Source organism: Leopardus geoffroyi, chromosome C2, assembly GCF_018350155.1.
Source record: "Leopardus geoffroyi isolate Oge1 chromosome C2, O.geoffroyi_Oge1_pat1.0, whole genome shotgun sequence".
NCBI classification, from domain to species: domain Eukaryota; kingdom Metazoa; phylum Chordata; class Mammalia; order Carnivora; family Felidae; genus Leopardus; species Leopardus geoffroyi.
Window position 1 is genome coordinate 107,248,819 of NC_059333.1, and position 72,089 is coordinate 107,320,907.

Consider the following 72,089-nt stretch of genomic DNA (forward strand, 5'->3'; position numbering starts at 1 on the left):
TCTTATGGGGTCATTGGGAGAATTCCATTGACGATATACTAAGATGTTCAGCAGAATGCTCAGCATATGCAATAGGTTCTCAATGAACCACACTCATATTGTATTGTAGCTTTTTTTTTCAAACCTGCTTGTGTCCTCTGCTAGATAATGTGTTCTCAGAGACCAGGGAGTTGAGTCTTGTTCTTTGGGTCTTCCCCTGATACATTATAGGAAGGCTGGTTACATGGGTAAGTGACGAGTGCAACCGAAAAGGACCCCTTGCTCAGAAAGGTCTTTCGCTTGGGGTTTAATGCTCTACAACCACTGTCCTGAAATTCTTAATAATTTCATCTTTGAATTTGTGCTTAAGTTTGTATAAGTGAAAGTATGATGGGACAATGGAGTTCTTGGAGCCTGGGCTCACATCACCTCCCCACCTCTTTGGGATTAGTTTGACCTTGCCTCACCTGGCCTCCCCTTCCCTGCCTGCCCCAAGCCTGCTGCTGCCCTTCACTGTGGGTCGATGTCCAGATGGGAGGATGCTCACATTGTATTGTCACTATGAGTTGCCAGCAGGGACCTGGGTGTGTGTGTGTGTGTGGTGGGTTCTAGTTGGGTGTGTACCCCATAGAATCTCAGTGGGGAAGGGTAGCAGCCATCCTTACCCCAGGCTGGCAGCTCCATGATGCAGTGGGCTGGCGTCTCAGTAGTGGCCTCTCTAGATCTTACTACTAGTCCATTTACTAGTGCATCATCTAGAGCAAAGGTTGCAATCCTCTGAGGGTGGTGCCAGTCTGCTGTGGATTGCGGTGGCTGGCCTATGGGAAAGGGAGATCGACTTCATAGTCCTGGGCAAGGCCCCACATTTTCATTTGCACTGAGCCTTCGAATTTTGTAACCAGCCCTGCATGTAGATACTTAACTGAAAAAATACTTACTGAAGGACTGCAAGGTGAAAAGACCAGGTAGAGTACAGTGAAGATGGAAGAAGATAGTATCTACAAAGACCAGACTCTTCACCCAAAATCACAAGCCTGGAAAGACAGAGGGCAAGCTGTCAGACAGCTGGGAGCTGGAAGGGGGCATGCCATTTCATAGAATGACATGTGCTTTTCCATGTTCAAATACATAGTTCCCTTTCTCCTTCTTAATTCAGTTTTACTCACTTTTTCCCTCCACTCAGATCTATTCCAAGACGCCAAAAACATCTTGTTTTTCTTTTGCCAGGATGAAACTAAGGATCTACATTTGGGAGATGGGGGAGTAGTGATACAATCTCATTAGAAGGAGTTCCTTATCGTGAATATAATAACTATACTCAGACATGGGAAGGGCTTTCTCTTTAGCAGTCACTGTTCATAATGAAAAAACAACGGGTGATAAATCCTCGGCAGCTTTCAACACAGTCTTTGCAGAGATCTCCTCGCAGTGAGAGGAGAGAGGCACTCTGACTGTGTTTTACAGAGTTTTTACCTTGCTTCCAGCAGCTATCTCTCACTTATCCTCCACCTTCCCCAAACACCCATAAACATCCCGATCCCTAATTACCATGCCGGGAAAGTTCACTTTAGCTGCTGCAATTCCTTCCCATATGTTACTTGTCTTGAAAAAGAAAGAGTATTGAAGTAAACTTGGCTATATAATATCAACAAATATTATTTGAGATCCGATGCACTGCGGACTTCTCCTCATTTGCTAATACAGTTCTGGAAAGAGAGAGGAGAGGAGGGTGGAGGGGGTAGGGAGAGACCAGACGTCAATTTGATATCATCTCCAGCGTATACAGACTAAGAATATGATTTATAGCAAAACACTAATTAAAATGAAATCATTGAAAAATATTTGGGAGCCCAGTGGAATTCTTTATAACAGAGTGTGATCTATAGCAGACAATTAGAAGCATACATCAAGTCAGCCAACTTGCATGTTAGGGAAAGACAGGAAAAAAAGGCCAAAATGAGAGAGAAATAGACCTCAGTGGAGGCTGTTTTGCAAGATCCAGCATGAAGTTTCATAGTGCTGAGTAAGACTGCAGTTCCATCTCAAAGATCTTCCAGCTGATAGTTTTCAACCTTCTTCCCCAGGTTTCTGCCAGCCCAAGGCGGGCTCTCAACCCCAGACCCTCTTTGCTTCCTTCCCCCTCCCCCCCCCTTCCTCCTCCCCTTCCTCCCTACTTCCTCTTTTAAAACCCAGGACAATGTGTAAATGCTAAATGTGCCACATACCTCCAGGCACAGCAGGCATTTCGGGGGCTGCCTGGTTTTACATTAATTTATCAAAACACAAACATTAAAACTGCAATGCTAATCTAAAGTATATATTCTGTCAGTAGAAAAAAAAGTGCCAAGTGAAAATACAAAAACAAACCCGGTCCGCATTCAAACTGCTTTGAAAATAAAGTGGGATTTGTTTGCAAGGATTTAAATTGGTAAATGATTTGAATTTCTCCACCCCTAGGTGAATGATTTAGATGGCCTTGACCCCAGTCTGACTGCAGGGATTAATGTGGGATAATGATTGCTGAGGCTATCATTGCAGCCGGCATCATTAATTATCCTTATTGATTGTAGCTTTCAAAGATAAAGCATTATGCTGACTGGAAAATACCCTCTTCCTGCAAGGTCAAGGCTAAAATAGGGAAGCTAAATAATTGCATTAACAAACAAAGAAATAAAAATAACCTCTCAGAGCATTGTGTAATTAAGATCCAATTACAACGTTTGTTCTTGTTTACAAAATGACAGAGTTCTTCTTGTCAAGTCATTTTCCCGAAAATTGCTTCAGTACATGATAATTGCATTATAGCAGGTAACCAGAAAGGAGCATTAAAAGGGGGATCAGTTTCCTTGGATAGCTGCCACGGCTCTTGCTGTCTGACTCACCTACAAAGTGTGAGAGCCCCGAGAGACTTGTCTAAAAATACTAATGATATGTTAAATGAAGGGGGTTAGATGGAGGAAGTAATAATTGGGCCTCAAATCCTATTGTATTTCTTCTGGATAGTGTAATGGAGCTTAGAGATATCCCAAGGATGTTATCACTGAAGTCTTTCTTTACCTCCCTTCTCTGGCCACATCATTTTCATTGCTGTGAAAATCTTGGCTCTAAGGCCCTATTGGGTTGTAAATTTCTCTGGTGAAAATGTTTGGTATTACAGTTTCCCTACTATTGATCAGATTTTAGGCTCCTAAAAAAAGAGGCTTTTAAGTGTAAAACACAAAGATAGACGTGACTTTCTGTGTGAAAATGTTTCAAACAAACGTTTAGCTTTTTCTTTTGCTAAAGGTCTTCTGCTACATGTTCTGATGCTAAACTTATTAAGGTCTGATTAGAAAAGGGGCAGGCTTGGGGAACCTGGGTGGCTCAGTTGGTTAAGCATCAGAATCTTGATTTTGGCTGAAATCATGATCTCACTGTTCTTGAGTTTGAGCCCTATTGGGGGATTCTCTCTCTTCCTCTCTCTCTCTGTGGTGTGGGAGTTGGGTGTCCACTCTTCAGTGGTGGGGCTTATGACCTACACCAGGCATTAGGTCTTTTAGGGACTTAGTTCCTCCACCTCCAACTTTTTATAGAGTTGGATTCTTAAATAGAAGATATTGTCACAATAGAGGGTGATGCTTTATATTTCCCTAATTTTATTGGGAGAGAGAGTCACCATTCATTACCCTCATGCAATGGGTTGGGTACAGTGCGGAGCATTTTAATTATTATTTTAATCCTCACAACCACTCTGTGAAAGATACTATTATTATTCTCATTTTATAAACAGATGGGGAAATTCAAGCTCAGGTAGGCTAAATCATTTTCCCACTAACACACAACTGGGAAGTGATGGAGTAAAGATTTGAACTCAGATCCTGACTACTAAGTCTGTGCTCATTTTTGATCCATAGAGTTCCAGGAAAAGACTCTATTCTGGGTTTGTACCTCTACTATGTGAACCTGGTCTCCCTTTTTTAGTTTCATCTACCAGCTTTATGCACCCTACATTTCTTTTCTTTTTTTTTTTTTTAATGTTTATTTATTTTTGAGACAGAGAGAGACAGAGCATGAATGGGGAGGGGCAGAGAGAGAGGGAGACACAGAATCGGAAGCAGGCTCCAGGCTCTGAGCCATTAGCCCAGAGCCTGACGCGGGGCTCGAACTCACGAGCCGTGAGATGGTGACCTGAGCTGAAGTCGGACGCTCAACCGACTGAGCCACCCAGGCGCCCCACACCCTACATTTCTTAATGTAGAAGTGAAATATGGATATATTCTTGTTGTAAAAGTTCATATAATACATAAGTCCATAGAACAAAATGTGGAAGCCCCCTATCTTGGAAACCCCCAACTCTTTGATCCCTATATGTAGCAACCGTTAAGTCTGGTGTGTGTGTGTGTGTGTGTGTGTGTGTGTGTGTGTGTTACATCCTTTTTGCATACATAGATGCATACACATTATTTTTTATTTTACATATAATGGGATTATAAATTTTATTGTGCAATTTATCTCTTTTCCTTAAGAGTATATGTAAGAGAGATTTCAAGCAGCATATATAAATCCATTTATTTCTTTATAATGACTTTGTATGACTTTGTAGACTTCCAGTATAGGAATATATCATAATTTATTTAACCCGTCTCTTTGGACACTTAAGTTGTTTTCAATTATACTATTACAGTCAATGCTGCAGTGAACATCTGTGTACATCTATCTTTGTGGACATATCTGAACATTTCTCTAGGTTATATTTCTAGAAGTCAAATTTCTGGGGCAGAGGATATGCACATTGTAAATTTTGGTAGATAATGAAAGATTCCCCATCAAAAAAGACTACCAATCTACACTAGTATAGAATGTGCCTGTTTTCCTCTGTAGTCACAAACACAGGATGTTATTAGTCTTTTAATTTTTCCATCAGTTTTTGGATGAGAAATTATCTCTTATTATGCTTATAATTTGCATTTTCATAGTGAGGTAAACTAGATTACATATGCTAATTGGCCACTTGTTTATGTTTTTGTAAATTGAATATTTATATACTTTGATCACTTTTCTATTGGGTTATTTATTTATTTATTTATTTTTTAACATTTATTTATTTTTGAAACAGAGACAGAGCATGAACGGGGGAGGGGCAGAGAGAGAGGGAGACACAGAATTGGAAGCAGGCTCCAGGCTCTGAGCCATCAGCCCAGAGCCCGACGTGGGGCTTGAACTCACAGACCGCGAGATTGTGACCTGAGTTGAAGTCGGACGCTTAACTGACTGAGCCACCCAGGCACCCCCTGTATTGGGTTATTTAAAAGACAGTTACCTTTTTTTGTCATTGAAACATCCAAGCACCCTGGCCTGGCCAATTGGTTGCTCTTGTCTAAGGTACCTGAGCCTTGAAATAAGGCAAAAGCACAGGGTCAGTTGATGAGTTATCCGTGGCAACTCTGGGGGTACCAGTGGTCTTATCCTCACCAGACTATTTTTGTGGTGGCACCTTGGCCTGTCTCCTGCTCTCTAACCTCCCTTTATTTCTGCTCAATCCCAAACTTTCCAATGATATGATGCACTCCTTGCACTCCCTGGCAAAGAATTCCCAGAAATTCTTAGTGCTTGAATTAGCCAGAGATAACTTTTATTGATGGCAACAAAAGACTCTGAAAGTTATAATAGTCAACCAGAGAGTCGCTCACACTCAAAAGACCTTCAAGGAGATGAGGAAGATCTGAAATTGGTTTATGTAGCATAAATGGCACAGAGGAACATGAAAATCCTGTTGGTATTCAAAGATTTGAATTTGGCAGTGCCTGGCAAGAGATGGTGAAACAATTATTATTCTGTAAAGTTATTTAAATTATTGCTTGTGGTGACCTGGAATCAAATGTCTATTGAGACTAGTTGGTGCTTATTGAAGGGCTTTTAGCCTCTCTCTAAATACCACTATTAAAGTCCAGTTGTATAGGGGCGCCTGGGTGGCTCAGTTGGTTAAGTGGCCGGCTTCGGCTCAGGTCATGATCTCACGGTCCGTGAGTTCGAGCCCCGCGTCGGGCTCTATGCTGACAGCTCAGAGCCTGGAGCCTGTTTCAGATTCTGTGTCTCCCTCTCTCTGACCCTCCCCCATTCATGCTCTGTCTCTCTCTGTCTCAAAAATAAATAAACGTTAAAAAAAAATAAAAAAAAAAATAAAGTCCAGTTGTATATAATGGACAGCTGACTAGACAATATAATCACCACCATATAGATAGGACAGCGTTGTGACAATTGTTTTTTTTTGTTGTTGTTGTTGTCTTGTCTCAAATTTGTACATCTTGTACAAAATAGGAGTGTCTAAAATTTTTTAGGGCATTTCTTTAAATTTTTATTCCAGTATAGTTAGCATGCAGCGTTATACTAGTTTCAGGTATACAATATAGTGATTCAACAATTCCATACATCACCCAGTGCTCAACACAAGTGCGTTCCTTAATCCCCATCACCTATTTCACCCATCCCCCTACCCCCCTCCTCTTTGTAACCATCAGTTTGTTCTCTAGAGTTAAGAGTCTGTTTCTTGGTTTGTGTGTGTGTCTCTTTTTTTTTTCCCTTTGCTTGTTTTGTTTCTTACATTCCACATATGAGTGAGATTACATGGCATCTGTCTTTCTTTGATTGACTTCTTTTGCTTAGCATTATACTCTGTAGCCCTAAGCATGTTGTTGCAAATGGCAAGACTTTATTCTTTTTTTATGGCCGAATAATATTCCATTGTATGTACCACTTCTTCAACCTTGCATCAGTGACACCCTTGGGCTGCTTCCATAATTTGACTATTGTAAATAAACATAGAGGTGCATGTATCCCTTTGAATCAGTGTTTTTGGGTTTTTTGAGTAAATACCCAGTACTGTGATTACTGGATCATAAGGTAGTTGTGTTTTTAATTTTTGAGGAACCTCCATACTGTTTTCCACAGTGGCTGCACCAGTTTGCATTACCACTGACAGTGCAAGAGGGTTCCTTTTCCCCCATGTCCTCATCAACACTTTTTTCTTGTATTTTTGATTTTAGCCATTCTGATAGGTGTGAGGTAGTATTTCATTGAGGGTTTGATTTGCATTTTTCTAATGATGAGTGATGTTGAGCATCTTTTCATGTGTCTGTTGCCATCTGTATGTCTTCTTTGGAGAAATGTCCGTTCATGTCTTCTGCCCATTTTTAATTGGATTATTTGGTTTTTTGAGGTGTTGTGTTGTATAAGTTCTTTATATATTTTGTATACTAAGCTTTTATTGGATAAGGCATTTGCAAATATCTTCTCCCATTCAGTAAGTTGCCTTTAGTTTTGTTGTTTTCTTTGTTGTGCAGAAACTTTTTGTTTTGATGTAGTCCCAACAGTTTGTTTTTGTTTTAACTTACCTTGCCTATATCTAGAAAAATGTTGCTACAGCTGATGTCAGAGAAATTACTACCTGTGCTCTGTTTAGAATTTTTATGGTTTCAGGTCTCACATTTAGATCTTTAATCCATTTTGAGTTTATTTTTGTGTATAGTATAGGAAAGTGAAGGGATGGCTAAATATTTGACAAAAAGATTGGATTGAAACCAGAGGACTTACTAGAATTAGGCTAAAAGACTCTTTTATCTCCTAGAATGCCAGGACTGATATAACTCAATATCAAATAAAAATTTCATCCTATGAGCTTCCAAAATTACACTGTTAGTTGAATTTATAGCTTTCTTGGGTCTTTTACTTAAAAATTAAGTAATTGATGATGAAAAAGTAGAAGAGAACTGGAATAGGGATATACAGTAGGTTTTTTTTTTTTTTTTTACAAGACTTGGGCTATACTGAGCCCCCAACTCCCACTAGAGCTCCCTAGCTCTCCAGATTAAATAGCCCCTCCATCATGGTCAGATGATGTTATTACAAGAGTTCACCTGAAGAAGGCAATCTGTAAAAGGATGCCAATATTCATCATACCCTTTTCCATCCATTGTCTGTATACACATGATTAGGTTACATGCTGGCATGTGGCTTGGGGCCAATCACAAAATCAAGCATAGGAGTAAAGGAACTTAGACACATATGCGCGTGCGCGCACACACACACACACACACAATCTCACTGCTGTATAGTTTATGGTGAATTGCATTTTTGTTGAATATACACCAGGGAAGATATATGTGTTTATAGAGTGAGTATATATTTGATTTTAGTAGATAACAGTTTGCTAAAGAAATGTACCAATCTTATATTCACATCAGGAGTGTATGATAGCTTCACCTGTTTCACATCCTTACCAACACTTAGCATTGGCAGTGTTTTTCATTTCAGCCATTTCAGTGGATATGTAGTGATCTCAAGGTGGTTTTAGTTTGCATTTCTCTAATGACTGCTGAGATTGAACATTCTCTCATATATACATACATATATATATACATATATATATATATATATATATTGACCATTTAGATATTTTCTCTTATAAAATAGCTCATGTGAGGTACATGGTCTAAATTTCTTGATCTTTTTTTTTTCAATTGGCTTATCTGCTTTTAAAATATTGATCTGTAGGAATTACTTAAATAATCTGGATATGAGTTCTTTGTTACATACTTGTGTTGCAAACTTGTGTTGCAAGTATCTTCTACTTTGTAGCTTGCTTCTTTACTCGATATTGTCTTTTGACAAATGTTGCTTATCTTTTAACTCTGTTTATGACATCTTTCTTTATATAAATACTTAAAACTTTTGGATACTCAAAACTAATATTTTAATTTGTAAATTTTGTTTCTTGTGAGTGAAGGCCTTTACTGCCTCAAGATTTAAAAGGTTTTCTTTCATACTTTTAATTAGTAAGTAGTACCTTTGCCCTTTTGCACTTCTAATGGTCTGTATATAGTCAAACAAATTCTTATGTATCCATAGGTCTGTTTTAAGACTCTAGTCTATCCCACTGACCTATTAGACTAGAGTCTTAAAACAGACCTATGGATACATAAGAATTTGTCATATTCTTAACAAATATATAGGCCCCAATGTATTTTGATATTTGGTAGGCAAGTGCCACCACATTGTTTTTTCCAAACATAGGTGACAATTTAGACTCAGGTTGTCAAGTTCCATAAAATATATTTACTGGGATTTTGATTGGGATTGCATTAAATGTATAGATTAATTTGAGGAAAGAATTATAGTTTTAAAATATTTGGTCATTCTATTTAGGAAGTAGGATGCTTCTCCAATTAATAAAATATTCTTTTATGTCCTTTAATAAAGTTTATAAATTGTCTCCATATAGTGCTTAGTTTTTGGACATTTTATGCCAAGATAGGTACTTTATGGCATATAACTAGTTGCTATTAATGGTATCCTATCTTCCATTGTATTTTTGAAAGTATATTTAGTCATTGTGTAGGAATTATTTCTATATGTTAATCTTGTATCTGGCCACCTTAATTATTTCTCTTACAGTTGATTTTCTTTGATTTATTGTATATTGTTTGAATTTGTTTTAGCATCAACCAATTTTCATATTTTAAATAATGTGTGAAATGTGAATATTTGACTTAAAATATTTTGGAAAAAATAGATTTTAATTAAGAACAACTACTGTGGGGCATCTTGGTGGCTCAGTTGGTTGAGCCTCCAACTCTTGATTTCTGCTCAGGTCATAATCCCAGGGTAGTAGGGTCAAGCCCTGCACTGCATTGTGGAGCCTGCTTAAGATTCTCTCTCTCTCTCTCTCTCTCTCTCTCTCTTCCTCCCTCTTTCCCTCTGCCCCACTCCCCTGCTCACATTTTCTTTCTCTCTCTCAAAGCAAAACAAAACAAAACAAAACAAAACAAAACAAAACAAAACAAGAGAAAACAAAAAACAACTATTGCTATCTCAGCTGTTGATTTGCCAAAGAGCAGCACTACATTTGTAATTAGATGCTGAATACAAATTTCTTGAATTCTTTTTTTTTAATGTTTATTTTTGAGAGAGAGAGACAAAGTGAGAGTGGGGGAGATGCAGAAAGAGAGGGAGACACAGAATCTGAAGCAGGCTCCAGGCTCTGCGCTGTCAGCACAGAGCCTGACAGGGCTTGAACTCATGGACCGTGAGATCATGACCTGAGCCAAAGTTGGACACTTAACCGATGGAGCCACCCAGGCGCCCCCAAATTTCCTGAATTGACTGGCTGTGGTGCACCTTCACACACCAATTGCCTACAGCCCATATGTGAGGACTACCACATAAGAAGGGATACTGGGAGAGGCACAATTTGTGTCTATATTGCAATAATTCTTTGTTCTGGAATTTTTTTTTTTGCATTATTTATTGCTGCTCTTCCTTTCCTGAATTAGTACATGTTACTGTGGTTACCTGTATTTTCTATCGATCCCTAAACTCCCACTTATTCATTTGGCCAGTATGTATGAAGCTTGTATTGTGTATCAGGCACTGAGGATATAGAATTAAATTAACACTTTGTCCCTTTCTTCTAAGAGTTTATCATCTAGTTAGGAAGTCCCAAAGTAATGAATGGTTGTAACTCAGAGTTCCTGAGTGTGAACCATGATTAAACAGCATGATAATACCAGTGACGGGAAATTCAAATCAGGGCTTAAATTTTAAATATGATGCTATTGAGTTTGAAATATATCCTGAAAATGTTTGATACCCTCATTGCTTCAGACTTGTGAATACTGGTTGGATCAGAGAATTTTAAATTTGAAAGGGGTTCTTAGAGGTCATCTAGTTCATTCTACAGATGAAGAAAGAGAGGCCCAGAGAGGCCATGCGCTCTTGCCAAGTCAGTAATCTGTATACATGCTGCAATGTGAAATTACATCTCTCCAGATTCTTCACCTAGAACATCTTTCATTATATACATATAATTTACTCTTTCTCAAATCATGTTCAAACCAGTGATATGTTTTTTCAAATTAGTGATTTTTATTTTGGCTTCAGTTTTAGGACATCATAAAAATGTTAATGGTAGGTTTTCAGGAATATATCTATCTATCTATCTATCTATCTATCTATCATCTATCTTCGAGGCAAGGTAGCTGTTATGAAATAAGACTAAAAGTGAAAGGTTAATCTTTGATGAATACAAACTGAGTTATACTGCAAATAGTTGTAGTTGGGTGACATGGATCATGTAAGGGTTAAAATCTTTGGCTTTGGATTCCACTGGTGCTGTGTTTTCAACCCACCTATTCCATTTACAGATTCTGTGACTTTGGGCAAGTCATTTATCCTCTCTACGCCTTGGTCTTTCTTCATGCGTAAAGTGGATAATACCCATATTACAGATTGTTGTGAAGATTAAATGAGATAATATGTGTAAAGAGATTAACACAGAGCCTGAAATACAGTAAATTCCCTGTAATTGATGGCTATTAAATTATTAGATACAGACCATTGTCATTGACTTGCATTAGTCCCATTTTATCATATAATTGCCTACATCTTTAGATGTTTTTGTGCATCTGCACTTCTCAAATGTAGTGAAGTCACCTGTTAGTATCAGCATGTCGTATTATGATGTGACTGATGTAGTTTTCCTTTTCATCTGTTCCTTACCTCATGGTATTGAAATATGATGCTAAAAGTTTAAAGTGCTGAGGTATATATAAGGCAATCATGAAAGCATCTATGCATATTTAAAAGACTTGAAAGTTGTAGCTTTTCCATTTTAAAGCTGATTCCTAACATTGTTTCTTTGCTATCAATCATCTAACTACTCAATAAAATAGCAATTGAAACATGTGAACAATGGATGGTCCTGCCTTTAAGGAGTTTAAAGGGTCATTAAGATAAAAGTTAGAATGATGTAAAAGGGCAACACATTTGGAACTCTATGAAAGTATGGCAAAGTACATTATTATAGTTGAAAAAATAAAGGCTATGAGTATAAAGGAGTGGAGAACTTTCTGACTGGCAAAGCCTGATCTGGGAAAGGCTCTTGGATGAAGACAGATGAGAGCTGGATCTCATTGTATAGGGAAGATCAGGGGATAGAATGAAGAGAAGACAGAGGTGGGAGGTGCAAATTATGTTTCAGGGACATGAGTTGATCAGTTGTCCTAGAAGACAGAATTCATGAAAATTTAGGTTAAAACCAGATTATAAACAGTTTTTAACTACTTTATGTATACAATATTAAGGAGTTTAGACTTTGTTCTCTTGAAAGTGAGAAGCCAGTGAAGTTTTCAAGTGGGGAGTAAAATCAGCAAGATAGTATTTCAAAAGGATTTGTCTGTTGGCCAAAGATAGCCTGGAATCAGGGAAAAATCTAGAGAGAAACAAATCATTTAGTGGGCACAATTATGAGGTGGTGAAGGGCAGAGTGGTGGAAATGAAAAGAAAAGATGGAGAGAATGCAAGGTGCATTATCATCCTGAATTGCCACATAACTGATTACTGACTGGAATTGTGGCAAAATTAGTTTCAAGTTCAGGACCAATTACAGAAATGGGGAAGTCAGCAGCAGGGAGTGAATTCTGGTTAAATTTTCATCAAATTGAGTATGCAATGGCGAAGAGATATCCAAATGGGATTGTCTAAGAGCTATTCAAGATCAAGACTAAAAACGTAGATTTGATCATTCCCACCAAGAAGTTAAGGAGACAGTTGGTGGTAGGGAGTGAGTGGTCAGTGAGATGAAGCTTTAGAAATGCAGAAGTAGAAAGAAGGAATGATACAGGAAGATAGCCAGAGGTAGGAGGCAACTGGGCCAAGTGTTTCTTTCTTATTTCTTTTTCCAAAAACTGGGGAAGCTTGTGGAAATTTGAAGTTAGAGATGATGGAGGAGTGGGAGCTGTATAGAGAGAGCCTTCATGTGAACTAGGAAATCAAGAGAAAGATGAAATGAAACCCACGATGTGAAGACTTTTTACTGCAATGTCCTAGGTACTTACCGTCAGGCTTTGCATGACATTTACAAGACCCTTTTCTCAGGATAACTAAGTTTGGATGAAGAAAGAAGAATCTTGTGTATATTTTCTAACTTTTCCTTGGGTGAGACGATCCAAATCTAACAGAGCTGCACAATGGTGCTGTTCTTTTTGCAAAAACTATAACACTCCAAATTTGAATTCTATGTGGTATTGTGCTTATAGGTGAGATGTTTGCTTCTTAGGTTATGCTGGCAAAATGAAGAAAAATACAAGCATTTCCTGATAGAAAATTAGGAAAATGAACTTGTCAATTGCTGAAGTATTGTTGGAGTGCTAGGGCTTGGATTTGCAGTGTTTGATGTCACAATTAATTTATCATTGTCAAAGTATGACTTCCTGCTTTTGACCCCACACCAGAAAGGCGTAAAGGAGTTTGTGAAGAAAAGCTTTTTGGAAGTTAAATGGCTCATCCAAAACAGCATTTTAATGATTTAAGTAAAAATGAATCAGAAACATGTGGATTTAATTTCCCTTAAAATTCACATGGGTTTGAGACTTAAAGGAAAATAGTACTTGGCACAATATGTTTAGGATTTGGTTAAACTGAAAACATTTGAAAAACGTTGGAACACTGGATGACTTCGAAATACATCTGGGTTTGCCCATCCATGTGGGCATGGTTACAAAACCCTCATCCTTCGTGGCACTATTCAAACATTCTATCAACGTGCTTCAGCTTTCAAAAGGTTTACTTAGGATAAAGTGAACACATTTCATTGCCTACTATGTGCAATCAATAAAGCAGAGAGCCACGGTTTTTGCCATTTCACAACTAGGAAGTCTTAGCTGGAGAGCGGTCAAGGGAAATCCCCACACAGACAAAGTCAGAGTGGGCTGCTAGCAGGCTCCTTTGGGAATTTGAATTTGATTTCATCAGCCATTCCTATTCATATCCTCGCTATTGTAGAATTCCATTAATTTCAGGAGCATGAAAAAGAAAAGTTATGTTATATGGTACTGAGTTGGTAATCAGGCACTGCTTTGGATTTTTAAACCATTACTTTCAAAGGTCATTTTGGTGTGTGTTGAAAAGGCAATACACGTTTAACATGTTACATTGGGGACGTTAATTAAAATACGTAAAGAAGACCATGAAAATGAGGAAAACCAGTGGGTTGGCAAAGTGATCTCTTTGCAATTGCAACCCCAACTCACCCACATGGCAAGCCCAATTGTTAGCAACTCAGTGGCAAGGGGGTTGTAATGAAACCCGTAGAGCTTCTGCCTGAAAGATACTCGTATTATTTATAACCAATTATATTAATCCCAAAGCTGAGTGACACCTAGGGAGATAATTGAATTTCTTAGATTTCACTCTTTACACTCACTGCCATGATCAGAAAAACACAATTTTGAGTGCTCCTTTCTCTTAGGGGAAGACCACGCTGTCCGTGTAATTGGATAAGTCTCCAGGGAAAACTGGCTTCTCTATGTGGCATTTTATAAAAAGGTTTATGGAAAGTTGGCCTCGATTTTTGGGGTAACTTTTTCAAGAGACAAAAAAGATGCAAGTTGAAATAATTTCTCCTCATTTTTACCAAGGAAGTTTATGAACCTTAATCATACAAAAAGCACTGCTTAAGGAAGTTGCCTCCTAAGGTTTGGGCTACATGAAAAGCATTTTCTTTAGAAAAGGACAGCATTAATTGTTTGAATAAACAATAAAATGCAACTCAGAGAGAGAAGTCCCACCCCATCCCCTCCCCTAACATCCTCAATGATCATAGTTGGTAAACAAACCTTGGGAGAGGCTGTCATATACACTGCCCCAAGTAATCTTGATCAACTTGGATAACCAGTCCACAGGCTATAAAAAGACAAAAATGACATGTTGGCATGTGCGAGATACTAGGAAATATCTGTCTAAATTCATAGAGAAGCTTCTATAGTCCTTCTAATCTCTTTTCATATTTATGCTTCTCGATGACCGTCTGACATTCTTGGCAAACATAGGAGGAAATCAACTGTAGATGTAATATCCATCACTTTAATTCAGCAAATTTGAGATCCTGAGATCTGAGACTATTGGAGGAAGCAAAGCAGTATGTCTTTCATTAAGGGAGGCAGAGAGGTTAATGGAGACTTCTGCGTTACTCAGAGCCAGATCTCTTATGATCCCTCAGCTGAAGCTGTATTATTCTCATCTGCTCTGCTGGGGAGAGATGAAAATATCCCTCACAAACTTGCGTAAATGGAAGGGTGTTAAGAAGGTAAGACCTTCCTTGGTATTGCTAAAATCCTCATGGAATCTCTTTGCTCATTTTCCTGCAGCTGCTGCTGTGGAATTGCTGAGGGAGGTACCACTGGTCTTTTCTTCATGGAGGACCAAAGAAATAGCTGATGAATACATGACAGGCAAAATGCCTACATAACAGTCAAGGGAAACATTTCATTTCTTCAATTAATTACCTAATGACGCTAGTTGTTCATGGCACTGATTAGGCCCATGAAAGGCCCTTTTTTTTTTTTCAGGTGGTTAGAATAAGTAGAGGGTATATATATATATGTTTGTATATGTATATATGTATATATTCTTTTGGTATGAATTAAAGCCTCCTTTCTCCCTCCTCTCTTATTTCCACATAAATTAATTCTACAATTTAATAAAATAACAGGTGGTTCCACTTCAGGCTGAGCAGATGTTAGACTGAATGAATGGAGACCCCTCTTGTGTTCAATATATCCCTGAGCTCTTTCTTTCTTTATCTCTCCACTTCTCCCTTTTCTTCCCCCCCACCCCGACCATTTCTGCCAGATTTATGAGCAGCTACAGTATGTGCTGTTTTGTTTGAGCAATATGAATATTGATGACTGACACGTGCTGATTTTAGATGTATTAGTGACATTCATAATCCTGAAAATATAGACATTTTTCACCAGATAATGAGGTACCAGATTGCCGTACCAGGAAATTCCCTTCTCTTGGTTCCTATAAGTAGATAATTTCTATTACTTTACAGATGGAACTCAAAATTGGAAGCTTATTCCAGAAGAAGTTAAGGGAAAATATACAATTAGATACACAATTCAGAAAATTCCTATGTTGCTCAGAAGTCTCATGTATTACTTCAGTGACATTTCTGATTCCCCTCTTGGTTATTTCTGAGAACCCTCCAGTTTAAAAAGAAGAACTTTTCACTTCCCATGCCTTCTTTCTCATCAAGTCTAACTTGGAAATGATTCCATGTTCTTTCTCAGTTTTACAGACATTGCAAACAATGGGACACCATTGTTGTTCACTCACCAAGAAGTGAATCAAGAGAGTTGTTGCTTCCAAGGGATCCTCTTATAATTATTCACCCATGAAATGCCTTCTGATGATATTCAAAATAATGACCTTCAGGTGAAAACTATTTTTCATTTTTCATATTAAAATCATATCTGTTTATGCCTCTGACATTATTTCAGATTGTATTTAATAAAGATATTTTCTGGATCCTAATTCCAACTCCTTACTAAAAATGTACCTGGAAGCTTATGGTATGTTCCTGGCTCTCCCAAAGCTTTGATGAAAGTTGTTTTCTCCCCTTGGACCAGCCAGATATAGCTGAGACATTGCTGATGAGGGGAAAAAGTCACATTCAGCCATTGGTCATTAGGATCAGGATGAGACTGATACTATTCATCCTATTCTTGGCTTTTCCTTTCTTCTCTTTCCTTTCTTTTCTTTTCTTTTCTTTTCTTTTCTTTTCTTTTCTTTTCTTTTCTTTTCTTTTCTTTTCCTTTCTTGTTCCTGTTCTTGTTCTTCTTGTTCTTGTTGTTGTTCTTCTTCTTGTTCTTCTTCTCTCTCTCTCTTTCTCTTTCTCTCTCTCTTTCTCCCTCTCTCCCTCTCTCAAGGCTTACCCTGCAATAAGAAAGGAAAATAAAAAGCAAAACCATATAAGATATTATTTCTTTTAGTGTTGGGATAGTTTTTTCAGTTATATTCGATTTTTCTTGGAAAGACACCTAAGTATAAATTCCATTTCCATCACTGATTATAAGTAGAGTCTCTGGAAAATTACTGACATTATCCACATACATATCAGTTTTTCCACTATAAAATGGAGTTGTTAGGATCTGTGGAGATTCAGAGTGTTCTGAGAACACGGGGTTAGTGTGTGAACCAATTGTGGGTATAAAGGTCCACAGCTCCTCCGTTTTCTCTGGTCTTATTCTGCCTCTTTGATTCCATTGGTTTCAGCAGCTTCCTTTATCATCCACATCCTGATTTCTGTTATTCCTGACCTTGACTTTACCTATAAGGCTTATAATATGCCTGATGTTGATTTGACAAAGTGATTGTCATCTCTTAGAGTCCTTACTTGACTTCCTGTTTTGCTGCTTCAATTGCTCTCTAAATCTTGACCTCTGAGTTCTTGACTCCAAGCTGATAGCCTGACTTGACATCTGGAAAATTTTCCGAACAAGCTCAGGATCAGGGAGCTGAGGCTTGTGCTTAGTAGAAGCTGGAGTCTTCTGAATCTCCTTGTCTCAGATAATGTAGGAATAAAATGTTGCTAAGGACACTATCAAGTAACTCTAATGTTCTAGACTTTATGATAGGAATTTTATATATGTTATTTCTACTCTCATGTGAGGCAATATAATGCAAGAGCAAGAGTGTTAACTGTGGAGTTTAGATTCTTGGATTTGAATTCTTGTCACATTTATTAACTGTGTGACATTGGGCAAGTTACATAAACTCTCTGTGCTTCAGGTTTTTATTTTCTTAACCTTAAAATGAGGATAATAATAGTACCCATTATATAGAGTTTTTGTGATGATTATAAGACTTAAAACAAGGGATGTACTTATGATAGTTCCTGGAACAGAGAAAAATGTAATAAATGTTATATTATTACTATTTTGGGTCAGTGTGGTTGGAAGTATAAGTACATTAACATATTCTTTGTTAAAGTTACTTTGCCTCGATTTGTTTTCAATTACTTATTTAATTAAAGAAATTGTAGATTACATTTTCTTGGGAATAACTGTAAAATTTTTTTTGTTTGCAATGAAAAGTGAAGCAATGGAGATATTGGGATGATACTGCTGTTTTACATGGACTTTCTATTACTTTAAAAAATGAAAAAAAATTTTTTACATTTATTTATTTTTGAGAGACAGAGACAGACAAAGCACAAGTGGGGGAGGGGTAGAGATAGAAGGAGACACAGAGTCGAAGCAGGCTCCAGGCTCTGAGCTGTCAGCACAGAGCCGGAAGCGGGTCTCGAACTCACAAACTGTGAGATCATGACCCGAGCGGAAGTCGGACGCTTAACCGACTGAGCCACCCAGGCGCCCCCTGTTACTTTTTAAACAATTTTTTTTCATGTTTATTTATTTTTGAGAGAGAGACAGACAGACAGAGCACAAGTGGAGGAGGGGCAGAGAGAGAGAGAGGAAGATACAGAATCTGAACTAGGCTCCAGGTTCTGAGCTGTCATACATAGCCTGATGGGGCTCGAACTCACAAGTGAGATCATGAACTGAGCCGAAATTGGACACTTAATTGACTGAGCCACCCAAGTGCTCCTGGATTTTCTATTTCTTAAGAACTTCTTTGATGAAACAAAAACAATTTTTGTTCTACTGAGAAAAAAAAATCTGAAAATAGAAGCAAACCTGAAAAAGCTCACATATTACCTAAACCTACAGCATATTCAATCTTCTGGATAGATATAATCAGGCCAGATGCAAGATCCTGTTCAATGTTGTCAAGTATCTTGCTTCTGTTCTACCATTTCTCCTTCTAAAGTATCACAATTTGATCTTGACTAAATATCACCTAAATTGGTGAGTTATAAAATCTATACAAATGATTAATTTGTCTAGTGTTTATGGAACACCTACTCTATCCTAGGCACTGTCCAGCTCTGGGAGTTCAACCATAAACAAGACAGGCAAGGCCAGTCTCCTGTTGTTTACATTCTAAAGAGGGAAAATGGTTCAATGAAGTATATAAAAGATGGTGGTGTGATGGCCAGTGATGCGGTAGGGTGGTTGGGCATTTGTTTAGATAGGGCCAATGAGGAGATGACACAGTGGAGCCAGCCATGTAAAGACTTGAGAGCTAAGGGGTTCTAGCAGAGAGCACATCACATTCAAGATAGTGCCCTGAAGTCAGAATGAGCATGGTCTAGTGGAGGACACAAAAGATGCCAGTGTGTCTGGAGGGATGTGAGAAGTGGGCCAAGGTTTAGATTTTTAATAAAATAAGAGGTCACTAGAGGATTTTAAGCAATAGAGTCATATCCAATGTTTACTTTTTACCAAGTTCACTTAGCTGTGAGAAGAATGGATGGAAGTGGGGCAAGTGTGTAACCAAGATGACTAAAGACAGGACTCCACGGCAATGGTCTAGGCAGAAGCTCTGGGGACTGGACTAGAGCTGGTACAGGGGAGACATGAGAAGCAGAGTTTCAGAATACATTTTGGAGATAGTACTTGGCAATGGACTGGAATTTGGGAAATGAGGAAAAAAGACCCAGAAATAATTCTTAAATATTTGGCTTGATCAGCTGGGTGGATGATGGTACCATTTCCATTGATGGGAGAAGACTAAGGAGGAACAAGTTTAGGAGTAAAATCAAATGTTTATTTTGATCTAGTTATTTTTGAAATGGTCAACCATGCCAGTGACCAAAAACAATACTTCTGCCAAACCTGTCTGCAGTAGAAGGTGAGATATAGGTGGCAGAGTATATGAATAACCAAATAACTTAGATATAAAAAAACTCCATTTTAAGAGGTAATATAGACTTGCCAAATAAAACATGCAGTTAAAAATCTCTCTGATTTTTCTGTGGATATAAAGAGATCTTAAAGTCTGAGTCAAATTGGCATGTTACTACCACTAGTTTGTTTAAAGAAAGTATGTCTTCTTTAAGAAGTGTGGCCATTATCCTTTCAGTGGCCATTATCCTTTTATATCCTATTGTTCTTTGAGACTTTGTTGTTGTCAGATTTTATTACCAAATTTAATCCTGAATGTTTTTTATCTTACTTTAAGTTGGTGTAGATTCCTCATGATTAGATAACAAATGGCCACTGGCAGTGTGAGGATGTGTAGTTCCTAACTGACACGTGAGAATTGTATAATAGTTCTGTTGTCATTAGTCTTCAGGGTGAGAGTTATCATTGGATACCTCTATAAGCAGTAAGCTCAGGAAGATTTGGAGCCCAACTCATATGTTAACATACACCTATGAACTAACCGGGAAGTCATCACTTCATCTGTAGTTCAGCTACCTTTGGTTTCATTACGTGTTTTATAATTATACTCTCAAAAACTGTATTATTTTGCATTAACTTTAGACACTAACAACTACTTCTGGTGTATTAAAACATATAGAAGCAATGAACTCCTATCATTTAGAACACAATGAAATACTAAACTTTTCTTATTTAGCTAAGGATTAAATTACAAGCTTAATTTACCGATTAAAAAAAAAATCCCATCTACTAGACTGCAATGCACGCAATGATATGTGCTGTTTATATAAATAGCATGGAGGTTAATTCAGACCATTTCATGGGAACGGTTTATGTATTGTAATCATGAGTCAATACACAGTTCTCTCTAAATTTAAAACAATGTAAATTAGCCAAGCCAATTTAATTCTTGCCAAGAAAGAATATTCCTTAAAGCCATGTTTTTAAGTTTATTAGGTTAAATGCAACTATATTCTGTAACTAATAAGTGAGAGGATTTATTGAATTTTGAAACTCACTGATTGTAAGTTATGTCTTTAAAGTTCCTTAAAGAAGTTAAATATGTTTATAATAATTTCATTTCCTATATGACATCTAACTAATGAGAAAAAAAAAAAAAAGGCTAGGAGAGAACTGGAGTTGGTTTCATTTTTTTCATGACCAAAGCCAAGTTTAAATCCTGTCCAAATGCCACTTCTCAATCACAGCTTTAAAAGATTAAACATGATTATAGTGGTATTTCTCTACTTTTCTGATGCACAAGTTTTTGTCATAGCTATCTTGAACCCTGCCATTGAGTTTCACCCTTGAGGTGAGAAAGCAGCCTGCAGAGTGAATATTTATTTCTAGGAAGACGATACATTTGCCTAATATAAATTGGGTAGCATTTACAGCAATGTGTCCAACTTTCTTTGTGCCCAAATTATGTGAATGGTAGACTATAAGAAGAGACTATAAGAAGAGACTATAAGAAGACTATAAGAAGAGAATATCAATCTTTTCTCTCTTATATTCTGTTTTGCAGATTTGAGTAGGTTTTTCTGTGCTCAAGAAAGTTTTGGTTATTAAGGCTGGCTTTCTTCTTGTTTCCTTTTGGAAAAAAGTCTAATTTAGTTACAATGATCTTAAAATTGATTGGACCAGGAGCCCCTGGGTGGCTCAGTCAGTTAAGTGTCCTACTCTTGATTTCGGCTCAGGTCATGATCTCACAGTTCGTGGGTTTGAGCCCCACATGGGGCTTTACACTGACAGTGTGGAGCCTCCTTGGGATTCTCTCTCACTCCCCCTGGCTCATGCCCTCTCTCTCTCTCAAAAATAAAAAACGACAACAACAACAAAAACAAATCAAAAACTGGTTGGACCAAACATAATATGCAGTAATTTCTTATAATTTTGTTAAAATGTGGGCTCTGAGATGGAAAATACTTGGTTTAGGATTTTCCTTCCCTGTCTGGTTCAGAGTACAGTCTAATTTGAATATGGTTTCTCTGCTATGATCTTTTCTCATTTTCCTTTTTCTTGAGAGTGTACGGTGAAGAGAATCATCTTTCCAAGGACAATTTTAGTTTTATTTATTTCTAAGCTCTCTGTATCATGTTGCCCATATTTCCTGATTAACATATTTGGTTTGATTATCTCCCAGTGTACATTTCTATTTACATAATAGGTATTTTGAGTTTGGATTTGGAAAATATGGCCACTATCTTCTAAGCTTGCTTTCATCGTCTCAATGTGATCATGGCAGAGCCTAAGCAGTATTCTCAGTGCTTTGAGCCTCACTTCCTAACCTGTTCAGGGGTTCCTCGTGTGTCACATGCCTATGCTCAGATGGGAAGCTTCCCTTGCCCTTATGTAAACCATCGACGTCCTCTCTGGGCAGGACAGACGCGAGTTCCAGACTGCTGTCATTGGCAATGACTGTCTGCTGTAGCGTTCATTTGAAGAACAGGGTGTTACTGGAAGTGCTGAGTCAGCCAGCGTCATCTGGTATTTAAAGGAGACTTTAGAGAAGTTAGCTGCTGGGAAGCTGTTTCTTCAAGAATTTTTTGAGCTTGCTCTGGTGATAAACCTGCCACCTGATAAGTACTAAGTAGTAACTGCACATTTTCAAGATAATACCACAACAAAAAAGCGGTCAGTGTGTGCCACCGAAGGAAATGCATTTGACTTGGGGTTTTAGATATGATGTTCATACTTTAGGGGTGTTAGAGGGTATTCCACAGTAAGCCTGTTCCTACCAGAAAAGCTTCCTGTCTTAGCATAAAGGGTACTTGGAGTCAATAATAGACACATATGGCAGATTCTCCTGGATTTGTTAAATAACTGTGGATTAAGCATTTACTACATGCCACGAACTATGCTTGGTACAAGGGATATAATGGTAAATCAGTCACAGCCTCTGTTCACAAAGATATCCACACAAGAAGGGAAAGATGTATAAGCAAATAAGTATGATAAAAATGACCAGATATTGGATTAGAAGTATGCATGGGAAGTGACAGCATAATGAAGAAGACTCAGTCTACTTATTTGGAGGAAGAAGGGAACCAGGAAAGATTTTGGGAGGTGTCAGATTTGAGCTGATCCCTGACAAATGCATAGTGTGGGCACACAGAGGGAGAATGTCCAAAAAGGGCTGCACCTGGGCCAGTGGCTTATAGGCTGGTGAGGCCTGGAGTCGTTTTGAGGAGAATTTTGTGGGAGATAAAGCAGAGACAAAGGCAGGAGCAAGATTATAGAGGACATGAGAAGCCATGTAAAAATTTGTACTTTGTCTAGCTGGTCATGGTATTTATGCAAGGGAGACTTACTGTCATATTTGCATTTTTTCTTTAAGAGTAAGAACTCTGACAGCAACATGAAGGACCATTAGAATGGATCCAAGCTTGACACTTAGAAAATCAGTTCGAGACCAATGCACCAGCCCAGGAGGGAGGCCATGAGAGTTGACAATTAGGCAGATACAGAGTGTGAAAAGAAGGAGATGAGGTAGGTTGGACAGGTGTCATGGAATAGAATGGGTAGGTCTTGTCTTGGTAACTGACTGAGGAAAGGGAGGGATTCCAATTCCCAGATTTCTGGTCTAGGTGGTTGGGTAGATAATGGGGCCATTTCCCAATACAGAGACACAGTGGGGTAGGCTTGGTCCTGTTGAAACTATTGGATAAACTCATATTAAGGACATTAATGAATTCAATATAGGATTAACAGTACATTCTGTTCTCCTCAAGAATATCTAACAACTTGATAATTCAAGTCCTCTCAGCATTTTCCTCTGCCAAGATATGCAGGTAGTTGAAAATAGGTGATTTTTTTGGTGTATTTCTTATGTTCTCCACGTATGAATGTATGTGGTACAGCACAAATACAAACACTCTGAAAATACTGCTGTCTGCATTCACCGTGGCTTTTTCTAGCAACTTCAGGCAACTTTCAAAGCTCCAGTGAAGTATACAAATATAAGTTGGAGGATTTATGAAGGAGTGAGAATGTTTGGGTGAGTCACAATGCCATTTTTTAAAAGTCTCAGCTTTTATAAATAAATGAAACTGAATTACAGTCATTTTTAATGTATTATATGTGTATGTGTCTCTTTAAGCTTTAAAAAATACATGAAAGGATGTGAATTGTCCCCTAGGATCCCAACAATAGAAAGCAATAGTAATTAAGCAAAAATAAAAAAAATTGACATGGATGTATTGGAGCTAATATAAATCCTGTGCAATTGGCATAAAGGAATTTGTTATTTTCAAAACAGAATTAAATCTCTTTTCCATTATAGATTTAATTTAAGTAACATGATAAATAGTGGTAAATTGAACTTTATTATGTATTCATGAAATGCAGTTTAATACAATTGTTATTTCTGGCATTTGTGGTTTAAAGATATTCCCTTATGGGTAGATGTTATTTTTAATGTGCAAATTCAGAAATAATGACCTCCAGTTCCAGTGGTGAATTAGGGCTGATATATACACATGGACAATAAGGGAAAAATAGTCTCTGAATTCTCAGCCTTATGAAAATTTCTAGTGTAATCTCTGATCCTTTAAAAACTGACATTAAACAAATTATTTTAAGGTTACAACTGTATTGCCAGTGAAGAAAAAAGTAATAAAGTAAATATTTTCCTAAGGTTTCTAAAAGAATGGTATTTGACAGGGACATACCTGAAAGGGGAAAACTCACTTACCAAGAACAGGTTATTGAAAAATCTTGCACAATTTAAAAAAAAACAGATTAAAAATTCACATGAAATGATGCCTTACTGGCATGTCCAGAATATAAAATTGGAAACCCAAAGGGAATGGATAAACAAATAAGTAACATACACCAAATAATTTCTACAAGCCTCTCTTCCAGATAATCAGTAGGAACCTGTTCAAGAGAAAGAAACACTAGCTCTTTATCATAAGTTTATGTTTAGCTCAATTCTTTTCGGCGCTGGGAAGTTTGTTGGCTAGGTAAACCAACAGGAAAAGCAGTGTAAATAAAAAGACAGGACTTCAGGAGGCCCTCGGTTCATAACTAATGGAGTGTTGTGTGAATTCCTATCAACCTTTCCTCGTTGGGCCGAGAGGGAATTCTATCCTGAAGCTTTGTTCTAATGACTATTTAATATACCTCTTAAAAAAAAAATCTTTTCAGGGGACGTTGGATGGTTGAGTTTGACTTTCATCTGATTAGTCATTGCAATTTATAAAGATTAGGTCAGGCATGTCTGTAGACGGAGATGTATAGTAGTTCTTCAGGAGAATATAGCCCAAGGTTGGAAGAATAGACATACTTTGGGGTTATCCCCTTGTGACAAATGTTTGTGGAATGTGAGGCCTATTTAGGGCACTGGGACCTGGCTTTTTCAGCATAGTTGTGGTTATCTCAGGACACAGTCGGGTTTCTGAATGCAGGGTGTCAAGTCCCGATCTACTATGACGATTCACAAAGATTTCTTTAGATCTCAGTTGTTATATGCAGGTTAAGCGACCTGTGAGATGGTCCATCTGATGGGAATGCTGATTGAGAGAAGGAAAACTTCAGCTATTGGAATCATCACAATGTTAGTCTCAAACTCATCCTTTGAGCAATGATCTCATAGTCATAAACCAGAGTGCTGTTTCTTTCGTGAAGGGATAATTCAGCACAGGTTGGGCCCACATTCACAGTTTGCACAGCCCAGAACTCTGGAAAGTGGAAGTCATTTCCTTAAATGATTTGTTGGCAAAACCTGGCCCCATATTTGACAGAACCAGCTGACCTGAAGTTATGTAAGACTATGTATATCCTTTACCTTATTTAGTGTAAATATTCATGCAGTTTGGTAATTGGGTACTGCCTCAGACTCTGCTCAGGGTGTAATACAATATATGATATGCACATTTTATTAACTTTATAAAATGTGAAAAATTCTGAGTTCTGAAACCCATCTGTATCCAAGGGTTTTAGATAAGGAAATAAACAGTGGAGCTGTAACCACAAATGAGTCTTAATTTTCCTTTTTCTGCATGCAAATACCTACTAATAATGTCCTGAGGGATAATTTGTTTGCGGAAGCTAAATACTCTTTCTAAAATTTGATTTAAACTATTAATTTGCTTAGTAAAATCATATATTGCACATTGGCAAATTCAGCTCTGTTGTGGTAAAATTATCACAAATTATAAATTAGTTGCATCTGAATTAATGAGGTTCTATTATAAACACAAAGCAGCATTACTTTCAATGCCTAATTTTCATTAGTACAAAAAAGACCAAATTAAGCCAAAGGAAAAAAAAATAAAAAAAGAATTGCCTATGCTATATACCCTCTAAGCATTGGAAAAGTTGTTGAATTTTTTTATTTGTAAGGGGCTGAAAAAATGTTTATGTTGCCTGCCCCAATTTGATTTAGATTAAGGATGCCATAAAATCCTTTTAGTTTCAGTGACCTGTGTGTTATTCCTGGACTCCCATTCTCTTATTTTTAATGTACTAAGGCCAAGGAGTTTTCCCAACAAAACAAAGAAGAGCCATGATTTTTTTTCTTTTTTAAATGAGAAGACAGGTGTGGTGCCTCGGGGTATCAGGGGCATTTTGCAAGACCGCCAAAGCAGGTAAAAGCTCCAGCGTGTTAAGGGTGGAATTGCAGGACTGAAGGAGGGGTGGGCTGATCAGGGCAGCAGGATGCAGGTGGGCGGCTGGTGCTGGGGGTCCCCGCACTTAGTTGCACAGGTAGGCAGTGGGGCTGAGGGCTGGGATGCTAGCACTGAAACCCACTGTGCTTCTTTAAAATCAGTCATGCTCCTTTCTGTTTGTTTGCAAAGAGGAACTGTGTGTTTGGTTCCTACTGAGTAGAAGGAGGTTTGCTGTCTTTTAACCATAAATCCACGCATAAATACTACATAATAATCCTTTTATTAGACAAAAATGGTTTTTATCTCGAAGCCTATAGGGTGACTTCCAGAGCTGTGGCTCTTTTAAAATCTTGGCCAGCTCACCTTTCTCTTTTTTCTTGCTGTTCTGGACTCTTTCTTTCTGGTTTCCCTTTCAAGGGGATGTTGTCACTGTTTTTTTTTCCAAAGCACGCGCTCAGACAGAACAGCAGGCAGAGGTTGCAGACTCCTTGCAGGAAGGAATAGGGGAAGGTGTTGATGTAAGCGGATTGGCTGCTTCTATCAAATACGCTGGAGCAGGGGCCCCAATAACAACGACCTCCCAAACACTGAGGAGCCCCGAAGGATGGCAGGAGACCAGCTCACCCACGGAGCTGCTGTTAGAGCTGGAACAACTTCTGTGGCAGAGCTGTCTTCAGTTCTGTGGGAAATGCGCAGGCCTAGCGACACAGCGCGCATGGGTGTCGGTGTTGGGCCAGGTAGTTGTAATCGAGCCAGTGGAAATGTGCCTGCTTCCATTCCACTGTGCTGATTGATATGATGGAGTCTTCACAAGGTTTCGTCCTATGAAGGATGAGAAAACCCCTGCCAGCAGAGAGGCTGCGTCCCGGTCACATTCCTCGGTTAGAATCTTCATTATAGAAGATGGAAAGAATATAGGAGGCTGAGCAATCCCTTCCAGGACCTCAGAGGGAGGCTATGACATGAAAACTCATTATGCTGCAACCAAAATAATAGCAAGTTCACCAGAAAATGTAAAATATTCACTGGGGGGTATTAAAGAGAGAGCAGGGGTTGGGTTTAAAGCAGGCGGGGGGGGGGGGGGGGGGGCTGGGGGCTGGGGGGAGCAAGGCGTTGGGAGTCTTTGGCCCAGACCCAGGCAGCCTTCAGTTCACTTCCCACACTGCTGTTGGCTATCACTTGGAAAAAAATAGAACAGGCTAACTTTGTTATGTCTTATTTACAGAAATCAGCAAATTCCCTATAGCCTCCAGGATAAAGTCCTGGCATGCAAGGCTCTTTATATGCTAATTCCAACCTAAATCTCTGCCTGATCTATCCCCATTCCCCACTTGTCAGGGTGCCTTTGCCCATGAACCTACCACAGTGGTAGTTCGCCAGACCTTTGCAGGCTTTGGACATGTATCCTGTTTCTTACTCCCATGTTCTCCTCCTGGCAGGTTCCTCCTCCATCCTTCAAGGCCTTCGTTCAAATGTTACCTCCTCCGTGGAGTTTTTTCTCTCATTCAATCATTCATTCATTCAACAGATAGTGGCTTGGCAGTGTCAGGCCCTATGCTGGGCTCCGGGGTTGGGGGCAGTGAAAAACAAGATGGTCGAGTCCTTGTCCCTCGGGAGCATCAGTCCTATTAGGTATCTTGCCAATCAGGGAAGGAGTCCTGGGGGAAATTACTATCAAGATGACGGCTGAAGGCTCAGGAGGCCTTAGCCAAGTAAGAGTTTGCTGGCATGCACCATGCAAAGCAGTATCACAACAAACTGCTGATTGCCTGCTAGGATCCAGACATTCCAATGTCATGTTGTATTGTGGTGATCTCTTTGCCATCCCTGGTTTCATTCCTAGTCTGTTAGCTCCTTCGTAGTGAGACCTATGGCTTAACTTCTTCTGTGCCCCCAGAGTCTAATTCACTATCTGGTACTGGACACCGTGGCTCAGCTGGGTTAGCAGGAACTGGGGAAGTGTAGCAGGATCTAAGTACTGCTGTCATATCTTGACACCAGATAGGTCACAGTGGTAGCAACTGCACATGTATTAAATGGCAATCCCATTTATTTTTACTATATTCCATTAGGTTGGAAAGTAATTTCTGAACAGTTTTCATGCTTTGGAGCACCTTTTGTGTCCTCATAACTTCATCCCATCAGCTGAGATTTAGTAGCACCCTTGATAATCACTGGATGCCCTAAAGGAGTTTTTACTCCACCTGATGGGCCACCAGGAAGTCCAATAGCAGGTGCTATTATAAGAATGGTAATCATTGGCTAGATCAGGAAGGGAACTATGAGACTTACCATATACAAGTTAGGGATGTCTCAAATGCTGTGGGTGCCCTGGATGGACCTACAGGTGCCCATGTGGCCTGCTATAGCACTGGAGAGTCCTGAGTAGATAGTGCCAGCAAAGCATAGTGCTGTATGCTCTGAGAAGTCTATAAGGAAAGTGTCTTTATCCAGGGGTGGACAGTGGGTGATGGTTAGGTGGGTGGATGGATGTCTGAAGGATCAAGGTACTTCAACGTGCAAGTAAGAAACCACAGTCTCTCTAAGAATCACTTACTCATAATGTTGATGTGCCTGGATCCCCTTTGACACTCAGCTTGTATCCTTCCAGGATAGCTAGCCCTAGCCCTAGCCAGGAAAGCTAGCCCTTTTGAAGCTTTGCAGAGAAGATGATGGAAATTTCATCTTATTCCTGGGGCCCTTCCTATCATTTAACAAAGGAGTTGGACACCCCATCTGTGAGAGACAGCCTTTCATTCATATTGATGAAGTCATTCCAGTTGTTCCTAATTTAGTCCAGGCAGGAATAAGAAAAACTTCTGTTCTTTTAGGGACAGGTAGAAGCTCTGCTTCACAACTCTTAAGCCTGTGTGCCCCAAGAACCAATCTTCAACCCTCTTGGATATAAGGGTAATACGTAGGTCAGACTTAGGTCTTGAAATCCAGTTGAAGCTAAACATAAGCCCCAAAGAATAAATCTTACCAGAACAGCAATCTTAACACACAAATTAAGAGGAATTTTGTAAATAAATGAAGCTATAGAATTCTCGAAAAGCAAGCAAAGAGGAGAGGGCTGGGTTTCTGTTTTGGCATAGATGCCAAGGGTCGTTTTCCACCTGAAGGTGCTTGTGCGCCTCTCAGATTTGAGAATCATTCAACTTCCCTAAGGAGTGAAGGGTAGTGATCTATTCTCTAGTAATGTTTTTTTTGTGAGATATTGGTTAATAATTTGCTATTGTTTCTAATAGAGAAACCAGGACCAGTCTTAATGGATATTCTAATCAGCAAATGTTTTTCAAGGTGCTGTTTGAAGGATGGGTCAGTGGTTGAAGGCTACAGAGGGGGCCCCAGAGCTGTGGAAAGTCTGATCCACACTTCATTTGGGTGAGGAAATATGTGATAAACTTTCTGGTGTTTAACTCTTAAATAAATAAATGAAGGGAGTGTAAATAGATCCTAGCTTCAGAAGGTTCCCCTCCACCAAGGATGCAACTTTGCATTATGAACATAGAGAGGTAGAATTTGATCACTGGAGAGAAAAGCACTTCAGGAATATCAGAGTCCTGATATGCCAATGATAACATACCTTTTTTTTTAATGGGTTAAATAGTAGATGTGTTTGTGTGTGTTTGTCTCCCTTGAAATTTATAAGAGAAATCTTATACCCTTGGTAACCTTAGGAATACCTCATATTCTATCTATACAGTAGAATAGAGAACATTTTCCCTGCCTGAAAATTGTATTAACTATATGCTTTTAAGAGGAAAAAGTAATTTAATGGTGCTTTTATTGATATGAATGAAGAGCTAGAGCAATGCTAGGATAAAAAATGTTCAGTGGTCCTGAATAGCTCCTGTGGTCTTGGCCCAGAATACCTTGATTCTGTGACTCATCAATAGGCATGGGTGGGCTATCCCATCCGCTATGTTATGCTTTGAGGGAATTATCTGCTCCATAATGCAGATTGTGTTGCTGGAAAGATCTCAAAGCATACACATCGCAATGGTTTCTTTCGGTATTTTATTTCTTTCAGAAATAATGATGTTTCTAGTACAACTTGTGTTTCCGTGGAAAAATACATATTACTTGGGAATCAATCCTCTAAACCAGGGGTTAGCAAATTAGGGCTGTGAACCAAATCTGGTCAGCACCTGTTTTTGCACTGCACTCAACCTTAGAATGTTTTTTTTTTTTTTTTTTGTTTTTGTTTGTTTGTTTGTTTTTACTTTAAAAAATGGTTACACTTTGAATTGTTAGATAAGTTGCCTACGTACTATCCTTAATTTTGCTGTTTGGCCCACAAACCTTAAAATATTTACTATCTGGACCTGTACAGAAAAAGCTGACCAACCCCTGCTGTCAACCTCCTGAGTTTAATGGTTGTTATCTGAAACAAGGATTAGTAATAATAGCACCAAAAGTATATCTGTAATGGGCATAAATACAATTACTTCTTTATTTTAGATCAGAGCTCACAAGGCAGAAGCCACAGCTGTTGTGTTGGTTTTGCCTCTAGAAAGTGCAGTGTGTTGAGGCATAGGAAACCCTACAAGGTGATCATATGACACTGGGAACAATGGCGAGGGCTCACGGTTGGGAAGCAGCTATAATTTAGGGGGTGTCCTCCTAGGATAAACTTGATTAAATTTGAACGGAGAGATCATATCACAACAATATGCTATTTCATATGGTTTTTCATCATTTCTTGGAGCAGCTTCTGGGTTTAGGCTCCTGCCTCCTCTTTAGGCTCATTTATTATGGATGAGGTACAGCTGTGACCAATAAAGATCCTTTTTTCAGAGTGAAAACAGGTCCCCTTGGTGTGGCTCAAAGGCCTGGGCAAGACAGACAAGGGGCTGACACATTCTGGCATATCTCTCTGGTGGGCCTTCCAAAATCGTGCTCCTTTTTGTTTGGTTCTTGCTTTACCTTTTCTCCCATTCTGTTAGTTCTGAAAGCCCATCCTCACCCCCTATCCAATCCTTAACACATACATTTAAAAGCAACATGAAAAAGTATGAAGCAATATCAATGTTCATACCTGCAAGTGAATGGTCAGGAAGCACTGAGATACCCATCTAGCAGCAGAATTTATTCTAAATAATAAATTTTTGAAGTCAGTGTGCATATGGAATGCTCCGAGGGGTAGCTGAATGGCATGACTTCAGGCACCACTTACATTGTGGGCAATGAAAATGGGGCCCCCCTGGAGCAGTGTAGTGCAGCTGGCCCTTAATTCTGTATGGTTTGAGTTGCTGTAGTTTTGATCATCTGAGACAATTAAGACAAAACATGCCATTTACTCAATAAATATAGAGTTCCTACTATGAGATGCTACAAGCGATGAGTAAGGTAATTCCTGACTCTAGGACATTTCAGGCTAAGAAAGGGATGAAATATACAACAGAGTATATGGAAGCATATGCCTAGTGTTGCATAGAGGAACAAATGAAGTGTTCTGGGAGCTAAGACTAAGACGGTATTGTTTTTGGAAATGGAGACATGGAGATTTCATGGAGAAGGTGGCATTTGAGTTGAGCCTTGAGAGGTGGGTAGGGTTTCACCAGGTAGTGAGGGGAGTTGGGGGAAGGGCAGGAGTGAAGGCTTGGTGAGCAGGTGGGGAAATGCAGAGTATTGGGGTGAGTGACTTAAGTTGTTTGAAGGGAGGTTTCCTATCAGATAAGTGCACAATATTGAGTTGGGGGAACTGCTTGACATACTACGATTGACCTCACCTGCATGGCCTTTAGCTCCAGAGTTACACTTTCTTTCCGACCATCAGGAGTGAGAGAAAGGAGGCCTGGATGCTTGTCCCTGACACTTCATTTCAGAATAAAGGGCTGCAATCATTCAGGGAGCTGTCTCAGAAGTGATAGATTTTCCATCCCTATTTGAATAGCACTAGTATCTCATTTCTGGATAGAAAATGATCATGCATATCCAACAGTCTTCTTTGCCATATTCCCATCCTAGCAGAAAAAAATACACCCACACCCCATCATCCATCTAGAAATATCCATGTGCTTAGTATTCTTTCAGTACAGGGCTATCACCTGTCTGATTGCCACTTCACTTGAGATAGCCCAGAAATTTCTTTTACTTTCAGTAAGCAAAGACCTGATCAATTTAATCTGGCCAACATCAACCTGAAAACCATATGCTGCTTTATAGGAAAAACACATGTGTATGAAACTGCCTGATCCCTCACCTTCTTCATCATCCGCAGCTCTCTTCCTGTAGGTGAGGCAGAGATTTTGCATGCCTCAGAAGCAGGTTGAATATGTTATTCTACCCAGGGAAATTACTGCTCATCCAGAAAAAGGGCCTATTTATACTGAACAGGGGAAAAGCAAACACTGAGGCCATTTATTTGCTAACTGTGAACCCCTTGGGCAGAATGAACTTGAAGATTTAAAATTCTGTGTGGACTGCCTTGTCAAGTTTCAAGCTTGCAAGATCAACTTCTGCACTGATCTCTGATTTCAGGCACATAGTTTTCTTGAATGTTTTGCATCAAAAGGCCGGAGACCTACCCAGTGCTCCCAAGCAGAGTTTGGGGTGTCATCAAATGGTTATCATGTTGTATTAGTCAGCTTGGGCTGCCTTAACAAAATACCATAGACTGGATGGCTTATATTACAACGGTTTATTTCTCACAGTTTTGGGTGCTGGTACATCCAAGATCAACATGCCAGCCAATTCAGTTCCTTGTGAGGATTTTCTTCCTGGCTTGTACTCAGCAGACTTCTTGCTGCATCCTCATGTAGCCTTCCTCTGTGCGTGTGTGTGTGGGGAGAGAAAGGTCTCTTCCTAGTTTTATAAGGCCACTACTCCCATCATGGGGCCTGACACTCCTGACCTAATCTAACCTAATCGCCTTCCAAATCTCAAATCCCATTATATTGAGGGTTAGACCTTTGACATGTGAATTTTGGGAGGACCCAAACGTTCAGTCCATAATATATGCCATAGAGACAGTGGCTTCCTAATAGTATTGTGGGGAGATGAGGCGAGGCATAAGTCCTGGCCTGGCTCATTATGTCCTGTCATGATAGGCACTAATGTGTCATGAATCTAAAAACTGAGGAAATCATGTGAAAACACAATATCACCATGGTGTGTTGACATTTGCACACAAAATGATGATGACAAATAGTAAAACTAATACATATCAAGCACAGATTGTGTCAAGTACCCTGCTAAGCTCTTTCATATATATCATTGTGATCCTTACTTACAAGAAGATGTGAGGGCAATTTTATGTCTTCCAACTTACAGGGGAAGAAACTGGGGTTCTGAGAAGTTATGAAAATTGCCCAAGGTCACACATCTAGGAAGATCTGCTTGACATTAAATGTCATGTTTTTTTTTTCCATATCACTTAGTCTAAGAGGAAAAATAACATCTTCTCTGAAATTTATTTGTGAAATTTAATTGGAAGACTTAAAAATAGATTTTTAAAAAAAATTGGGTGAAAAATCGATAGTTTTAGGTCAATAAAAAACATGCAGAATTTCCTTCTCATAACAAGTGAAGTAAAAAAGTTAAATGCCAGAGAGAACTGTGGATGTGGATTAAAGACAGTTGGAAAACGTTTGCCAGAGAAGCAGACTAACGTGGCATCATTGTAATCCAGTGGAAGAAATGCAGCACTGAAACAGGTCTGTCAGATACAGTTGGGTTGGTGGTGCACTGCCTAATGCTGAGTGAGGGCTGCAATGAATGCTGCACTCTACACAAATGCTACACTCTGGAGTTGAGCAGTCCCCAACCTGTGCGGACATGTGAAGTGGTTGTGGCAGAGTCCTGACCTCTAGTTGAGGCTTGGCTACTATAGCAGAATTGAGCTGAGCAACTCATTTCCCTCCCAGTTTTGATGTTTCTGTTGTAAAATAATTGTGAATGTTGGCTTTTAAAATTCTGTTTTTGAACTTGTACTAGATAAGAGTTTTTTGAGAGAAAATGGGAAGAAAACATGGTTAAGGTATTGTCTTTGTGAGTTTATAGCATAATAAATTGACTAGATATTGCTTTTGAATCATTTTTTGGATTTTTCCTTTATAAATGTAAAATTATCTTTTATGTCCTATTACATCTTTTTAAGCATTATCTACCTATAATCACTGAACATGATTTTTTTATGCTTAGTTGTATCTGATTTTAAATTTTAATATTTTGTTAAATAATTATTTTATTTTATTTTTTAAATAATTATTTTAAATGAATATTTATTTTGTTTAACTATATTATTAAAATAATTTTTATTTATTAATATAAATATAATTGATTATGAAATTATTTCCTCCACTATGTAAGGAGTTTTTCTTAACCTGAGTTAGCTGTTGTAGGGAAGTGGGAAACATGCACCTTAGTCTTTTTTGCTGTACTTGGAAACACACATCTATTTTTAAATGAGTGAAATAATGATGGGAGAAAAAAAATATGTTAATCTCTAGGATAGAGATGTGATCCGGAAACAAGATTCCTTTTTTTTTCCTAAAGTGATGAGGATAATTTAAGCCTTTTCTTTTGGATTATATATTTAGATAATATAAAATAAGATGCAGTAATGAGATTTAAAGACAGATCTTAAAATGTCCTTAAAGGTGGAAATAAACTATTCAGGCTATAAATTAAATGATCAATAATGACCATGAGGCAGGTTGCAATAAATATTCCTTCTGTTTTCATAAATTATTTCTCTATCAGTAGAGAAGCTTTCATGAAAAATAAAAAGGCCTGGAGCAAAATTAATTATGATACTTATATCTCAGCTTTGAAATTGACTTGATAGTTATTATTTTATTGTTTTTGTCCAGCCCCTTTAAAAGGAGAAGAGATTTAATAATAATATACTTTGTAGCATTATTTATGATCATTAATTAAATCTGGCACATTTGAGGTGGCTTCATTTTACAAAGTTCATTGTTGGAAGACAGGTTTTCAGAGTTTTTCTGTAAATATTCCACTATTCTGAAACTTTTGCCTTGGGAATTTTTGTCCTTGAAATTCTAGGTTATTAATTTAATTGATGTAGTCCTTGGGGATCCATTTATCTTATCTTTGTAATCAAATAACTGGGATTTAAGCAGATGTTAAGCAGAAATCCAAGAGAGGGGGTCCAGCTCAGGAGGAGAACCCTTTGTCCTTGGTGACTGTACTTGCGTGCCTGCCTTTCCCCACTAGCTGCTCTGGGGCAAGGCATGCCGGACCCTGTGCTAGAAGTGACCACCATAACCTCTTAAATTTTGATCCAAGCTAGGTTTCTATGTTTTGGTTTTTTTTTTCTCCCTGTGTTCTTTGAAGTGCTAATTAACTGAAACAATCTAAGATGTCAGTGGTAGCTATGTATGGGCAAAAGCAGAAAATGATTTATATTCTGATTCAATTGGCATCTTCGTGCCAAAACACAAACCAGAAGTTGATGATGTAACTAAGTAAGAGTAAAGAGTGCAATGTCATAGTCTCCTGAGAACACGATTTGAATTGAAGAAGAGACCTCTAGGGAGGCTCTCTTCTATTTCCTGACCTTTTCCTATTGTGAACGATAAGGACGTTTAACCTTGCCAGGTTTTAAGGAAGGCTGCTAAATTTACCTCCATGTAAGTAAGTTGCAGTTGAGGTCAGAAAACATTGAAAGTCTGAAGTTGCTAAGATGATGGGTAAAACATTCAGTACCCTTTGAACCAATTAAAAAATTCATTTTCTGGAGATTCTTGACAAAGGAAGTATCCAGTGCGAGGTTTTGTTTTTCCGAGACAAGCACAGCTAAAGGTCAGCAATTATTAGTGATTTGGAGCCACTGTTGGCAGTTGGCTATTCTTCATGATGGTTGGAGAACACTTAAAATGACTAGTTTCAGTCTTTATCACGGTGTCTTATGTGTCTACTGTCTTCAGAAAGATAATAATATGAATAATTATAATTCATCAGTAGTTAGAGACCCAACATATGAAGGGAATGAAACACAAACACATGGAGCACCCACTGTTATTGTTAAGAGCAGTCGAAGGCACACGCTGACTTATGCTAGCATCCATGTGCCAACACTGCCCGTTTGGAAAGAACCAATGGCTCAGTCTACATGTTTTGTACCTTGAGGAAAACTCAGAAATGATAACCATTTTAGGAATATCTTTATCAAGGCTAAAGAAAACAAAGGGGCATATTGGGACAATAATGCACACCATATTTTATCCTATTTTTTAGTTTTTTAAAATGTTTTTATTATTTATTTTTGAGAGAGAGAGAGACAGACAGACCGTGAGCAGGGGAGGGGCAGAGAGAGAGGGAGACACATAATCCAAAGCAGGCTCTAGGCTCTGAGCTGCACAGAGCCCGACTTGGGGTTCAAACCCACAAACCATCATGACCTGAGCCAAAGTGGGATGCTTAAGAAACTGACCCACCCAGGTGCCCCAAACCATATTTGAAAACAACAAAAAGTAGATCACAAATGTGATTATGGAAACTTCAGCCTGTAACAATCTGACAGGAGAAGCAGCCACATCACAATGTGAAGCAAGGTGTTCTTTGCCTGAACTATATTGTTTGACCTTGCTCTCTCCTCTTGTCAATATTGTTTCTCTAGTTATGGGAATCTCTGCAATGAGGGAACTAAAGCCATGAGAAAAAGAAAACATGATCTAATGATAACGAATTAAGGAAACTCGCCTGATTCCATCAAAAGACAAGAGCTTTGATTCATTAAAGAACACTAGGTCGAGGTGCGCCTGGGTGGCTCAGTTGGTTAAGCGTCTGACTTTGGCTCAGGTCATGATCTTGCAGCTCCTGAGTTTGAGCCCTGCATCGGGCTCTGTGCTGACAGCTCAGAGCCTGGAGTCTGCTTTGGATTCTGTGATTTCCTTTCTCTCTGCTCCTCCCCTGCTTGCTTTCTGTCTCTCGCTCTCTGTCTCTCAAAAATAAACATTAAAAAATATTTTTAAAAAGGAAAAAAAAAACCAACACTAGGTTGAGAGAGACCTGAGAGGTTATCTATGCCAACTCTTTGATTTTATAGGTGAGAAAACTAGGCTCATTCATTCATTCATTCACTCATCCATTCATCTGTTCATCTATTCATGCATTTGAAAAATAAATGTTGCCCTGATCTAGGCACTGGGGAACCAGAGAGACAATGCCTCTGACCTACTGGGTCCCATAGTTTAGTTGAGTGACAGGCAATACAACCCATAAATAACTGACCACTGAGTTCAGTTTGTGGCGTGTGCTGGGAAGAAAATATTTCAGGATGAGAATGACTAAGGGTTAACTCTAGGTCGGGTGACCAGGAGAGGCTTTCCTGAGGTGGTGGTGTTTGTGCTGAGACCTGAATGAGGAAAGGAATCTAGCCACAGAACATTCCAGCCAGAGGAAGCAGCAAACACAAAGCTCTAAGGCCGGAATGAGCTCAGCCAACTTGAGTAACAGAAAAAAGGCCTGGGGTTGGATCTTGGTGGACAACAAGGTGAGGGAGAGGGTGCAGTCAGAGAAGTTGGCCAGGGCAAGATCGTAAAAGCCTTGTTGGCTGTGGTTGTGAGTTTAGATTAAGGGAATATAATCAACAGAACTGAGTGTGATGAGTTTTAAGCAAGGGAGTAGCACTGTGGCTTCCCTAAGCAGAATCACATGGTTTAGAACATTTATTCAAGAAGTAGTTATTGACTGTTTTTTTCTATGTGCGATGCAGTTCTGCGTGCTATGCGCTAAGAAGTTATAGAAAAAAGTCTTGAATACTCTTCCCACCTTTTAAAAGCTCACAATTTGGCAAGAATATAAAACTCACAGGTGAAACAATTAATGTTGCACTTATGTAACAAATGAAAACATGAGACGTGATATGACCCAGTGGGCGGGAGTATTGGGTTAAGAATTAGCAGATTTGGCTTAATGTGCTTCTCAGAGTCTTGGTTTTGTCATCCAGTAAAAGTGGAATAATAACGCCTGTCCTCCCAATCTTATAGGGGTATTGTGGTAGACCAATAGAGATAATGTTTGTAAAAATGCTTTGGGAAGACACTTTCAAAACCATCAACTGTTATATAAATGTGGCAATGTGGCACAGTATAGGTAGCCTAGGTAGCTGGGGTTGAAATAAGGGATCAGATTATGGAGAGTCTTAAATCTGGATTAAGAATTTGCTGTATTTGGAGGGAGCCTGGGTGGCTCAGTTAGTTAAGCATCCAACTCTTGGTTTTGGTTCCGGTCATAATCTCATGGTTCATGGGTTTGAGCCCCAGGTCAGGCTCTGCGCTGTCAGCCCTCTTTTTCAAAATAAATAGATAAACTTAAAAAAATTACTTTATTTTAAAGGCAGAAGAAAGCTCATTAGAGGTTTTAGAAGGGAAAACTATGACGAATAGTAGTTTTATTCATTCATTCATTCATGAATGCTTGGGAAACTGAGTAAAGAGGAAAGAAAAAAGGAAAAGATTATTCTCAAGGTTTTTAATTTTAATTCCTGGGATAAGGATGGTGCTATTTCTTGAAATCCTGTGGTTGTGAAGGGGTCACTGTTCATGGCTAGTTAACGAACCAGGGTCTGAAAACACTGATAACCAGGAGATGGCATGCCCTTCCTGTGGGGCTGGGATGTGGGAACTTAGGGACCCCAGGCAGGAGGCTCATATTTGACCATCATTTCATACTGCAGGGAGTTAAACCATGACTTAAGCCCTGTTAATGAGCAGAAGTGGGCAGAGAAAGCACTGAGAATGAGGAATGAGCCTCAGTCTGTAACCAGAATCAAAACAGAAGAAGTAAGCAGAATGATGGGCAGGGGAGCAGGACTAGAAAAGCACAGATGCTTGTTTGTTTGTTTTCCATGGGAATTCCCTGCTGCTTTTCCTTTCTTGTGAACTCAACCTTGACCTCTGGACCCAGCTCACATTCTCCAGGACAATTTCTCTGGCTTGGTTTGTTAGTGTGAGGATCCTAGCCGTGTGCCTCTGACACCCAGTGCATTTCCAATAATAGGCCATGACTGTTTGTAACTACTGGATTCTTTTGTGCCTTCCCTATTGGAATATAGATTTCTTGAAGACAGGGATGATGCTAACCCCAGTGCCTAGCACAGACTTGGGTTCATCAATAGGTGTTTGACAAATGATAGCATCTGGAACTGAGAGAGAAGGTGGCTTTGAGAAGAAAGGATGGTGGACAGAAATAATACATAGTGTAGTATAAAATATTAAGCATTGATGGGAACATTTGATTCAGGATTGGGAGTCATTGGAGAACTTCAGGGCAGAATCAGTAGAACAGGATTGGAGCAGCCTGACAGAAATCTCATTGTGTAGGGGGAGGCAGTTGGAGACGGGAATGGTAATAATCAAATGGAGGTGGAGGGCGTCATTTGCACCCAAAGTTTGGTGGGGGAAATAAAGGAGATATGGAGGAGAGGAGAAGCAGAGGTTTTGTCCATTTTTAAATTGTTTTTGAGATGAGAAAAATGAGGAGTCATGGATAAATGCCCTCAAAATATAATTAACAATTATGCCTACATAATACCAGACATTCAGACATTTTTGACATTGTGCTATCTACCTTTACCTGGAAAATTCCCCTCAGGCACAAATTAGAACTGAATGTGGTAGAACCATATTCTCTCATGAGCTGTGACTAAATGCTCTGCCAATAGTCAGTCTAAGGATTATTTTAACCTAGATGGCAACTGCAAGTTTTAATTTATTATTTATGAACCTTTACAGCTGTATTTCCACGAGAATGAATTGCTAGTTCATTTATCAGGTGTGAAGGAGGGGATGTTAACAGGTAGTCCTGAAAACTTGGGAGAAGGGATAGCCATTTAAATCATTGGTTGGGAAAGGTGTGGAGAGGTTCCTGACAGGACAGTGAGGTAAGGTGGAGGGAATGCCAAAAGTTGATTGATGTCCCTCCTTGGGGTCAGAAAGTGTAAATTTCTCTCACAGAGATTTTGAAGTTGACAGCATTTTCCCCTCCAAAACTTTATTGGCATGCATGTTAAAATAGCTTTCCATTTCTTCCAATTAAAATCTGCCATTGCCTTAGGTATACCTGTGCTCAGATTTTCAGACTGATAAACTCTTATCCACCTTCAGGACCTAGTTGTAGGGCCATGTCCTTTCCCTAATGCTCCCAGGAGAGTGAGTTATTTCCTTCTCTGTATTTCCTTAGTACTTGTGTTTTGAGTACTCTGTGGTATTATAATTTATTTTGGACACAATGTCTTTCCTGCTGGATTGAGCTCTTCTAGGTCAGGGGTCATGCTTTATCCTTGGCATCCAGCACAATCCAGCCAGAGCAGGCTTTTACTACAAAGTCTGTTGAATGAATGAATGAAATGGCAGGGACCTGGCCTGATACAAACTTAAATTCTTCTTCTTATTTTTAAAAAATTTTTTAAAATGTTTATTTATTTATTTATTTTTTTAAATTTTTTTTTTCAAAGTTTATTTATTTTTGGGACAGAGAGAGACAGAGCATGAACGGGGGAGGGTCAGAGAGAGAGGGAGGCACAGAATCGGAAACAGGCTCCAGGCTCTGAGCCATCAGCCCAGAGCCCGACGCGGGGCTCGAACTCACGGACCGCGAGATCGTGACCTGGCTGAAGTCGGACGCTTAACCGACTGCGCCACCCAGGCGCCCCTGTTTATTTTTGAGAAAGAGACACAGTGCTAGCGGGGAGGGGCAGAGAGAGGGGGGAGACAGAATCTGAAGCAAGCTCCAGGCTCTGAACTGTCAGCACAGAGCCCCACCCAGTGCTTGAATCCACGAACCATATCATGACCTGAGCCAAAGTCGGACACTCAACTGACTGAGCCACCCAGGCACCCCAAATTTAAATTATTAAGCACACTGTTGGTTGATCAATTTTATTTTGAGACCACTGGTGTTGAAAAACAAGAGGCAATTGTGGAGTGAGGATTAGATGAGAGGAGATAAAGAGCCCAGGCAATGGTGCTGCTGAGGAGTTTTAGGAGAAAGAGCGACCAGGGAGGCTGGAGTGAGGGAGGCAGAGGGGCCCAACCAGTGTTTTTTGGATTCCTAAATGGTGTGCCAAGGAGGAATTTTGCATGGAACTGAGTTGGGGAAGGCTCTTTCCCCAAGGTGAGTCAGGCACATCCACAGAACACTACCTCTGATGGAAGAAAGTGAGCTGTGTTGGAAAATAGACAAGAAAAAACTTGTTTCATTCAGAACAAAACTCTAGTTTTCTGCAGCCCACAAAAAGATGCAAAAGACCCTTCTGAAAGGCAGAAATTGCTTGTAGAGGTTTCTGGACAACAGCGGCTAATCAGACATACTTGGATGTGGCAACAACTTCGTCATTCAAAATGTGGGGTTCCTCCTCCTTCTCCTCCTTCCCCATCCCCTATCCCTTCCCCTTCCCTTTCCCCTTCCCCTTCCCCTTCCTCCTCCTCCTCCTCCTCCTCCTCTTCTTCTTCTTCTTCTTCTTCCTCTTCTTCTTCTTCTTCTTCTTCTTCTTCTTCTTCTTCTTCTTTTTAGCTCTTTGGTTAAAACTATGATCTCTCTTCTGTCTTATACTGGAAGACTCTGCCCAGAAAATATAATAACCCTCTGTGTTACTGAAATATAATATTTCATTTGTTTTAAGAGTTTGACTGCTTCTCAAATATTCAAAAATATTAAAACCAGCTAAGTTGTTTAAAGTTTGACAATATAATGTTCCCTTTATATGAAAATATAATACACCTAAATGTAAATTCAATTTATTCATTGAATGGTTTATTTGAACTACAATGAAACCTAATGATTTTGTGAGCAAATCAAATTATAATTGATATATTTCATATTTCATAAACTAATGAGTAATTTTACATTCCTAAAGGTTTAAAAAGTGTTTTAAACCTTAAATATAAGGTTTACATCTATTTTATCTGTCCAATTAATTAAATTTCACCATTTCTTGAAATTTTCAGATTTGTCATCGTAATGGGTATGAATTGAGAAAGGCTGACACATAATTTGTGGGTGAAAGAAATCAGTAAGAATTTCCTGGTCTTGCTAACGTATTCAGGTAGAACAATAAGATCAGAACTTTGGGAAAAATCCTGTAACCTAGGAGATCTTTCCTACAATGGTTTCTCTGAAGACCTATGTGTATTTCTGTGTTAAGATGTCATATAGTAAGTGACGATCTCAGCTTCTTTTGGCTAATCAGAGGCCCCAAAGCAGTGGATAATTGAAAAAGCATTGGACTTGAGTCTAAGCTATACCACCTAGAAACTGGATGACAATGAATAAATGATTTAACCTTTTCATGCCTCAATTTTCTCATCTCCAACATTGAGCAGCTAGTACTTGCCCTACCCACTCCACAAGTATGAAGTCATGAATGTTAAAAAATGTTACAAGTGAAAGTAAACATATCCTTCAAAAACAAACTCTTCACTTTCTGGGTCAGGAGTTAAGTGACTTTGGACTAAAGAAAACAAAATGGGACTTCTCAGCACTCATATTGGTCAAATGTACATGGCTCCTTGCCAAGGAGGGATCTAGGTGCAGTATTTTCCAGACTTTGAGTATCTTTCTTCATAGAGTATTTTCTGGGTCTACTGTTTCAGAGAATACACTTTGGGAAATTTAAGGAGGCTCCTAAAAATAATGAGGGACACTTTGAGAGAAAATAATTTCTGAAAAATAGGCTGGTGATTAATTCAGTCATGACTTATTTCATAATCACAAATGAGTGAGGTGAGGACTGGGTTACCTGGATTATAAAATAAGAATGTTTTTAATATTTTATTTATTTATTTACAAAAAATTTTTAATCTTTATTTTTGAGAGAGAGAGACAGACAGAGCATGATCAGGGGAGGGGCAGAGAGAGAGGGAGACACAGAATCTGAAGCAGACTCCAGGCTCTGAGCTGCCAGCACAGAGCCTGACATGGGGCTCGAACTCATGGACTATGAGATCATGACCTGAGCCGAAGTTGGACACTGAACTGACTGAGCTGTCAGGCACCCCATTTTTAGTATTTTTAAAAGAAGCATTTACCCATATCTGATGACAAGTATCTCCTTTGAATTTTGTGGGAACACAATGGAAAGTATCAGAAGAGCTACTGTGCCATTTAGACTTTTAAACTGCTGAGTAGAATTTTAATGTTAAAAACATGTCATTTTTATGGCTTGAATGCTATACTCATGGCTATTCTTTCTTTCTTTTTATTTGATGATGTCTCCTACTGCAGACGGACAGCTCTGCTCCTTGAATTATTCTTTTACCTGCCACCATATGGTGGCTAAGCTTGTGAATGGTGGTGACCATGTCTCTAAACACTGGATGTAATCCCCACTCAACACTCACTGCTCCCAAAAGTATGGAAGAATAATTCAGCCTCCTGTAAGAAATCCAGAAGATAAGGTTGTTGGGCGTTTGTGTCTTTATAGATAAAAAATTTGGAAACTAGGTCTCTAGGGAAATGTTGAATTTGAAAAATTGACTTTACTTTTCATTGTTTCAATTAGAAGGTTGGGTGGTAGTGGTTAAATAATCCACCTTTGCAATAGAGAAGGGACTCTTTATTCTTAACTTTATTCTTACTGTTTCTTAACTTTTATTTTTAGAAATATATCCCTTTTTGATTCTCTTGAAAGCCACACACCTTCTCCATAGAAAAATGCATAGAATACCTCAACATCATAAAGGCCATATACAAAAGACCCACAGCTAATATCATCCTCAATGGGGAAAAACTGAGAGCTTTTCCCTTAAGGTCAGGAACACAAAAGGGATGTCCACTCTCACCACTGCTATTCAACATAGTACTGGAAGTCCTAGCCTTGGCAATCAGACAACAAAAAGAAATAAAAGGCATCCAAATCACTAAGGAAGAAGTCAAATTTTACTCTGCGCAGATGACATGATATTCTATGTAGAAAACCCAAAAGACTTCACCAAAAATTTGCTAGAACTAATACATGAATTCAGCAAAGTTGCAGGATATAAAATTAATGTACAGAAATCTGTTTCATTTCTATACATCAATAATGAAGCAGCAGAAAGAGCAGTCAAGGAGCTTATCCCATTTACAATTGCACCAAAAACAATAAGATACCTAGAAGTAAACCTAACCAAAGATGTAAAAGATCTGTACTCTGAAAACTATAGAACACTTTTGAAAAAATTGAGGAAGACACGAAGAAATGGAAAAACATTTCATGCTCATGGATTGGAAGAACAAATATTGTTAAAATATCAATACTACTCAAAGCAATCTATACATTCAATATAATCCCTATCAAAATTATACCACCATTCTTCACAGAGCTAGAAAGAACAATTCTAAAATTTGTATGAGACAAGTCCCTAAATAGCTAAAGTAATGTTGCAAAAGATAAGCAAAGCAGAAGACATCACAATTCCAGACTTTAAGCTGTATTACAAAGCTGTGATCATCAAGACAGTATGGTCTGGCACAAAAATAGACATACAGATCAATGGAAGAGAATAGAGAACCCAGAAATGGATCCACAACCATATGGTCAACTAAACTCCAACAAAGCAGGAAATAATATCCAATGGAAAACAGTCCCTTCAACAAATGATCCTTGGAAAATTGGACAGCAACACACAGGAGAATGAAACTGGACCACTTTCTTACACCATACATGAAAATAAATTCAAAATGGATGAAAGACCTAAATGTGAGACAGGAAGCCATCAAAAACCTAGAGAACACAGACAGCAACCACTTTGACTTTGGCTGTAGCAACTTCTTACTAGACATGTCTCCAGAGGCAAGGGAAACAAAAGCAAACATGAACTATTGGGACTTCATCAAGATAAAAAGCTTCTGCACAGCAAAGGGAACAATCAACAAAACTAAAAGGCAACTGACAGAATGAGAGAAGGTATTTGCAAACAACATATCAGATAAAGGGCTAGTAGCCAAAATCTATAAAGAACTTATCAAACTCAACGCCCCCAAAATAAATAATCCAGGGAAGAAATGGGCAGAAGACATGAACAGACATTTCTGCAAAGAAGACATACAAATGGCTAACAGACATTAAAAAATGCTCAACATCACTCATCATCAGGGAAACAAATCAAAACCACAATGAAATACCACCTTACACCTGTCAGAATGGCTAAAATTGAGAACGGAGCAAACAACAGATGTTGGGGAGGATGTGGAGAAAGGGGAACCCTCTTACACTGTCGGTGGGAATGCAAACTGGTGCAGCCACTCTGGAAAACAGTATGGAGTTTCCTCAAAAAGTTAAAAATAGAACTACCCTATGACCCAGCAATTTCACTACTAGGTATTTATCCAAAGGTTACAAAAATACTGATTCAAAGAGGCATATGCACCTCAATATTTTTAGCAGCTCTATCAGCAATAGCCAAATTATTGGAAAGAGCCCAAAATCTGTCAACTGATGAATGGATAAGGAAGAAGTGCTTTCTCTCTCTCTCTCTCTGTATATATATATATATATATAATAGAATGTTACTCAGCTATCAAAAAGAATGAAATCTTGCCATTTGCATAAACGTAGATGGAACTAGAGTGTATTGTGCTAAGTGAAATAAGTCAGTCATAGAAAGACAAATATCATATGATTTCACTCATATGTGGAATTTGAGAAACAAAACAGATGAACATAGGGGAAGGGAAGGAAAAGTAAAATAAGATAAAAACAGAGAGGGAGGCAAACCATAAGAAAATCTTAAATACAGATAACAAACTGAGGGTTCCTAGAGGGTAGGTGGATGGGGACATGGACTAAATTGGTGATGGACATTAAGGAGGGCACTTGTTATGAAGAGCATTGGGTGTTATATGTAAGTGATGAATCACTAAATTCTACTCCTGAAACCAATACTACACTGTATGTTAACTAACTTGAACTTAAATAAAATCTTGGGGAAAAATGCATAGCATTAGTAGAATCTAGTAAGTCATTAAAACTCTATGATTACTCTTTGCTTAAAGCTGGAATCCTTAGCATTCAGGAATGTTCTTTGTGTTTCAAAACTTATCTGACTTGAGTTTTATTTTTCCAAAGAGAACTTCAGAGTTTGACATTAAGAAAAATGTGTTGTGGGAATACTAGGGTCCTTCCAAAGTTATTTCTGTTAAACTGGATATTGGGATTAACTTCTTCATATATTTTCTGGTTTGGACTGGATGCTTGTTCTTGGGTAAAGGTAATTTCTTTCTTTTTCATGAGAAAAGAAAGTTTCCCACTGGAAGAAATAACTCTGAGAAAACTTTGGTTGAGTATTCATTTGATTTTGTATTTGCAGTAATAGCCTAATATATTCCAAAAGAGAAGATTTGGATTCACCTGTCAGAACAAGGCTGAAATGCTAAATAGTGACTATGTAGGTTTGAAATCATACCATTCAGTTGTTTCTGAAGAGGTATATATTAACTACTGCTTTCGAAGAGTCTGCCAACAAATGGCAGGAGGAGCTATAATTTACAGGACCAGAAAATATTTTAGAAATAACCAAAGCCTCACAGGCAAGGAGAAGAAATTTTAGAGATGTCTTTGAGCCAGCATAAACTTCTTTTCCTTAGCAAGTTAGGATCTCAGGGCCACAGGAGCATGTTAAACCTCATAGTTCCTGGCATATACTTGGTATATGTGCATTCTAAAAATGAGACCTACTTGTGATGGAAAGTGGAAAATTTCAGTGAATAAATGTCCAGTGTATGGTAATGGGGATGGTTGTTTCAGATGCCATATGTAACTAAGGAAGCATCAATATTTTACAATATGTTAATACCTGCCCAAACTTAGTGAATTTTAGGTATAGGAGCATACCATAGCACAATGTGGGAAACCAGCATAAAAACTCAGTATGCTAGGTGTGGACTGAGCAACATTACATTAGTACTTAATAAAATATTTGTGTGTTGGAGAGGCTGAAGAGCCCAAGACACATGAAAATGAACTTGGGATCTTGAAATTCAGTTTCAGATACAGGAAAATACAGGCACCGAAGTAAAATGCAGAGGAAGCCATTTCCTATAGCTTTGCTTAATTCCAGGAAAAGTGAAATATAGAGGTTTCTCAGTGAGCAAACTCCCTATCTGTTTGAAGAATTCCCCACCTTATGAGTCTTAGTGGGAAACGGAGAACATGTTCCACTAAGGGAGTAGAAAATGCCAGATGAGGGCTCTGCCAGCTTCCCTGAGAGCCAGGGATGGGCATGTGACTGTTCTTTGCTGATTTAGCTAGGACTCCATTCTGGTATGGGTGGTGGACAGGCTCCATTCAGTAGGACTCCATTCAATGGAACTAGGACTCCATTCTGGCCTGAGTAGGGGGTCTAGGTATATATCGCCTGGCATCGGGGGATGCGAGCAGTGTAAGTGGCTGGTACATGGCCAGTCTGTGCCCCAAAATGAGGTCTGGTTTGGGTCACTGTTCCTAGGTTGTAGCCTCAAATCTGTTTTTTTAAAATTTTTTAAAATATTTATTTCTGAGAGGGCAAGAGAGACAGAGACAGGGCACAAATGGGGGAGAGGCAGAGAGAGGAAGACACAGAATCTGAAGCAGACTCTGGGCTCTGAGCTGTCAGCACAGAGCCTGACATGGGGCTCGAACCCATGAATCATGAGATCATGACCTGAGCTGAAGTCAGATGCTCAACTGACTGAGCCCCCCAGGCGCCCCTGGTTTTTGACTTTCTATACAGTAGCCTTTTGAGAATGCCTTTTTTGCCTAAATTAGTCAGAGTTGTTTCTGTTGTTACTAAGGACTCTGGCAAAAACAACTCATATTTGATTATGTCGTATTTAAGTCCCCTGCCAAGAAGCCATAAGCCAGGCTTTTTCAATGCTCAATACTTAGCATAATTGTCCATCACACAGAGAAGACATATGAAAACATTGCAAACTTGATTGTAGTGCTTGAGGTAACATATCTCTGACTTACAGTTTTGACATTATCTCCTGTTGTATGCTAACATCATATTTCTATTTTGTAGAATATTAGGCAAGAACAAAAAATTACACTCAATTCCAAGAAAAAGATATACACCAACCAATAAGCAAAAGCCAGAACCAATTCATGGCAAAAAACAACAAACAAACAAACTCCAAGGTCTTTCGACACCAAGGTCCTCAACACTGGAGGGCCAATATCCCCTAGGACAGCTTTTAAAACTCCTCATGCCCGGGCCTCAGCCCAGATCAGTTAAATTGGAATTCCTGGTGTGGGGGCTGGGCATCAGTATTTTAAAGTTTTCCACATGATCATAATATGCTGCTAGGGCTGCAATTCATTCTAAACAGAACCTTTTCCCTCACCCTAAGCTCTGGGTGTGGTGTCAGTATCATGTGTATACAGGGAGGGACTATCAACTTCTCTGTAACATATATTCCCTGAAATAGCACCGACCCTTTTGACTTCCATATCATATTGCCCTGATATCAGATTCAGTGAAATTGGGCACTATCCCTGACATGTCTCCTTTTACCTTGGCTGCTTTCTAGGTTTCTAAGTCTCCTGAATGGCTTGCTATGGATGCTTATCTGCATATAATAAAATTTAACTCCTTTTTAAAACTATATTCCGTGGGGTCATTTTCCATATACATTTGCCTGCCTTCATATTTTGAATTTTCCTCTTTAAGCAGTTTAGATAATTGCATACTATATGTGTTTTTTTTAAGGCACAAGAGAATATATTACTGTGTTTAATTTTAGACATCCATTCATTCTATGTGCTAATAGGGTAGTCTTTAAAATGTGTCAATCTATCTTTTACAATGATTGGCTTTAGTTGGTTTTCCAATTCAGAGTTTGTGTTTGGATTAAAAACTTAAATATGCTTTAACTTTTCTCATTATACCCTTTGCATACATCCAATTAAATTTTACTAATTAGCTTTCTACCATCATTAATGTTTAAATGTTTTGTGTTTAGCAAAGTCACTATTAACTTCCAACTATTCATATTGCCAATTATCCTACAATCAGGTTTTATTTCACTATGGTGTTCTTTCTAATTATATATATATATATATATAATATATATCAATTATACATATATATAATATATGTATAATGGATACTGGATTGTCTCTATTGTAAATGGAGTGTAACTTAATGTTGAATATATATTTATCAGGTTTATCATTCAATGAGAAATTTTAAAGGGATAAAGATAATCTTTAAGTGAGAAAAATAAAAATCTGTTCACAGTTACTATTTAACAAAATCAGAAATTTTGGCGCAAATGACTAATTTTCTCTATATCCATATACAACACTATAAGTGCAAGAGAAATTTTATTCTTCATTTGTATTAGAGTTTCACAAAACCTATGTAAACTTTATCTCGTTCTAGATGTGTAAAACCCAAGGAGTCAAAAATCTGTCTCCAACATTGGATACTTCTAAATGCTCAGTTGGTATTGTGGTGTGTCTTTTTTCATAGAAAAAGAAAAGCTTTTTCAGTTCAGGTTTAGTTTTAGGTTTAATATACATATTAGTGATAAATATATCCTGTTCTTTGAGTAATTGATGGATAGCCAATTCACATTGATCCTTGAGGTTGCATATAATCATTAAAGTTGCAATGAGATGATAAGCTTCTTGAGGATTCAGACTATGTCTTCTCTTCTGCACTTCTTCATCTGTAAAACAAGAGGGTAGGTCAAGATAATGGCTAATGTCTTGCCCATCTTCACAATCCCAGTTCTTGACATTGTCCTCCAAAACCTAGCACCATACTGAACTGTCAAAAAATACTTTAAAACATAGCAATGAGAATGATGTTACTGCATTTCACTAATTTTTGTTTCACATCTGTCATCTCTGAAATCAGGATGTATTTATAATCGATGATGTGTCAAAGTTCAATTGGCAGTGGGTTCCTTACTGGTTTATTGCCCCCTGTTAATGGCATAGACACTAATGATGCATCTTACAATAAAAGGGGACTTAGACTGAATGAAATATGTCAGTTATTCCCACTTCTGTCCAAAAAGAATTTGAGGCAGTTTTTCAAAATACATAAAATAAGCTAAAATGAATAGATGCAATATGAAAACATTTAAAAAGCTGAGGTAAGGTAAATTAAAAAATAAAACAAACAAAAACCCCCTACAAAGTCTTGTAATTTTCAGCTATGGGCCCCAAATTTGGTTCTATTTTTCTTGTTATCCAAAGCAAAATGAAAAATAAGAATGACACTATCTTCCTAGCACAAGTTTAAAGTAGTGGTCTGTATAATATTCTTTAAAATGTAATAAATACACTCTACACCATCCAATTTCCCATATCAAGAGTTTTTAGGGTCTCAGAAACATTCCTTCCCTTTTCCCATGCCCTGGCAACATTTTTCTTTCCTTTATACATTTCTTATCCTGACTACACTATGTCTCGTTTGTCACTTCCTATTCATTTCAGCTTATCAAAAACCCAACATTTAGTGTTTTGCAGTAACAGAGCAGTAATTGGAATTGCATGTGCTACAAGACCAAAGACACCCCCGACTTTATGGTCTTTTGCTCAACTTCAAATTGATAAGATTAGGATGATGCTATTTTAGACCTAGAACTCGAACAAATGGTTAATGTTTAGAAATACCTTGACGTGTCACATTTGTTGTAGAGACTATCACAGCAGTAAGTGTACTTAGAATTTGTGGTTATTTATTTTTTTCCCTCCCATCATAGACTATATTGACATATGCGCCTAGAAGCTAGTGTTTATCATCACCTTGACAATGTCCATTAACAGGCTGTGGAGAAAAATATCCATCTGGATAAAAGTGACAGTGTCACGGGCTCCATCGTATGGCTCAGTTTTATGATGGAGTAGCTGGATTGTTGTCGTGGTGCCTCAGTGAAGCAATCCTTTACTTGCTTAGTTAAAAAAGAAATTTTCAGTTTTCCATGTTACATGTAATGGAATTAATGACTAATCTTAATATTTTGCTCAGGGGATTTTTATTTGCACTGAAATATTTTAAAAACCACATTAAGTAATTTTAAATATTTATATACAGCTTTTGTCAGCACCTTTATTTAGAAATTTGATTACATTTTTCTTTATGATAATTACATCGGATTAAACGGTTGGCATATCTAAATGTACTCACTTTTTTGGGGGTAATTATACTAGTCATATTATGCTAGTTATGTACTTTAAAGCTTCTTGTGAAGTTTTACGGGAATGCATGTGAAGTTGCTGATGCTGAATGGTATTTGCTAAAACTCAACACAAGATTATTGCAACATTTAAAAACATTTACTTCTCTTTACACAAGACGTTTTGTGTAGTTAGGATACAATCTGACTGTGGACAACTGTTTCATTCGTCTTGATAATAAAGAAATTGAAGCTGTTTTCCTATAGGACAATTGGTTCTCGTAACAGAAGCATGTGTCAGTTGAAGTACATCTGTGATACAGCCTCTGCTTCTGCTGAACATAAGGTTATCTCTGAGTTGTTTTAACTGAACATGAAATGGGATGTCCATGACAATTCAAGGCCAGTGGTCCATGTGATTCTATAATTACTTTTGCCACTTGACTTTTGTGGAGTCATTCATTATGAGGGTGGGCTTATCTTGTCTTACCTCCATGTCATTTGCAATGTTTTAGTGTATTGGTGACCAAATGCAGGTTTAACGGTTCGCGATTAGAGTGGGCCAGCTGCCAGCACAATGTGTGGGATCTGAAACTCTGTAATTGCTTAGTGACCTTTTATTACATAAAACAATAATATTGGAATCGTGATTAATGAACTTTTTTTTCTAATGAGTATGATACATGGAAAGGAAAGTGCCCTGTATTAGAAAAAAACAAAGCCAATAGGGTGGTTAACAAATTATAAATCATTGCTATTTTCCAAGTTAAAATAAATTGATGATTTAATAGTACCCTGACTTCTCATTGTAAAAGTTACAAAGCTGACTAGTTTCAGCTTTCAAAGGGGAAAAGAAAAAAAAAAAAAAAAGAGCCTGAACCACAACTCAGTGCTGAGATGTGATGATTCTATGTGAAATGGCCTCCATTCTGAGCTCAAATGTTTTGGATCAGTGGTTCATTTGTGTGAACTTAGTGTTTTATCCAGTTAATGTTCCTTAGCTTTCCATACCCTGTCCCCCATCTCCACTCCCCGCCCCCCCCCCCCCCCCCCCCACGCCTCACTTGGTCTAACTTTCCCTGGTATGGTCAAAGTGAAGGTGATATGCTGGTGACAGGTTGAATTTGAATGATATTCTCTGTTACAAAAATAAAGGACGCTTCATTTTCTTTTAAAACACAATTTGTATATTTCTGCATAACAATTGCATTTTCAATCAAATACGAAAAACATTGGTTATTTGTTAAGGGCTAAAAAAAACCCTTAAATGAGGACATCTCCTCAAATGAATTAAACATCTTGAGGTTCATTTGTTTTTAATGCTATGGATTGTTTTCACTTATGGGTTAGACTGTAAAATGTATAATTAGGTAATTTCATGGTAGCATATTTAAAAGATTTATGAAATGTGAGTCCTTTTGGTTTCACAATAAATTATAGGAGAAATAATCAAAATTTTAAATTTAATCAGAGGTCAAGAAAATAAACTTAAGCATTCCATGACAATATTAATAAGATGTCTAAATTGCTTAAGTATGAAATTTGGAGTGTGGAAATGTGGAAATGTGAACTTTACCAACCAGCTTATACAAAATGAACAAGTTGCCATTGCAATGAAAACCAATTCTTTGGTGTTTTGAGCTTTTTGTCTACATTGGCATCTATGAAATCAAATGTTTTCAGGTCACTGGTAGAAAATGGAAGCATTAAATTGGGGGGAAAGAATTGAGTTAGTTCAAATCGAGTCTTAATTAACCTGAAAAGATATGTTAACCCTTTTAATCCATGCCCAACTAAAGATTGCATGATTTACAGCATGACTGGAGTTTTGAAAAGCATTTTAAATTGATGAACACATTCCATTCCATTTAGGAGTATTTATCTAACCACAAAAAGTTGATTTAGAATTAGATTTTATCAACTTTTTTTTTTTTTTTTTTGTGGTAGGAGAAATAAAACACTTAAAACTTACACGAAAGAGGGAGAATCAAAGAAGACGTAGTATTTAAACCTTTTGGTTAGAAACAATGGTTAGATTTTGCCTTTCTTTGTCATGTCTCACATATAACTATGCGGTTCACAGAAGAATTTTGACCCTTATATAATCTAAAATGGAAAAGAATTGATTCAAACTAGTCTCCTGCTGAAAGCAAGTTGCCCTAGATAAAGGCCAAAATCTAGGGGATTTTTGTGCATGTAAAATCTCTTAAAGCAAAATCATGTGTTGCATTAAATTAAATGTATGTTATTTTGGCCATTTTTTACATTGGTGAATTTACTGAAAGGTTTATCGTTAAGTATAATAAATGCAATAAATGTTACATCATTTTTCATAGAAGACATTTCGGAGAAAGTTGAGTCCAAATAGTGCAATAATAAATCAAAATGAACAAAAAACACCAAATAAATCTTACATATATAATCTAGATCCAGACTGATGTGTAAAAAGAAAATTGTAGAGACAGTGCAATGGGACCATGTAAATCATTTTTAAAGAATCAAGTTCACAGCTGGCTGTCTGGACTTGGGCCATACTTTATTATCTGAGAATGTTCTCTTCTTCTTTCACCAAATTTTGCAAATGTATTACAACATTTCATTTGTCAGTCCTAATACTGAAAGGTCATCTAAGCCTTGAAGTCACCCACATTCTGTCTTACAAATAACATCATGTGAGTGGGCAAAAGTCTCTGCCAGCAGGCCCCAAACCATGTGTAAATGGGAGAGCAGCTCATTAATAAAGAGTGCTTCATTCAAAGGGAGGGTAATGTGTATTAAGGGAAGTGATTCATAGAGGAGATCCAGGTCTATGGATTTTGGTGGTACTTTTAAATGTACACACTTGAGTTTAAACAGTAAATAAAATATCTAGAATTATTTATCTAGAAGTCTATTTTTATTATTCAAAAATAATTTTATATTGAAAAATGCACAGTACTTCCTTTCCAAAATTTGTCTATGGGGCTGCAGATATACTTACAAATTGAACATATGGAAAAAAAAAAAAGACAAATGAACAGTGACATGCGGTGAGTTAAGATGACTGAAAAAGGTAAAAAGATAATAAGGGCAACCTGTTTTTTTTTTTAAGCTAATAGTATCAAATGCAATATTGAGAAAATTAAGTAGAGGAGTTTTTTGTTTCCTTATTTAAAAAAACATCTATGAAGCATACATGTATTACTAAGAAAATGGGACAGTGAACAGTTATTAAATTTTACTTATTGTACCGAGTTGTATTGGAAATTATAACCCATGAATATAACTGTGTTTAAAAATGTCTCATGAACAATAACAATCTTGAATTTATAATGAAACAAACTGAGTCCTGAATTATGGCCAAATGTTTGTGTTTAACTTTAAGCGGTTTTTCTAAACCAAACCAAATTTAACGAGTATGATTATCCCTATCATTGTTCTAACATTATAATGTCCACAAGGGAGGAGAATTTACTTCATTACAGGGAAATTATAGAGAGGAAATGAATGCACCTGTTAGTTGAGACTGTAAATCTTACAGTCTGTTTGTTTTAGAAGACAGGTACAATGTATACTCACAGTTCTCAAACTTAAGCATGGATCAGAATCACTGGGAGGCCTTGTTTATATACAAGATCCATATTTGGAGTTTCTGATTCAGAATTTGCATTTTTAATAAGCTCCCTCGTGCTGCTGATTCTGCTGGTCTGGGGACCACTGATTTATTTTAATTCTCTCACCCTGCCTCCCCCAAAAGAGCTTTATTTTTTGGTTGTTATTTATTTATTTTTTAAAGTCAAATGATTATTGTTTGAATCTGTCTCTTATGAACTCAGGTCAAGGGTTGGGACTCGATTTAGGACTTCAGCTGGCATAATGATATATTGATGTAATCAGGCTTTGCCTGTGGAAAGGGCTCCACAGAATATGAATAACTATATGGTAATTGTATGTAGCTTTCCTAATTCCTGGGAAGATAATTTCCTATGGGAGACTGCCCATTAAAATATTTTTAGCATGAAATATTTTGTAATAATTCAGTTGATATTTATTGTGCTCACACTATGCCTTTTAAGTATTTTCTAAATGTTTCTCAACAAATCCTCACAATTGTAGATAAAAGAAGTATTGCACCTCATAGGGGTGGAAGTAACTTGTTAGTAAATGGCAGGGCTGGGGCTTCTAACCATTTTCTAATATTGTCTCCATTCCTTATTCTATCTTGAGAAATTAGGCAGATGTGTCTTGGGAAGTAGTTAAAATCAATCAAGAAGACCTTGTATTAAGGGAGTATGTATGCGTCTATGCTGACTTCTAACTCTCTTTATTAGAGCAGTAGTATTCAAATTAGGGGCCAGCACTGGGTGACTCACTTGAGGCATTGGAATGTAGAAAGGCTATATTAACATTTATATTAATTTATATAAAGAAATGAAATCAAACCACTAATTATTTGAGATATGGACGGGTGCTGTTGCTTTCGCTGGACTCCCCCACCCCATAGCTAGCGATCACTTGACTCCCAGGGGATGGACAAGAAGAGGGCGTTTCAAGGTGCAGGGAGTGGATGGAGGGACATGTGGGGGACTCTTGACTCCCACCTTGGTCGTTAGATGCACTGCTCTTTATGTGGGCAAGCATATTTTTGAATGCTATCTTGTTTTGTTTTTGTGTTTTGTTTGTTCAAACTCTCATTTAATAGGTAGTTTAACAAGATTTCTGGAAAAGAATTAGTTTTAATCTAGTACTAAAAATGCACAGCAAGTAACTCACAAGAAAGCTGCGGAGTAGATCCTTTTCTTCCTGCAAGATGGACTCTTCCTCAGCCACTTCACATGGTAAAATTGATGTTGAGCTAATCGTACTCGGACAAGAAGTTTAGCCAAAAATATTCAAAACTATCAGGAATGCTATTTGTCATTTGGATTTATATCTAGTATTTTAAAACCATGAACCTCGCCCTAGGCTGATATTATGTCTTGAGATATTAGATATTGACAGCAATATATGCTATATGTTATATAATTTATAATAAATAAATATGCAGGTATTGTGTGTGCACAAAAGTTTTTCTTTTTTTTCCGAGAGCAGTAGATGACTAAAAAAATTTGGGGCCCATTTATTACCATAATGAATTTTTGCAGGTGGTGAGCAAAAATTTTCAAATGATCTCTATTGGTTTTGCTCTCTGATACCAAGTAAACAATTTTTTGGCATGGCTGTAGTTACCCTAACATTGGTTCTTTATGTGTAAGTAGCCTCTGTAAAATGGGGATCTGCATATGGCTGTTGCGAAGATTGAATACATTAATGCATGGGAACATGCTTAGCACAATGCTAGCCACATGGTAAATGTGCAATAAATTTTAGTTCCCCTATCTCCTCTGTTATGTAACTAGAAGAAGAACAAGTTGTATTGTTTGAGTAGGAATTTGGTAGACAGGTAAGTGGTTTCCATGCTTCAGTATTTCTAGGATACCCAGACAGGCTCTGGGCACAAGCCCTTCAATGACTGAGAGTGCCCTGAATTATCTTGATCATAGAATTTGTTTGCACTCCCTAATTCTCTGTTTTTACTTATAAAAGAAACTCCTGAGATACTCAACATATCCTAACACAGTGGTATGTAAGAGAAAAATAGAATATGGAGAACTCATTTAAAGTTATACTACACTTTAAAAGAAATTGTTTCTAGGGGCTTAGAAAGATCTGAAGGGTTATGATTAAATTTCAAAATGGCTAGTACATTTCTATTATGGAAAGGCCTTTTGACACAGGTCTAATAGCTGTCCTTCTTTCAATCAGTTTTAGATTCGCATAATCTGAAAAAGATCAGGTTCTTGCAAAGTAGAAGACTTCAACATATTGCTATCATATTTGCAACAAACCTGGTGCAAATATGCAAGACATCTTTGCAGATATTAGCCAGACTTAGCTCCACCGACTTCCTTTTTTCCCTTTTTTTCCTCCCCAGCTTTATTGAAATATAGTTGACATATAACATTGTGTAAATTAAAGGTGTACAATGTAATGGCTTGATGCACGCATATATTGTGAAATGTTTAACACAATAAGGTTAGTTAAAACATCCTTCATCTCACATTATTACCTTTTTTCGTTATTGTTGTTATGATCTACTTTCAAAGCAGCTTTCAAGTATACAGTATATAGGATACAGTGATCACCATACTGTACATTAGATCCTTGGAACTTACTCATCTTATATTTGAAAGTTTGTGCCTTCTGATGAACATCTTTCCATTTCCCCCATGCCTGGTAACCATTAATCCACACTCTGTTTCTATGACTTTGACATTTATAAATTCCATATATAAGTGAGATCATACAGTATTTGTGTTTCTCTGCCTGACGTACTTCATACAGTTTAATGCCCTCAAGCTCCATCTGTGTTCTCACAAATGAGAAGATTTTCTTTTTTATGGCTGAATAATATTTCACTTTGTGTGTGTGTGTGTGTGTGTGTGTGTGTGTGTGTATCCCATTTTATTAATCCATTAATCTGTCAATTGATACTTAAGTTGTTTCCATGTTTTTGGCTATTGTGAATAATGTTGCAAAGATCATGGGAGTGTAGACATCTCTTTAAGATAGTGGTTTTAAAAAAAAGTTGGGGCACCTGGGTGACTCAGTCATTGAATGTCCAACTCTTGGTTTTGGCTCAGGTCATGATCTCATGGTTCATGGATTTGAGCTCTGCATTGGGCTCTGCGCTGACAGAACAGAGCCTGCTTGGGTTTCTGTCTTCCTCTCTCTCTCTGCCCCTCCCCTGCTTGCTCTCTCTCTCTCTCTCTCAACATAATAATGTAATAAACATTAAAAAATGAAAATTAAAAAATGTTTATTTTAAGACACAGAATGAGAAAGAGCATATGCGTGAGTGGAGGAGGGGCAGAGAGCAAGGGAGAGAGAGACTCCCAAGCAGGCTCTGCACTGTCAGCAAAGAGCCAGATGTGGGGCTCGATCTCATGAACTGTGAGGTCATGACCTGAGCTGAAATTGAGAGCTGGACGCTTACCTGACTGAGCCACCCAGGCACCCCGGTAACCAACGTATTCTTTTCTTTTTTTTTTTAAGTTTATTTATTTATTTTGGGAGAGAGAGAAAGTGGGGGAGGGACAGAGAGAGACTCCCAAGCAGGCTCAGCACTGTCAGCAAACAGCCAGACATGGGGCTCGAACCACGAGCTATGAGATCATGGCCTGAGCCAAAACCAAGGGTGAGTCGCTCAACCTACTGAGCCACCCAGGCTACCCTAAGATACTGATATTATTTCCTTTGCATATAGACCTGAAGTTAGGATTGCTGAATCATATGGTTGTTCTATTTAAACATTTTTGAGGAACCTCCATTCTGCTTCCATAGTGGCCGCACCAAGTGCTGACTTCCTCGAGTGGTTTTGATACTTCTGTCAATGTTGTGCCATATTTTATCATAGCTTTTGCAATTTTTATGTTTCAAAGCTTGATTGCTTTTTTTCTCATTTGAACTTTTTTCTTTTTGACTAGGAAAGCTGTACTTTATTTGCTGTTTAATCTAATACGTGAATTATTCCTTGTCTTTTATATTTGTCTCCAAACAACCCAAAATATTTTGCCTCTGAACACCTTATATATTTACAAATGTAAGAACTATTGAGGAAATGTCACGATTTGCCTTAAGTGAGCCCTTCCTTTCTGTAATGGATCAAATGCAGCCAATTGTTAACATTTAACATTGGATTGCACTTCAGTGAATTTACATCTGAACAGCACAAACCATTTTGTGTCCTACCTAATAGTGTATTGCCGCCTTCTAATAATTTCTCAAATAGTCATATTTTCTTCTATAGCCATGCGTACAACTTCTATGCTGGGATTGATTTTTTTTACTTCATTGTAAATAACAAGATAAACAACCTGTGGACTGAATTCTATGCAAGTGTGCATACTTTAAATAGGGTTAAAGAACTCCTTAATGTTGATATTTCTTTAGCTTGGCAGTAAAACAAAATCAATGCTAATTTAATAGGAGCTCACAAACCAAGTTTTGCTTTCATTGCCCTTTTAAAAAGAGTAAAGGGCTGTAGTTATAAACAGAATTAGTAATTGCTTGGTTGATATGCCTGTTGAATAGCAGATGATTTTTATTCAATCTATTCCTTTTAAAATCCATTACCTTAATTTAAGATATTATTACTTGATAACAAGACCGCTGATCAAAATGGTTGCATTAAACCTGTTTATAATTTTGCAAAGTGATTTTCGATTCTCCCTAAACACCCTTCCTCCTGGCAGAGGAAAAAAATTGCTCGTGGGTTGTTCAAAATTGGCTCTGTTTTTCTTAGATGATCTTTAATTACACTTTAAAGTGGGATTTCTTTATGGGGAATTGAAATTCTGCTTGTTAGGAAATTACAGAGGGTATTTGGGGATCTGCTATTAGCTGCAGGAACAAATAGAGAGATTAGTAAGACAAATGATCAGTAGCCTAAAAAAATTACCTATGGGAGACAATTATTAGCCCAGGGAAGATCTGGCTGTGGTCATGAAGGTTGCCTAAATGATGAGTTTATCAAACCTGTTTTAGAAGCTGCTGAGAAGAGAATAGGAGGTTTACAATAGCCACTAGGAATCAGAGGAGGAGTCATCTTGGAGATTAATAATTTCAGTGTGGTGTGCATTCAGACCTCAGCCTGTATCAACAGTGATCGAAGCTGGAGTTAGAGGCGAGGGAAGAAGCAGGAGAAGCCCAGGAGCCCAGGCCCATGGAGGAGAAAAGGAGACAGGTTTTATTGTGATATTTTAGAGCAAGAAGGTAGGATGGAAGGCACACAAGAGAGGGCAAAATAAATGGAATGCCTTGTCTCTTTTGAGGAATCCAAAGGTGACCAGAATTTGGGGTAACTATCTTGTCACTGGTAATCTTTTCTGAAAGTCTCCCATGTTATAGTGGCTTAGAACCGAGAGATGAGAGAAATCAGAGCTTATATGCCAAACATGTTGGCTAGCAGTTTTATTGAAACAAAGTGAACATTTCATAAACCAATTCTTTAGCTTTCTTTACAGATATAGTATTTCTAACATGAAATGTGAATAACCTCTGGGCATATACATAGAGCTAGAGAAAAAGGAACTGAGTGTGAGTTAAGGGAATGAAACCACTGAGGAAAAAGAAAGGAATTGTAGAGTAATTAAATATACAACCCTGTATTGTACCTGACATTTTGACCTTCTGTAAGGTTTCACTCTAGTGCAGAGAGCACAAAGATCCCTCAGAGATGGGTTTTAGGTCAGACAACCTATCAATCCCTGTATGACCATTTGAAAACTTGACATCTCAACAAAAGATCAACACATAGTAGGTGTTCAATAAGAATGTGTTGACTCAATGAATGAATAAATAAGTTTATAGATAATTTTGTCAGACAAAAATTAGCCTTATTTCTAAATGGATTGATTTTGAGAAGTTATTGTGTTAAATTTTTTACCTACAGGTTTTTTTTTTTTGGTCTTAATCTAGAAATGAGCTTTCATCCTAAAATTTACAATTTAATTTTAGTCATTGTTTAGGTATTTCAGAAAACTCTGAATAGATCCATTTAACTGCTTGTTAAATGACTACTCTGGGGAAGGCACCTCATTTCGGCATGGGAGGATATAGAGTAAATAAACTTGTTCTGTGCCCTTAAAAATACACTAGCAATATTTGTATTCCAATTTTTAATTTGAACCATAGAAAATGATAAAACATAAGGCTGTGGGTGAGTATGTTGAAAGAAATAGACATTGTACCAGCTTTAATCAGGTCAAACGAATCAATAGTCTTGATCATAATAATGGTCAGTGATGCTTGAGTTCATCACTGTCCTTCTGGTTGTTGTCTAAGGAGATTTGTCTCTGGAACTGAGGTCATAACCATGTAGGTCTTAGAAGGCTTGTTTTTCATGGGTCAAACAGCATTAAGTTGTCTGCCAAAAGTTTAGTAGGAATAAATGATAACATTACTAACAAAGTGGAAGAGGCAATTCACTAGACTTGTTTGTTGTTTATTGATGTTTGCCTTGTGGACTGGTACTATGTTTTATATGTGTTTGTTTCCATCTTATTTAAACCACAGAGTTATGGGAAATTAATATTTGTTGACTAAATACATGAAAGACTGTGGACAACTTTATTTCTGCATTTATAAATTTGTAACAAGAACATTAGCAAGAGCAAGAAAGTTTTTGTGGGGGGTCCCTGTCCATGTCCTAAAAATGCCACAGAAGACACAGGAGCAACACTGAGCCACTTCTGAATGGTCCTCATCAATGTTCACATTTCCCAGATCACAGGCTGTCCTGGGGAACAGTGTCCCTTTGCTTCAAGGTGAAATGGCTCTGCCTTTCTGAATTTTGAATAAAATGCAGAATTTGAATGAGGAGCTTATGACCTCTTGGTTAAGCCATAGAGTCAGTATCCATTCACTTTTTTTAAACAAAAAACTGACCTATTGGGGTTCTTCATTTTTGCCTTTTTTTTTTCACATCCCTGATTGGCTAAATTTAAATCAGAGAGAGACATTCTGCTCACTCACCATATCCACACACATGTATAAATGAAAACATGCACACACACACAGTCACACCAATACACATAGAAGAGACAGACCAAGTGATGGGTGGCAGTGGTGGTAGAAAGCTGTTAAAGTGTTTTGGCAATCTTCTTGTGTCTCAAAAGTTGCAATGTCCAGATTTGACGAAGGCCATAATGGTACCCTAGTCATTTTATTTTTGAATGGACTTCTGAAATACTCAGGAATTGGCCAACTGGATAAGCCATTTTGAAATAGTTTCAAACTTTTAGAACCATAGCGAGCAACTTGAGCCTCAGGAACATTAGTGTGAATTGCTATGGGACATTTTCTTTTATGTTACCGTGCAAGAGAACAACACGATTTTAGTTTAAGCTGTAGTTGGAATTGCTCGTTAAAAATGTGACTGCTTATACACCTACAAATACCTTATTTTGAAAAACTTTGGGATTTAGTTCTATTATTGTTAACTTTTCTGTGCTATAAGAAATTGGGCAAATCTAGTGGTAGCAAAATATTATGCTGACAGAAGGCCTGAGACATGGAATTTCTGGCACTCTGGTTATTTTATGATGCCCACAAACTTTGGTTACAGGTTCACACCTGCACAACATTTTATTCAAAGTAACCTGTAAACAGTCTTAGTTTGGTAATTTAATGACCCTCCAGCACCTTCAGATTGACCATATACATTTCCAAAGTTTGGCAGAAGTCAGAGCTTTGATGAGTCATCCAAAAATACTGAGTCTATGTCCCTGTGAGACCTCTATGCATTTTATTGTTTCCTTAAAAAAAAAAAAAAAAGTCTTGATAGATATATACCACCTCCAAAAGGCTGTGAGAGTCTTCCTAGCTTAAGTGGTAGTGGCAGAAGGAAAAACAAGGTACCGTGTTTACCACTGGTGTGTCCAAATTGTTGTGTCTTTCAGATGGTTTAGAGGAATTAAATTACTACAATAAATACCATTTTGAAAATGTTTCTTTTGGTATCCAAAGGCATCAAATTAAAATCTTCATTTTGTGGAATTTTAACATAACCCACATTTTGGTGGTGGTGGGTGGTGCCCATCACAGAGGGTTTTCACTTACTCTTATCTCTAAACTCAGCAATGGTAACTGACCACCAGCGTTGTTGTCTTGGGGGAAGATAACGTTTCCCAGCTGTTCCGTTTACCACTTCTTCCTTGTTTCTCTTATTTGGCACACTGCTTGCTTTCAGTGTAACTAAACAGTTAAATCTGTGTTGACTATATCACTAGACAAGAAAGAATGGAGTGAGAGCTTATAGTGTGTAGCATCTCTATCAATTAGAAATCAACTCTGAGCTTCAAGATGACTGTCATCAAGGCCTAGAGGAAGAGAACAGCCACTAAGCCAGCTGCAGAGAGGTGAAAGTTCTTTCCTGAAATGTAAAAGCTCTCATATATTAGTTTTAAGATGGCTAATTAATTATTTATTATTGATGTAGAAATGGAATTATAGCAAATGCAGATGGGTGCATAGATTCCAGTATTGGCCTGTTTTACTCAATGTACAGCCAGGAAAAGGGACAAATGCCCATCAGATCCCCATACTGCAAGGGAGTTTTTATATGCATCCACAAGGGCATCCTCCCAATACTCCATATTGGCTTTTAAAATATGTCTTCTTAAGGTTCTTGCAGGTTTAATAAAACCTCCATCAAATTTTGGTGTTGCAGCAGCCCCAAACAATCAACTTTTAAGGACTTGTGAGGCCTCACCTGGGTTTGCACAGCCCCAGAGCCAGACGGGGTTTTTATTAAACCTGATCTCACACTGTTGGAGATGCTTGTGGAGTCAAGTGAATGAGCAAGTGGAGTCATTCCACAACGGGGCAGATCCAATCGGCAGCCCTCCTCACAGGCATCCCTTCAGCATTGCTTTCCTGTTGTATGTTGCAGTGTTTACATAGAGTTTTCACAGAAGGATTCATTTAGGATTAACCTAATTGAATAAACACAAAGCTGCATAATTTATGGACCAAAATAGTTTTTCCTGGTTGGGTTGCTGACTAGCATTTCCCTTCTCCCTAATGGAATATTGCAAAGCCCCATATTGTTATAATCAGAACTTCATCTTTGACTCAATCCAGTTCATTTGCATGATATGATTTTATTATAAGCCAGATGTATAAATAATTGCTCATGAAGAGAGCCTTTCCTTCAAGCAAGTAATGGATATTTATTTATTTATTTATTTTTCGCCTAACAGAAATGGCTACGTCTAGAAGCACAACTTTTCATTATGGGAATTATACTGAATTCTTATTACCGTTTCCAAAAAAAGATAACTTGTGAAAATAATAAGTATTGTGGCTTAGATTTTGCTAATGAGATAGGATAAATAAAAGAGCACAGGCTGGGAAGATGGGGCAATTTATTTAAGAATCTAGAAAATTAGCCATCATGGTATTTTCCCATTTAAAAATGCACAGTGATTCCCTGTTGCCTGTTAGATCAAGTTTGGGCTTCTTGTGTTTCAAGAGCTTGCATAATCTGGCTCCATCCTAACTGCCCAGCCTGATTGACCTTGCTCATTACTACATGCCCTCCATCAGGGATTGATGAGCAGTGATAATCACTCCCCATGGGCCCCACATATGGCCTCATGCCTCATTTGCTGAAAACACACGATGGCCTTTGCACCTGCTGGTCCCTCCACATTGAATGCCCAACTTCTTGTGCTTGCGAGTTTAAATCTTAGCCATCTTTACAGGACCTTCTCAAGACCCATCATCTCAGCAATAAGAGACAAATGCTAACTATTCTTCCCATGACTTCCCAGAGACTTTTGTCTCTGTGGGTAGGCTGAAAAATGGCCTTTCAAAGATATGTCTATGTTCTAATCTGCAGAACCTGTGAATGTAATCTTATTTGGAAAGGTCTTTGGCAATGCTATTAAATGAAGGATTTTGAGATTCAGAGATTATCTGGGATCATCTGAGTGGGACAAGGCTATTGCCAATGTTGTTACAAGAGAAAGAGAGAGGGAGATTTGAGACACACAGAGTGGGCAGTGGGATAATGGAAACAGAGATTGGACTGATGTAGCCACAAGTGGAGTAATGCAGACCACCAGAAGCTGTAAGAGGCAAAAAACAAATTCTCCCTAGATCCTCCATAGGCAGTGTCACCTGCTGACACCTTGACTTTGGACTACTGGCCTCAAGAATAGTGAGGAAATAAATTTCCATTGTTTTAAGCCATCAACTTTGTGGTAATTTGTCATAGTAACCTCAGGAAACTAATACACGTTCTTTAGAAAGTACCGTGCATTTACTCTGGTAGAGGTAAGTGCCAAATGGTACCCTAATGCTTCCCATATGGCTGCTGTCTTCCCAAATAGATTATAAATTCCTGATAGAATTTCAGAGGTAACTGGCACAGATTTGGTCATAGAATGTCACTGAATTTTTTTGGAATAATTTATTGGTTATTTGTAATATACTGAGAGAAACAAAATGCTGGTTGTATCTCAGTCATCTGTTGGTGATTGGTGTTCTTGCTTCAGGTATATAGTTCGTCTCCATAATGAGACTGTGGATCTAATACAATGTTTTCTCTTAAGCTGGCCATTGCAAGAGTGTAATAAATACAGGTCTTTGATATGCCTTTTCTTTGTAGTTCAATCTCCTCCTCATCTGTAAGTCCTCTCTAAGGTGACTTTCTGGTTCCAGGGTTGCTGACCCATCTGCAGTCCATTCTCATCTGTTGCAGAATGTCATAATTATGGCTTGCTTCTGTTCAGATTCCTCCTGTTCTCAGAGGAGAGGGACCAAGAGGCTTATGAGGTTGGCAGTGTTGCATCTCGGCTTAGAATGCTGGGCATATGCAACTCAAATAGGGTTAGTGAAATTAGCAGGTATAGGCATCATGCAATGCCACACCTTATGAGGGAATACTTGCATTTTTTCTGCTGTCCAGGAATCTCTGGAGCAGTGCTCACAGTGACTCAACATTCTTTCATGGAATATGGATGGATGGAGAATAAAGCTCAACACCCTACACTGATAGTTTTCTGAAAGACTTTTAAGATGATTCACTTATAAGAAAGCTGAATTGTCAAGAATTAATTCCTTCAGGTTCAAGGTTTTGGGCCCCATTTTTATTTGGCCACTCACTGTAACTTTTATTTTGTCACAAATGTAACTCTAATGGTAGAAAGTACAGGCTGGTTCTATCATTTAGAACTTTAGAAAATTCTCTGAGGTGCATCAATATTTAGGAATCTGAACTGCAGAGAGAAAGTTCACCTAAAGATTTATCTACAGGAGATCTAAACTAGATAGGTTGGTTCACCACAACCTCTGTCTTGAGACAGAGATGAAAACATCTGATCAAATTAATCTGCAACTGCAATATAAGATGTTAAATACTAACCCACAGGGTTAGTCTACAGGGAGCTTTAATGTTTCTAATCGGGAGACTACTAGTATTTAAAAAACTAGTGACTCCCCATCTGTTTGTAGGAGAAGGACAATTTCGATACTGTAGAAGATAATCACATTCCCTTACTCTGCTATTTATGCTGTCTCAAGTGGGTCCTCTTGGTAAGCCCGTGTGTGGGTTCTGAGATATTCCTAGCAGGGCTTCCATGAGAGGAATCATGTAAACAAAATCCCCTTGATAATGAGATAGTATTTCCTAATTTACTGATACCACAAATTTACAAATTTAGAACTAGGTAGACCTACTTATTCTGGTAAAATGGACACAAGGAAGAGTCAACCTAATTTACAAAAAGCAATAATTTGTGGTGACCAAAGTCATTCAACTGGCTTCTGAGTATTTCCTTAAAGCTCTAAATTAATTTTCTTCCCAATAAACTCTAGGTCTAAGTCTCTTAATCTGTTGTTCTGTAAGAGGAAGAGATAGGCTATATGGGTAGTAATTTTTACCACTAATAAGGACCATATTCAGTATAACTCAACTGAAAAACTTTAAGAATAATTGGAGACATTTTGTAGCATTTATTGGCTTATCAATGGCCTTTGATTCATATATGGGAACTGTCACTTAGGCATGCCACCCGATCTAAATCTAGCCTTTATAAAGCCTTTCCTTTATAGCATTTGCTAACACACCACATCAAAAATCACAGTGGGCAAAACAAATACCATTCTTAAGCAGCACAGGAAAGGGCTCCTCTGTTTATAATCATTTCTAATGATTTTCTGTGGTTCTAAGATGAATTTGATGGCCACTACCAAATGCAATATATACTTTATGTTGCACTGATTCCAGAATGTCACTTAGACTTAACATTGCCTTAGGATTCAGGGATGACTTCATAGAGGAGGTGATACTTGAAAAGTGGTTTTGCCAGGCAGATGAAGGGTCAGAGAGAACTCTGGTAGAAGAAACAGCATATTTAAATATAGTATGGAGAAAGCCTGGCACCTTGGGGCACTTTTAGCCTTATAGCTAGAGCCCATAGTAGTCCTGAACTATAGTCCCAAGCTCAACCTTGGAAGATCCTAGTCCACAGCTTTATCTCTTTATTTTTTAAATTTTTATTTATTTACTTTTGTTTTTAGAGAGAGAAAGCGAGAGCGTGCATGTGTGCAAGCAGGGGAGGGATAAGAGGGAGAAGGAGAGAGAGAATCTCAAGCAGCCTCCACACTCAGCACAGAGCTGGAGATGGGGCTCTACCTGACCACCAACCATGAGATCTTGACCTGAGCCGAAGGCAAGAGTCTGGCACTTAACCAACTGAGCCACCCAGGTGCCCCTTTAGCTCCTTAAATAAGTGTTACATTCACTTACTTTCCAGTTCAGAGAATCGCTTTGGTCTCTGTTGCTCATTTTATGTGCTAAACCTGACTTCACTTCTACATGGCTTCCCTGAATTTTATTCCTTTTCCTTCCAACAAACTCATTCCTCCTGGCCAGCCTTAGGGACAACAGCTAGCATGGAGGTCTGCCAGGATTGTGATCTAGTTTCCTTCAAAGACTGTCTGGTTTTATTGAGTTCCTGTTGGGGGCAGTCCGCAGGCCAGTGACATCTACCTTGTCGGCTCTGGCCTGGATTTCATCCCTTGTATGACTGGGATGAGGATCCACTATCCAGGAAGTAAAACTCATAGGAAAGGGCAGATTACTAAGATTCTTTCTTGCTAGGTTAGGGTATTTGGAGTCTGTCCATAGTGATGGTGAGCAACTGGGTGAATCTAAGCAATATTAGTGAGAAGCTCAATATCCATTTCAGAAATATGACCTTGGTGGCTTGGTAAATAGTGGACAAGGTGGGGAGAACTGTTAGGAAGCTCTGTCAGCATTCGATTGTGTGTCAATGTTCAAGTGAGAATTGAGAAGCAAAGGTAATGGCAGAGAGAATGAAAAAAAAAAGGGAGAGAGAGAGATTACAGAGATCTTAAAACATTAATGAAAAGTGTTGATTTGGATGTTAAAAGAGAGGAAGTGGGAAAGAGTGAGGTTAAGGGAACTTGGAGGGTAATGGCACCACTATAGCTGGGAACCTAGAAGGATGATCAAGTTTAAGAGGAGCTAATGGGGCAATAATGGACTTAGTCATAGACATCTTGAGTTGAAAACTCCTAAGAAGAATCCAGGTATAACAGCCCAGGAAGCAGCTGCATGTATGAGGAGAGAAGGCTAAAGATACAGGTCTATGAGTTGTCATGACAACTGAATGTTGTTCAGTCCTTAAATTATAAAGACTAAGTAGCAACATGGGAACATGAAAAGAGTAGGATATAAAATTGTTTCTATTTTGTGATTTCAACTATGCAAAATTACATTTTTAAATGGATAAAAATGAGAAGGGGAAATGGAAAAATTAAACATAGCAGATTTGTTAAGATGGTAGGTCTTTTTAAAAGTTAATTATTCATATCCGGCCTCTTTCCAAAAAGAATTTGTAATGTCATGAAACTTTATCAATTTTATTAAAAAATTACCTCTCTTGTTATAATATTGTTTGTATGATACATTAAAAATTAAGATGAGAGGGGCGCCTGGGTGGCTCAGTCAGTTAAGCATCTGACTCTGGCTCAAGGCATGATGTCATAGTTCGTGGCTTTGAGCCCTGTATCGGGCTCTGTGCTGACAACTCAGAGCCTAGAGTCTGCTTTGGATTCTGTGTCTCCCTCTCTGCCCCACCCCCGCCAACTCTTGCTCATCTCTCCCTTTCTGTCAAAGGTAAACATTAAAAAAGTTAAAAAAAAATTAAGATGAGATATCATATAGAAAGAACTTTGCAAACTTCCATGTGAATAATTATCGTAATGTGAACACCATTTATTTTTGCTTAATTTTAAAGGAGTGATATTTTCCTAGTTAGCTTCTAGTATTTTCTTCTAAATATCTGTGTTAGTATATGGTTTCTCTATAACAATTTGAAGATCACAAGTCAGGGAATTTCCTGAAAACTCACAATATGAATAAAGCACAAGTTAAAGAAACTGCTGGATGAAATTTATTTGGATGATAAGATCTATTTATTGAACAATCTCTATATGCCAGACAGTATGTTGATGATAAATAAAAAGAATAAAACATACTCCCTATCTTCAGGCATCTTAGAGTTGAGTACAGAGAAGAGTAAATAGCAATTTTTCTAGTTAATGAGATCATAAGGGTTTACCTACCCATAATTTTAAGGAAACACATCATAGGGACACTTGGGGCTTTCCCTGGAGAGATGGTGTCTTCAGTGGGTCTTGAGAAAATAGAGAACTTGAGTAAAGGGGCAGGGGGAAGTTCTTCCAAAAAGGGGAGAACATGATGTGCAAACACAAGAAAGCATGAAAAGTTAGGGGAATCTGTAGAAGCTCATTCTGTTGGAGAGGGGAAATGAGGTTAAAGGCAGAGGGAAGATCCTGGGTGGTCTTACTTGTTATGCTCAGAATTTTGGACTTTGTCCTGTAAGAAGTAGAGAATCACTGGAAGACTTTAGAAAAGGGGGTAACATGGTTAGAACATGATTCTGGATGCAATGTGGTGAATGGATTGGGAGGGACTAGCATGGGGACCATGAGACCTGAAGCTGTTGCTATGACACAGAAAGAGAAATTAGAGCCTATATTTAGTATGCAATACTGGAGACAAGGGGGTATGGGTGAGAGATGTTCATGAAGAATAGCTCAGAAGAATCAGAAATACTTGGTGACTGAATGTAGAAGGTGAGAGAAAGAGAAGAGTCAAGGATGATCTCTGGGTTTCTGGTTTGGGAAGGGGGGGGGGGTCTCCCTGTCTCCTGAGATAGGAAAAATAGGTGGAGAAGCAGACACGAGTGAGAAGATGGTAAATTCAGTTTTGGTAATTTGAGTTGAAGGAGTCTGTGGGATGGCCATGTGACGGAAATGCCTCATGGGTGGTGATATATACCAGTCTGAACTTGGGTGAGAGATATGGGCTAAGATTTCTCAGATGAGGGGTGGCGGGGCGGGGTGATAAAATTGGAATTGGAAGTTGAAGGACAATTCAGTGATGCTCTGTGACTAGCACAATAAGATGCAGATATAAATTTAGATGTATCAGTGACTAAATTAAGAATGGAGTCATGAATTCTTGGGAATTGGAGAGAACTTCAGGGACCATGTAGTCTATAAGATTACCGATGAGTAGATGAGGATACCAAAGTTACAGAAAGAGGTTTACAAGTTGAATTCAGAAACCTAGGCTTTATGAATGTCTGTCCAATTCTCTTTGTACCTATATTGCTATGGGGTGTGGACGGAAAGAAGAACTGAATGAGAAAAAACATGAAAGAGGAAACTGGCTTAGCTAGAGCAAGAAGCAGGAGTTTGACATCAAGCAATGGCAAATGAGGTCACCATCCCTGACCCTCACACCCCAGTCCCGTCCTAAAAGGCAGTCATTCAAGTTTTCATGGCCTGGCCACCATCTTGGAGCCCAGATTTCTCCCTCTTTCCTTAGGTTAGGGGTCCTTTTGCCTCTGCATGAAAGCTATAAAAGTTTGCTTTGTTCTGGGAGAAATTTTGTCACCTGAACAAGTCAAAAGCCATGACTTTCATTGCTCTGTGACCCAGGAAAAGCTTCAGATTTTCAAAAAGAAAGATGCAGTTGTGTACTAGCTCTTTCACTGCTGTGATGTTTCAGGGCAACCTCACTGTAATGTCATTTCCATGCTTCTGAATTGTTTTTATCGTAGATGAAATGAAATGAAGCTGTTAATGACAAGCCAAATGGGAAATGCATCTGGAAGCTCTGTGTGATACACATCGGGCTGCCCTCTACTCCGTGAGAGCGACACCTTGCTTTCATTTTGCCCAGCTCTTCAAAGGGAAATGGTCAATAGCATTAGCAGATCAGGTCGGGAGGACTTAAGTCGGCTTTGTAGTGAAACTCGGTGTTTCTCTGCTGTTGGACGCATTTGTGTTAAGTGCCTCGATCTGTTCAAATATCAGAGGAATAATTTTGGATTCGGATAGTACTGACTCTCCCGGGTTGGTGGGCAGTTTGCAGGATACGTTATATATTAAAGAAAATCAGCCATTTCTTAAGGTTGGCCTTGCTGAAACCTGGGTAAAAGTTAGGAAGACAGATCTCATCAGGCTGGAAGGTGTTTTATATTATCAGAGCAAGACTTTCCCTGCGAAGTTTGTCCTTTGCCCCGGGGAAGATGAGTTTTCTAAATGACTTAACTAACTTCTTTTTTGGCATACTTTTGCAATTGGTTCATTTCCAGGTACCAGAAAGAATGTAAATATGGAATGAATCAACTTTTTCCACATTTTTCTCTCGCAGTTCTTTTATGAAGAACAGATTTTCCATAGAGGAAATTAAAAAATACATAAAACTGAGAAACTGTGGTGTTGTTGAGGACGGCCTCATTTTCCACGTCACTTTGCAACTGGCAGTGTATTCAAATGGCATTAATATAACGTACAGAGTTTGTTTCAATTAGCTTCATTTTTCCTTGAGATGAGGAATTATCATAAATCCCTGAAATAACAGTTGACTCACAGAGATGCTTGTGTCATTGCATTGGGAATTTTTTATGGCTTTTTTTCCTCACTACATCTAGTTATAAAAATGATTAAACTCTGATTTAATGCATTTGATATGGGCCTTTTGCCTAAATTAGGAATGGGGAGAGAAGGGCAATGGTATAAGTCATTTCTCAAAGACAGACAAATTATGCTTTTTGCAGTAAATTTGGGAAGGATGATTTTTTCCATTTTAGAGTATTTTTCTGCATGAAACACAAGAATTTTCATTAGCATTTGGTTCACATTTTTTCTTGGATGCCATTCTTTTGAATGATTTGAAAAT